Source organism: Leopardus geoffroyi, chromosome B3 (assembly GCF_018350155.1).
Source record: "Leopardus geoffroyi isolate Oge1 chromosome B3, O.geoffroyi_Oge1_pat1.0, whole genome shotgun sequence".
Taxonomy (NCBI): Eukaryota; Metazoa; Chordata; class Mammalia; order Carnivora; family Felidae; genus Leopardus; species Leopardus geoffroyi.
This window is the reverse complement of record NC_059337.1, coordinates 70,759,982-70,832,070: the sequence shown is the minus strand read 5'-3', so window position 1 is coordinate 70,832,070 and position 72,089 is coordinate 70,759,982. Positions and strand designations below refer to the sequence as shown.

Sequence of the window (72,089 nt, the reverse complement as noted above, 5' to 3'; positions counted from 1 at the left end):
ATCAATGGTGAAAAACTGAGAGCCCTTCCTCTAAGATCAGGAACAAGACAAGAATGCTTGCTTTCACCACTTTTATTCAACACATTACTGAAAGTCCTGGCCACAGCAATCAGACAAGAAAAAGAAAGAAAAGGCACCCAAAGAAGCAAGGAAGAAGGTAAACTGTCACTACTTGAGATGACATGACACTATCTATAACAAACCTAAAGATTCCACCAGAATTCTACTAGAACTGATAAATGAACTCAGTAAGGTTGCAGGATACAAAACCAATATGCAGAAATCCATTGCATTTCTATACACTAATAATGAAGTAGCAGAAAGAGGTACCCTCATGTACTGTTGCTGGGAATGCAAATTGGTACAGGCACTGTAAACAATAATATGCAGGTTTCTCAAAAAATTAAAAATAGAATTACCATATGATCCAGTAATTCTACTACTGGGTATTTATCCAAAGAAAATAAAAACACTAATTCAAAAGGACATATGCACCCACACCTTTATTGCAGCATTATTTACAATAGACAAATTATAGAACCAACCCATGTGTCCATCTATCAATAAATGGATAAAGAAGATGTGGTACGTATATATACACAATGGAATATTATTCAGCTATAAAAAATGAAATCTTGTCATTTGCAGCAACACAGATGGATCTACAGTGTATATATTAAGTAAAATAAGTCAGCCAAAGAAAGACAAATAGCATATGATTTCACTCATATGTGGAATTTAGGAAACAAATGATCAAAGAAAAAAAAAGAGACAAAAAAACCCCCAGACTCTTAAATATAGAAAACGAACCAGTGATTACCAGAGGATAGGTGGGGGGAGGGGGCAGTAATTGGTGAAACAGGTGAAGAAGATTAAGAGTACACTAATCACAGAAATGTATAGAATGTTGAATCACTATATTGTAGACCTGAAACGAATATAACACTTAATTATACTGGAATTAAAAAATAATAATAAAAAAATAAGAGTTAATACCTATTCTCCTCAAACTATTCCAAAAAAAACATAAGGAGGAGAGCTTTCAATTACAACACATCCTACAAGGACAAACTAGACATAGACACCACAAAAAAACGAAAACTACAAGCCAAAACCCTCATTAATACAGATGCAAAAATCCTCAACAAAATATTAGCAAACCAAATCCAACAATACATTAAAAAAAAATAATTCACCATTATCAGGCAGGATTTATTCTGGGGATGCAAGAAGAATTTGGATTGTATTATAAATAAATGTAATACACTGTATCATAAAAGGAAGGATATGAATCATATGATCATCTCAATAGAGGCAGAAAAAACATATGACTAAGTAGAACATCCATTCATGATAAAAACACTCAATAAAGTGGATTTAGAGGGAATATACCTCAACATAAAAAAAGGCCATAATGAAAAACCCATAGCTATTATCATACTCAATACTGAACTGAGAGTTTTCCTCTAAGATCAGGAACAAGACAAGGACATTTTCTTTCACCACTTTTATTCATCATAGTACTGGAAGCCCTATTTCACAGCAAACAGACAAGAAAAAAAAAAAGAGGCAACCATATTGGTAAGAAAGCTAAACTGTCACTATCTGCAAATGAAAGGATGTTATACATAGAAAACACTAAAGACTACACCAAAAAACTATTAGAAGTATTTAATTCAATAAAGTTTCAGTCTACAAAATTATACACAAAATTGGTTGCATTTCTATACAGTAGTAACAAAGTAGCAGAAAATTAAGAAAACAATTCCATTTACAACTGCATTAAAAAGAATAAAATACCTAGAAATAAACTTAACCAAGGAAGTGAAATACCTGTACTCCAAAAACTATAAAACACTGATGAAATAAATTGAAGATGACACAAACAAATGGAAAGACATTCTATGTTCATGGATTTGGAGAATACTGTTAAAATGTCCATACTACCCAAAGCAATCTACAGATTCAATGCAATCCCTATCAGCATTTTTCATAGAAATAGAAAAATACTAAAGTTTGCATGGAACTAAAAAAGACCTTGAATAACCAAAGCAATTTCAAGAAAGAAGATAAAAGCTGGAGGTATCACAACTCCAGATTTCAAGATATACTACAAAGCTGTATTAATCAAACCAGTATGGTATTGGCACATGCACGCACTTGTGCGCACACACACATGACACATAGATCAAGGAAACAGGGCAGAGAGCTCAGAAATAAATGCATGCTTGTATAGTAAATTAATCTATGACCAAGGAGGCAAGAATATACTGGGGAGAAACAGTCTCTTCAATAAATGGTTCTGGGAAAACTGGACAGCTGCTTGCAAAAGAATGAAATTAGATGCCTTTCTTATAAACAAAAATAAACTTCAAATGGATTTAAGACCTACATATGAGACCTAAAACCATAAAAATCCTAGAAGAAAACACTGGCACTAATCTCTCTCCCATTTGCCATAGCAGTATTTTTCTAGATAGATACCCTCAGGCAAAGGAAACAAAAGAAAAAATACACCTAAATAAAAAAGCTTTTCTCAGCAAAGGAAACAATCAACAATGCAAAAATGCCACCTACTAAATGGGAGAAGACATTTGCAAATGATAGAGCTGATAAGGAGTTAATATCCAAAGTATATGAAAATTTATACAATTGACCACCCAAAAAACCCCCAAATAATCCCACTAAAAATGGAGGGCCAGAATACATATTTTTCCAAAGAATAGGTACAGATGGTCAACAGAAACATGAAAAGATCCCACATCACCAATAACCAGGGAAATGCAAATCAAAGCCACAACGAGTTATCACCTCAGATCACATTACTGCCAGAACTGCTAGAATCAGAAAGAAAATAATAATTGTTGGTGAGGTTGTAGAGAAAAAGGAACCCTTGGGCACTGCTGGTAGGGATGTACGTTGGTGTAGTCAATGTGGAAAAAGTATGGAGTATCCTCAGAAATTAACAAAATAAATACCATAGGATCATAGGATCCAGTAATTCCATTACTGGATATTCACACCCCCTTACTGCCACACCAAAAAACCCTGAAAACACTAATTGAAAAAGATACGTGCAACCCTATGTTTATTGCAGCATTATTTACAATAGCCAAGATATGGAAGCAACCTAAGTGTTCATGGATAGATGGATAAAAAAGGGTGATATACACATGTACAAACACATACATACAGTGGTAATATATATAAAACAGTATAATGGAATATTAAACAGCCATAAAAAATAATGGGATCTTACCATTTGTGGCAACTAAATGGACTAGAGGGTGTTATGCTGAATGACATAAGTTAGATGGAGAAAGTCAAGTACCTTATTGTACAGCTGAAACTAATGTAATACTGTGTACCAATTATATTTCAGGAAAAAATAAAGATTCTATGAAGTAATGTGGAATAAGAAATTAGCATAATGTCACAGCCTAAAAATGTTAGACATACCCTTTTCAGGATGCTATGTGTGCACAATCTTATTTTCCTTTGTCTTCTTTTTTCAAAAACAGTTTTATTGAGGTATGGCTGTCATACAAAAGTTGATGGGGGGAGCACCCGGGTGGCTCAGTTGGTTGAGTGTCTGACTCTTGATTATGGCTCAAGCCATGATTTGAGGGGCATGTGCTGAAGTCCTGTGTTGGACTCCATGCTGAGTGTGGGCCCTGCTTAAGATTCTCTCTCCCACTCTGCCCCTCTCCCCCGCTCACAAACTCTAAAATTAAAGAAAAAAAAAGTCTAAGTCTATGCAGTCATTATCTCTTTATCCCAAGGAATGGTGTCTGAGTGAATAGCTGCTTTAATTCCTTCTCTTCAAACAGTAATAAGCATGTGATATTCTGCAAGATGGCTACCATCAAATGCTCCTATTACAACATTTAATTATACCAATATATCACAATCTTAAAGAAGCTTTCTAATACTAATGCTAAAAAAATAAAGGATGACAAATTGTATCAAATCATTAGAACATGGTTTTCAAACAGTTATATCTGAAAGTGTGAAAATTATTCATCATATAGCAATGGAAGCAAAAAAATGAAAACTTTTAAAACATTACCAATAGTTTAAACACAAATAAGCCTTTTTAAAACCCATCTCTTATTTTCTTTATATTTAAAGAACAAAATTATTAGTATATCTCACTATAAATATTATAATAATTCTATCAATTCCATCTTTCCTATCATGCTGTATTCCACAATTGGCCTTTTTTTCCATTTCTTTTTTTCAGCAATTTATTTCTCATCCTTTACTCTTATCCTGAATCAGTGCTTCATATGTCTCTGAGAAGCATTGACAATAAATTATGAAAATAATTTAGTTCTAAAAGATATCAAGATTTTACAAACTGAAAGATATAATCAAATAGGTTTCACTTGAAAATGTGTGATATGACATTATCTATTCAAGAATACCAAGATTGCAAAACAAGGAATAAATGATTATGCAATGACTTCTATGGCCGTGTAAACTGTGAAACACACCTGAACATGCCAAGAAGTGTCTCGGGAGCTTTTACTTCAAAGTAGTTATTTAGGACTCACATGTGATTTCAGTCTTAACAATTTCCCATTAAAATGTCCAAATAAATTCAAAAGTCATAAAAATAATCTGCATTGAAAAATAATACTATAAATATCCAGAGGAGTAATTTTTGTGACCATAGATTAGACAAAGGTTTCTTATGTTTGATACCAAAAGCACAAGTGACAGATGAAAAAAGTAGATAAACTGGACTTACTTAAAAGTCAAAACGTCAAAAGACACATTCAAAAAAGTAAAAAAAGACAGCCTACAGATTGGGAGAAATTAATTTTAAATTATATATCTGAATAGGGACTTATATCCAAAATATATTAATACCTTCTACAAATCAAGAATAAAAAGAAAACCCAATTTAAAAATGTTCAGAGGATTTGAATATATATTTCTCTAAAGACAAACAGATGGCCAAAATAAGCACATAAAAAATGACCAATATCATTAGGGAAAACACTAATTAAAACAAAAAGGTACATACCACTTCACACCTACCAGGATCACTAAAGTCAAAAAAGTAAAAATAACAAATACTGGTGAGAATACATAGAAAGCTAAAATCTACATTACACACATTGCTAGTGTCATATAAAACTGTTGTAGCTGTGGGAGGCCGGACCCCGGTGCCAGGCTGAGACCGGTGGAGCAACGGCTCCCTGTTGACTCAGCCAACCCGGTGGTTCCCCCTCCCATTCCCCTACTTGCAAAGGCATACGAAAGCCTTGTCAAGGCTGAGAAAGCTAATTCCTGAAGCCTGTGGTCTGTGGGTGTTGGCAGTAATGTTACCCCCCTTTTTCTACCCCGGGTCAAATAGAAACAAACATGGGAACTGTGTTTTGCTAGCCATCTATCAACAAGGTCTTGTTGTGACCCGTTTAGAAAGTTCACAAGGTACACAGAACTAAATGTTTTGGCTGGCAGCGATCAAGTGAAATCTGTTTATTCTTAGAATGACCTGATCCATAAGAGTCTTGATATAAAAGATTGTGTATAGCAACAATAAAGCCGTCACTTGGGCCATCAGCCCAGGGGACCTCCTGTTCCCAAACTGGCTTCTCTTCTTTTTTTCTTACATTTCCCTACCCTCAGGACCCTGATCTCGGCGTTTGTTGCGCCGGTTGCAACATGTAGCCTCTTTGGAAAATAGTCTGACAGTTCCTCAAAATGTTAAATTTAGAGTTAACTTATGACCCAGCAATTCAACCTATGGGGATATACCCTAGGGAAGTGAAAACAGGTTCACATAAAGATCATGACTGTTGGGGCACCTGGGTGGCTCACTCAGTTAAGCCTCTGACTTTGGCTCAGGTCATGATCTAATGGTTTGTGGGTTTGAGCCCCACGTCAACGCTCTGTGCTGACAGCTCAGAGCCTAGAGCCTGCTTCTGATTCTGTGTCTCCCTCTCTCTCTGCCCTTCCCCCACTCGCGCTCGGTCTCTCTCTCAAAAAAAGATGACTGTTACAGCAGCATTACTAACAATACCACAAACCAGAAACAATTTAAATGTCCAACTGTTGAATGGACAAAGCAAATGTTTTACATCCAAATTATGGAATGCTATTCAGCCCTAAAAAGGAATGAAGTACTGATATTCTCTATAACATAAATGAACCTTGTAAACATCATCCTAAGCGAAAGGAGCCAGACGTATTGTATGATTTTTTTAAATTAAATTAATTAATTTATATTTTGAGAGACAAAGAAAGAAGTGGGGGCTTACCTGAAGCAGGGCTCATGCTCACCCAAAGCAGGACTCATGCTCACTAGATGCAGTGCTGGAACTCACGTGATGTGGGGCTCGAGCTCACCTGATGTGGGACTTGAACTCACCAACCGTGAGATCATGACGTGAGCCAAAGTCAGATGCTTAACCCACTGAGCCACCCATTTATATGATGTCCGGAATAGGTAAATACATAGAAATGGTGTTGCCAGAACTTGAGAGAAGGAAAAGTAGGATACTGGGAGAGTTACTCAGTATAGGCTTTGTGGGATAATGAAAATTCTAGTTGAGAATATGAGATACAGTATTCTTGAGACAGTGAGTAGAGGCAAATCTAAGCACTCCAGCAACTGCATCAGTACCTGACAGTTCCTAGCCATTACACCCTAACCTAGAGAGGGCAAAAATGGCAAATAAGGAAAAGGCAAAGCATGGTTCATCCCAAATAGAGCTCTTTTCAAAAACAATTCTTAGAATATATAATGGAAAAAATTAATGGCAGCCATATGGATCTAAATATTAAGAGTATTTTCACTAAAATTTGGTGAGGAAGTAGGAGGAAATACAAATATGATAAATAATGAATCACCTTTCCTAAGAATGTATCTTGCCCTGTTTTTAATATTGACACAAGAATTAACACCTAAATGTTGTCTTCTAAACTTAGCATACATAACTTTAGACTGAGAAAATTTTAGTAATAACTGTAAACTATAGGACCGATTATGTGTATGCATGTGTATATGATATTAGCAGCAAAATTTTAACTAGTATTAAATCAAAATGTCTGAAATATTAGTGATTGTTTTTCCCTTATTTTAATTTGAATTTGAAATATTTCACTATTATTAATTTTCCCTAATGAAAATGAAGAGATGGATACAGTTAGCTTTAGAAAAATCTATTACGATGGCTGTTCCTCCTCCCCCCAAAATATTTTTCTAATTCAGTTAATACAATTGAATATCAAACTTTTAACTATTTATTTCACATACATCATTTCAATTGTGAACAAAATTCTTCAAAGATTTCTTCCACACCTCTGACTAAATCTCACAATCCTCTAATTTTCTCAGAGCTGCCTTCATCTCCTTACTTCAGAGATGATAGAGCAAGGAATTACTTCAGCTAGATTGTCTGCTGTTGGACTTACATATACAACCATGATAGAGCCATAAAACAGGGATACCACAGCCAGATGGGAGCCACACGTGGAGAAGGGACCCTGAGCCACAGTTCTACTCACCAGGACGTAGGAGCTGGCAATAAAAAGAAAGGTGGGGAAAATGAAGACTGAGTTAAAGATGGCACAGATGATCTCAGTGGCAGGAAATGGCATATGGGACAGATTTATGAGGATATCTGGGTCACACAGGAAGTGATCAATCTTACTGGAACAACAAAATGGGAGCTGAGAGATCAGGTAAATAGGCAACAGGAAATACAGGAAGCCACATACCCAGCACCCAGCTCCTGTTCTGATGCAGTGCTGAACTGACATGACAGTGGGGTAATGCAGGCGCCTGAAGATAGCAAGGTACTTGTCAAAGGCCATGGCAGACAAGAAGAAGGTCTCAGTGGTGCCCAGGGACAAGAAGAAGTAGGATTGGAGGAAGCAGCCAGAGACAGAAATGGTGTTGGCCTCAGAGAGAAAGTTGGCTAGCATATTAGGGACAGTGGAGGTGATAAACCAGATCTCCAGGAAGGAAAAATTGGCCAGCAGGATGTCCATTGGCATTTGTAGTTGATGGTCCCACATCACAGCACAGATAACAGATTTCCAGTTAGTGTCAACATATATATTCCAGAGAAGACTGAAAAGATTTTCCTCTTTCTTCTGAATTTCCCAGGTATAAGGGAAACCCAAAGGATGAATTTACTCCTAGAACTAGAGCAATTACTTATGTTGGAATATTCATTTGTCTGTAATGCTGCAAAAATAACAAATTTCCATATGAGAAATGGCCTTTTAGTATTGCACATTAAGGAAAATACCTTGATTAGGGTTACATCACTCTGCATGTCAGTAAATAAAATATCTCTCATGCAGATATATTTTCATCATTTTTAGATCTTCAGAGTCCTATTCTATATATAACAAATACAAAGTGAACAGATACTTGCCTGTCACCCTGAGGTTTACTATCAGAGTCAGTTGGTATTGACAGTAAACAATTCTATACAAAAATCTACAATGTTAGGTCAAGCAGTGAATGAAAACAGACTGAATGAATATTGCCAAGAGAAAACTCAGTGTTTTTGACATATAAAATATATTAAAGAGAATAATAGTTAATAATCTTTGCTCTATTTGTGAGAGAAATATGTCAAGCTGATTTAAAGACAATATCCAATAGTTTTAAGTACTGTATGCAAGATAATTAATTGCTATTTTATTGTTATGGGAAATACTCCTATATCTATTTTAGAATAGATTATAAGTCAATAGTAAAATGAGAAATTATTATAAGATTTCAAATTTCAACTCCTCCCTTCAGTAAAAATACACTCTTAAAAATACTACATGTAGGGGTGGCCAACTCTTGACCTCGGCTCAGGTCATTATCTCACGGTTTGTAAGTTCAAGCCCTGCATAGGGCTCTGTGCTTACAGCATGGAACCTGTTTTGGATCCTCTGTCTCACTTTCTCTGCCCCTCCTCACTCTCTCTCGGTTTCTTCCTCAAAAATAAATAAATGTTAAAAAATGCTACATGTATGTAATTTTTTAAATGTTCAGTATTTGGCATGCTGCACAGAAAGTCAGAGATCTTGATCATTGCATTTGTATCAACAAAGACAGCCCAGGAAAATGGGTATGTTTCCTATTCATAATCCTACAGGGAGGAAATTCCACTTTTAAAATTTCAGATCTAATGACAAATACTACCTTATGATAGTTTCTCTAAGTTGGTTTTCTAACACTTAGTTATCATCATCATTAATTTAAATATAAGAGAGAAAGGACAGTATTTAATGAGGCTCTTCAATACCTTAAGATTAGTATGGAGGGCGAGTCTTCAACTCCCAGGTATTTTATGTGGAAAAGGACACGGACTCAGAGGTGGTGTTCTAAAAAACAGTGGTTCTCAAAGTGTTGTTGGGGACCCCTGAAGGTCTCTGAAGATTTATCGGGCATTGAGGTCAAAATTGTTTTCATACCAATACTATTATTTGCTTTATAGACTCTAATTGTTTCTTGATTACTGAATGGAGTTTGCCAGGCTGCATGATCTCATACCAAATTGTTTGATCTCACAATAAATGTTTGGTTATCTCAAAGAACATCCTACTGACCTCTCTTAAAGTAAACACTAAAGAGATTTATTAAAAATATTAAAAACACAAATCTTCGTTAAGTTTTATTATTTTGACAAAGCAAAAAAAAGTTTTTTTTTAAATTGGCATTTATGGTATTTTGATTAGTTTATTATCTCTACTAATGAATTTATGTATAAACATTATTTTTTTTAATTTCTAAATGGTAAATACAAATAGCTATAACTCATACAAACAAAACTACTCTGGGGTCCTTGATGAGTTTTAAGATTATGAAAGGGTCCTGAAATCAACAAGTTTGAAAGCCACATGTTCTAGATAAACCTTGGCCTCTGCAGAAGAATTAAATCCTTTTCAACACTTACACATTACAGAATGATGAAGCCTTAGTTTGCAAAAATTACATCAATCTATAAATAAAATGGAGAGATTATAGTTTTGGTTTGGTTTTGGCTTGATATTGCAGAGCATAGATATTTGCATGCTAAACTGTAAATAAAATATGAGAACACAGCATATTTCAAGTATACAAATTTTTATTATTAACTATTGCCACCAAGCTGTACATTAGATCTCCAGAGTTTATTTACCTTATAACTGAAACAAAATTAAAGTATGGGAAGTTATGGATATATTAATCAGTTTGATGGTAGCCATCATTTTTCAATGTATATCAAATCATGTAATTGTATACTTAAATACGTAAAATATTTATTTGTCTATTATACTTCAATAAAGTTGGAAAAAATAAACTATAAAATAGGATGGTTTGGAAATTAAGAGCAAAAAAGAAAGAAGAAAAAGAATTCACAGCGCTAAGGTCTGAATCATGAATTCACATATATTTATACCTTTACATTAATAGAATTATATACCTTTTTTAAGGTTATTTTTAAAAATAAGCTTTGAAATTTGAAAAGTAATGGATTCATACTTAGGAAGAACTTTTCCAAGTCAGTAATTTCAATGCAATTCCAAAGTAATCACAGATAATAACCCAGACTAATGCCTTAGATTTAGTGTGTAGCAAAGTGTTACACAATTGCAGCCCACATAAGCCCTCCATAATCTCCTACTGTTTTTGCCAGTGACTTTGGGTTTTTCTTCATTTATTCCATTATTTCTATATGTGTGTGGAAATGTCTCTAAGTAGCTCTGTGTCCATATATCTCTCCCTGTTTCCTTTGGGTTCTTTCTGTTAAGAGTACATGAGTGAGAGAGAGAGAGAGAGAGTGTAAAGATTTTGTTAGATTTTGTTAATTCTTTCAATCTCTATAATTCACTCACATGTGATTAGGTCTTTTCCAGATATCATATAATACATACCTGGAGTCTAGCCTTCTATCCAATCAAGTTCATTCTTTTGCTTCCTCCCCCAACTTTATATTTACCATTTAATTTCTTACTCTGTTTCCCAACTGTAACTGAATACATATGAAAGTAAAACTCACATTTCATTACACACACACACACACACACACACAACAAATATACACATATATATGGAAAAAGAATGTGTTTTTTTAATATTTTCAATTTGAAAAACTAATGTGTGAAATACTGTCTTTCTTCAAAAGAAAGTAAATTTTAAAAAGCTACTCATAAATAATGGACCCACAGACATATGGCCAACTAATCTCTGACAAAGCAGGAAAGAGTATCCAATGGAAAAAAGACTCTTTTTAGCAAATGGTACTGGGAGAACTGGACAGCAATATGCAGAAGAATGAAACTGGACTACTTTCTTACACCATACACAAAAATAAATTCAAAATGGGTAAAATACCTAAATGTGAGACAGGAAATCATCAAAATCCCATAGGAGAAAACAGGCAGCCACCTCTTCAACCTCTGGAGGCAAGGGAAATAAAAGCACAAATGAACCACTAGGACTTAATCAATATAAAAACAAAACAAAACTTCTACACGGCAAAGGAAGCAATCAACAAAACTAAAGGCAACTGATGGAATGGTAAAAGCTATTTGTTAATGACATATCAGACAAAGGATTGGTATCCAAAATCTATAAAGAATTTACCAAACTCAACACCTAAAAAACAATCCGGTGAAGAAATGGGCAGAAGACATGATAGTCACTTTTCCAAAGAAGACATCCAGATAGCTAACAGACACATGAAAATATGCTCAATGCCACTCATCATCATGGAAATACAAATCAAAACCACAATGAGATACCACCTCATACCTGTCAAAATGGCTAAAATGAACAACTCAGGCAATAAGAGATGTTGGTGAGGATGAGGAGAAAGGGGAACCCTTTTGCAGTGTTGGTGGGAATGCAAACTGGTGCAGCCACTCTGCAAAACAGAATGGAGGTTCCTCAAAAAATTAAAAATAGAACTACCCTACCACCCAGCAATTGCACTACTAGGAATTTATCCAAAGGATACAAAAATGCTGATTTGAATGGGCACATGCACCCCAATAGTTATAGCAGTCCTAAGGACAATAGCCAAATTATGGAAAGAGTCCAAATGTCCATCAACTAATGAATGGATAAAGAAGATGTGGTATGTGTAATACTACCTGGCAATGAAAAAGAATGAAATCTTGCCATTTGCAACAATCTGGAACTAGAGTGTATTATGCTAAGTGAGATAAGTTAGTCAGAGAAACATAGATAATCATATGATTTCACTCATATGTGGAATTTGAGAAACTCAACAAATGAACATAGGGGAAGGAAAGGAAAAGTAAAAACAGAGAGGGAGGCAAGCCATAAGGGATGCTTAAATACAGAGAACAAACTGAGCGTTGCTGGAGGGGTGGTGGTGGGGGATGAGTTCAATGGGTGATGGGCATTAAGGAGGGCACTTGTCAGGATGAGCACTGAGTGTTATATGTAAGAGATGAATCACTGGGTTCTACTCCTGAAGTCAAGACTACACTATATGTTATCTAACTTGAATTTAAATTAAAATAAAAAGCTACTCATAAACAATCTTCATCTTTGACATATAAAAATATTTTCGAGAATGAATTAAAGCCTGGAATGTGAGTGCCAGTACTTAAAAATACAGAAAGAACATAGAAATGTTAAATAGAATATTGTGCTACCAATTACAAAACTTCATTAAACCAAGCTAGAAAAAACAGATCTTGAAGGGCTTAACATAATTTTAATGGTACTTTTAAAAAGTTCTGAAAAGCAAAGGATGCCATGAATAATGAAAAAAGAAATACCAAAATAATTTCAAATAAATAAATAACATCCACTATATAAAGAAATGCTACAAATCAATAAAAAAGTAGCATTTTAGAAAAGGGGGTAATGTTAATATTGTCTCTGAATACAAAAGAGTCATTGACAATGTGCCATATTTTCCCAAGAAAATTAAGGAACCAAGTTCCTTAATAATATTGCCCTTCAAATCAATCTAACATTGACCTTTATAACACACTCAGTGCTTGTGTGATATTGTTCTTCATTAAGATTACAGTTGATACCTTAACAGACATTGAAGTCAAGTATGTATCATTCATAAACACATGTCAAATGGCTGTGCTCACAAAGGCTGTTTCTCAAATTTTGCAAAGTATGAATAAAATTTCCTCATTTCCTATCCTCTAAAAATAACAGAAATTAACAGGTGATGGGCAATATATCACTTGAAGTTTCAATGAAGGAATATGTATTCACATTCACTTACTGGAATTTTCCCTGACATAGGCCCAGCTCCTACATAGAGCTATGCAAAGGGAGACTGGCAAACTACTTTACAAGTTCTAATGCATTTTTGAAGTAACATTTGTTTATAATCTCTAAAAGAATGCTTGGCTTTGATTCTGGAGAAGGACTATGTTCATAATTCATATATTAAGGGGTATAATATAAAGCTAGAGAATATTGGAGCCATAATGAGCTTTACCTTACCTGAAGACACATGATGGGTATCATAGAAACCCGTATGGATGAACATCATCTTCTATATCAGAGTGAAATCTCTAATCTCAGATCTTGGAAAAGCCAAATATAACAGTGTTCCATGCATTATTGTGGTGATTCATATGAACTGCTGACTGTTTCAGGAGCAAGAACATTATAAAATCAGTCATGGACCTCTCTGGACTTGCCCTCTTACAGTTCTCTTGGTTATTTGCATAAACTAATAAAGCAACAGGAAACCTGACAGTTGAAAAGAGAATCATAGTCTCATGATCTACACAGAACTAAATGAACATCTGAAATATTAAGCCTTTTTACTTTCTGCAAAGATCATCCATGGGGAGTGGCTCTCTAGAGAGGGAATTTATAACACAATAGTCCCATTGAACATATTTCCTATTCTCCTCCTTACTTAGCACGCTGGAATTTGTTTCAAATTCTAATACATTTCCTACTTTAATTCAAGGATTTTTACTTGGAATAACAAGAGAAATAGAAACAAAATTATTTGGGCAGGTATAAATTTGCTATTTAACTGTGATCAGAAGCAGTATTCTCTCTGACGATAAAGGAAAATTGTGACAGTAAAGGAGCCCTGGTTCCAAGCTTAGATAAAAGTCTGAGGAATATAGGCCAACACAGAGATTAGGAGCCTAGGTATTTAAACATATTAAAGAATCCATATTAAGGACTCCCTTCTTTTGTTTCAGACTCTTCATCATCTTAACTCTAACTTGTTTGCCCCAGTCCAAGCTCACCGCTACACTGAGATATGCATTCTTTAGATATGAGTAAATTTCTTTAAATAAGAAAGACATTTACAGAAATTCCTCATGCAGTTAACTACTTTGATAATATTCTTTAATGGCTCCATATGATAGCATTAACATTTTATGAATAAACAAAAATGTAAATAATGATCCCCAGGTTTTGAGACCCAGGTACAATAACCTGAGCTACAAAATTTTTATTTTGTTAATTTTTTAAAATTTTTATTTATTTTTAAGGCAGGGGGAGAGGGCAGAGAGAGAGAGAATACCAAGCAGGCTCCCACCATAAGTGCAGAGCCCAATACATGGCTTGAACCCACAAACCAGGAGACAATGACCTGAACTAAAATCAAGGGTCAGATGCTTAACCAAATGAACCACCCAGGCACCTGCAAAGATTTTTATTTATTTCCCCCCCAAAGATTTTAATCTAATATTAAGTCATATCTCAAGCAGAATATTTCTAAATTATAGAATATGATCAAGTAGGGTTTATTTCCTTAAGAGGTATCCAATACTATATCATATGTGAATACATAATTTTTTATATTCATTAATTGATAGAAAAATATAGGAATATATAACGAAATACAGAAATAATAATAGATAAAATTGAGCGCCCACACTTGATAAAATTTACAATAAGCCAGAAATAGAAGGAAATTTCTCTACTTGGCAAAGAATCTCCAGCAGAAGTAATTGGCTAAAAAATTATACAATAGTAAAATGAAAAGCACTCTAATTAAAATCAAGTACAAACAAGAATGGCCACCATGGTAAACAGAGTTACTGTTCCATGTGATTCAATGGCCTTCCTCTAAAAGATTATATATCCACGTCTTCAGATGTTACGCTAGGCAATGTGACTTGATTTGCCCAATGTAGTGTAAGGCGAATTTAAATGTGCCATTTCTAAAGAAAACCTTTAACAATAATTATGAAAATACACCAAAACTCTTTTTCCTGTGCAATGAAGAAAGTTATTTTCTTTTGTCCTAGGTCCAAGAATGAAAGTAACATATAGAACCAGTCATGGGTCAACAAGTAATATGATTAAGGAAGAAAAAGGAAGTTGTTATAAATCATTGATATTTACAGGTAATTTTTATGACAACATAATTTGGGAAAAGCAATTGATACAATAATCTTAACTTCCAATCCACAAAAATGAAATGAGACAAAAACAATTTATGGTATGAATATTACAAGAGAGAAATTTTAATTGCTGGCTGGAGAAATGATGTATACCATGAACAAGAGAATTAACTAAAATATAAGACAATTCAATAAATTGGCTAGTTATAAAATATGTAGAAAATACAGCCTATCTTTTATGGATGCAATAATTTGTAAACTAATGTGGGGAAATTATTTCATTTTCAATAGCAACACAGATTCAAAATAACCTAGAAATAAACTTTGCAAGATAACTGAGAATCACGAAAAAAATAACAAATCTTTACATTAGTATATAAAAAAAAAACCCCTGATTAATAGGAGAGACATACCATGTTCCTCAATGTACTGACTACTTAGTGCTAAGGGTAAATATTTAACTACAAGTCAATATACAAATTCAGTGCAATTTAGACAAATCCCAGTCAGACTGTGGGAGGATTGTTATAGGTGTTACAGGTGTTTGAAACTTGACAGATATTTTAAAATCTTGTTTGAAATAAATTCTCAAGATTTGACATGTATTTTGAAAAAGAATAATGAGATAAAATTTGGTGTATCATATACTAAAATTATATTTAAACTAAATTAATTAAAACTGTCATAGGAACTGCTGCAATTAATTGACCAAGTAGACAGTATATAGTACTATCTATAAATACTCAATTTCAGAGAGTTCAGATTCTGATAAAGGTTATATTCAATTAAAATGTGGAGAAAAGATAAATGATTAAATACAAAGTGTTGAAAAATTAAATTCTGACTCTGTATCTTACTATATATAGATAAAACCTAGATCAATGAATGTGATTGACTTCAAAAGTAGATCAAAACACCAGAAATCACACATACTTTTATAATTGTAGTATATAAGAAAGACATTGTATAGGGGTACCTGGGCAGCTCAGTTGGTTGGTTAAGTGTCTGACTTCAGCTCAGGGCATGATCTCAAGGTATGTGGGGTTTGAGCCCCACCTTGCGCTCTGTGCTGACAGATGGTGCTGACAGCTAGAGCTTGGAGCCTGCCTTGGATTCTGTGTCTCCCTCTCTCTCTGTTCCTCCCCTGCTTGTGAGCTCTTTCTCTCTCAAAAATAAAAAAAAAAAAAAACATTAAAAATTAAAAAAAGAAAGAGCTTTTGTATAAAAAAACTCATATTTATAATAGAACAAATTAACTTTCATTGGCTTCATAAAAGTTAAATGTTTGAATGTAAAACGGTGCCACTAAGTGTTAAGTGGCAAAGATGGAATTTTTGAGTGGTACACATGGAACAGAAACCACTATCAGATTTTCACTGCCACCGTAAATTACTATAAAATTTTAACAAGTATATACAAATTTGCTTGAGTTAGATAGTTTTCAAGGAAAGTCTATAATATTTGACAAAAGGGAAGGTTACAAGTTCCAAATTGACTCCCAGCATATTCTTTGAGGCATTTTCTTAACAAAAGTCACAGGAAAAGAAATCCATGGAAACAGTGAAGGTCTCTGAGCAAGGAGCCAGCTAGAGTTTGAAGTTGTCAAAGTAGCATATTTTGGGGAAAATGGTTCTGAAAAGAAGGAAACTGAAAAATAGAAGCTCAAAAATCTATGGAAAATTTACATCAAGTCCTTGATTGATTTACAAACCATGGATACATTGGGCAATATTCTGGAATGTCTAGTAGAAAATAAATGCTAGCAAGCTCAAGAATAGGCAGACATATCAAAGGGAGCACCATAATTCCAGCCTGAATGGAGACACACTGTCTTTCATTTCAGTGATCAGAAAGACGATTTTTAAGAATAAGGCCCGAGTGCCTAGGTGGCTTGGTCGGTTAAGCAATTGACTGGCTCAGGTAATGATCTCATGGTTTGTGAGTTTGAGCCCGGCTTCAGGCTCTGTGCTGACAGCTCACAGCCTGGAGTGTGCTTTTAGGATTCTGTTTCCATCCCTCTCTGCGCCTGCCTCTCTCTCTCTCTCTCTCTCTCTCTATGCTATAGCAACTATTCAATAGAAATAACTGAGTCCAGTAATAGATATTTAAAAAGTGAAGAAATAAAAGAAAAATTAACCAACCTAAACCTTTGTATACAATAAAAGGTCCTCATAACTGGAGGCAAAAATAAAGATTTTTCAGAAAAAAAATCTGAAAGAATTTGTTGCCATAATAATTCTCACACTACAAATAATAATAGTAGTTCTTTATGCTGAAGAAAACGATCCCAGAAGGAAACACAGGACATCAGGAAGAATTGAAGGGAACAAGAAAATACAAATGTTGGGTGAAAGTTGACTGCTCAAAATCATAAAACAATTGTATGACTTATAATAAATGTAAAAGTAAACTATTAGAAAATAAATGCGTGTGAGTAAATAAAATCAAAATGTTCTTGTTTTTTCATTGTTTAGGAAGTCTTAAGTAATATTTTAGATGAAGTATAATATATTCAATATATATATTAAGAAATCACTGCTTAACACAAAAGCAAAAAAAAAGGAATAAAGAACAGATGGAAATATAAAAATCAGCAAAATGATAAACTGAATTACATTGGTAATTACATTAAATATAAAAAGATTAAATAGTCCAATTAAAAGTAAACATTTTGAGACTCCATTTTTTTTTAATTTTTTTTTTTTAACATTTATCTATTTTTGAGACAGAGAGAGACAGAGCATGAATGGGGGAGAGTCAGAGAGAGGGAGACACAGAATCTGAAACAGGCTCCAGGCTCTGAACTGTCAGCACAGAGCCCGACGCGGGGCTCAAACTCACGGACTGCGACATCATGACCTGAGCTGAAGTGGGCCGCTTAACCGACTGAGCCACCCAGGTGCCCCGAGACTCCATTTTTTAAAAAGACAAGGCAAATGCTGTTTAAGTTACACACTTTAAACATAAGGACACATCCTTGAACACAAGAATTTCACCCTTGAAATAAGAGGATGGAAAAGAAATAAAATACAAGACTTAGCAAAAATAAATAGATATTTCTTAACGATACAAGGGTCAATTAATCAGCAAGAAATAATCCCAAATTTGTATACAGCCTATAATTTCAAAATACATAAAAGTTAGCAGGATAGACAAGTTATAATCACTTCAGATTTTAACACACAACTCTAGGTAACCAAGAAGACAGATAAAAAAATATCAGTAAGATTTTAGAGATCTTAGCATGAGTAACTAACTTTAATTGACATACGTAAAAAGTAAAATCATACTTGGGCAATAACCCCAGAATGCACATTCTTTTGCAAGGACACATAGCATATTTACCAAAATAGGCACAATTCTGGTCCAAAATACAAGTCTTAAGGATTAAAACCATAGATTGTATGTTCTTAGACCACTGTGAAAATAAGTTGGAAATCAATAACATAAAGTTAACCAGAATATATCCAAACGTTTGTAGAATATACATTTGGCACTTAAAAATCTTATAGGCTAAGGGAAAAATCCTAATAGAAGAAAATACTGTCATCTGAATGTTAATAAAAAGCATGGTATAGCAAACCTTCTGGAATGCAATTGAAGTAGTGCTTTAAGGGGAATTTTACTGTAAATTCATATAATAAAAAAAGGTTAGGTCGAAAGTCAATCATCTAAACTTTAAAGTCATAGACTATTAAATCCTAAGAAACTAAAGAATAAAAATTAGGATGAAAACACAAATACACAAATTAGCAGACAGACATGCAAAACAGTTTGGTTCTTTGGGAAAAAAAAATCAAAATGGATAAACTCTAACAGTACTAAAAAAGAAAAGGAAACCCCAGATATTAAGAATAATAGAAAAACTTAAAGTGTATAACTACAAATCCTACACACATTAAATGATTAATAAGAGAATATTATGAATCACTTGATACATTTTAACTTTCGGACAATGAATAAAAAAAAATTGAAATGCAGAGTACACCCAAACTACAACCATTAAATACAGTAAATTTTAACAATGTCAAGCATATTAATGCTGTTGAATCTTTAACTTAAAGCCATCTCTAAAAAATTCCAGGCCCAAATGGTTCCATTGATGAATACTTTCAAATATCATGGAAAATATTTACAAGATCATTCCACCCAACACTAGCAGAATACAATTCTTCTCAAGCACACACAGAACATTCTCCACAGCACGTTAAATCATAAAACAAGCCTTAAAACATGTAAGAAAATTGAAATAATAGCATCTTCTCCAACCATAATGACATGAAACTAGAAATGAATAACAGGAAGAAAACTGGAAAATTCATAAATGTCTGGAAATTAAGTAACACACTCCTGAAAAACCAATGGGTCAAAGAAAATTCATAAATGTCTGGAAATTAAATAACACACTCCTGAAAAACTAATGGGTCAAACCAAATGGGTCAAAAACCAATGGGAAATAAATATATCCTAAAACATGTGAAAAATGTGAATGCAACATATTAAAACTTATGGGAAGCAGCAAAAGCACTTCTAAGAGGTAAGTTTATAGTGATAAAGACATTCATTAAGAAGGAAGAAAGGGGCACCTGGGTGGCTTAATTAAGCATCTGGCTTAATTGGTTAAGCGTCTGACTTAAGCTCAGGTCATGATCTTGCGGTTCATGAGTTTGAGGCCTCCGTCGGGCTCTGTGCTGACAGCTCAGAGTCTGGAGCCTGCTTCAGATGCTGTGTCTCCCTCTCTCTCTGCCCCTCCCCTGCTCACACCATGTCTCTCTCTCTCTCTTTTAAAAATAAACATTAAAAAATCTTAATAAAAAAGGAAGATCTCAAACATAATTTTATACTTCAAGAAACTAGAAAAAAGAATAATCTAAGTTCAACAGAAGGAGGAAATAACAATCAAAGCAGATACAAGTGAAATAGACAAGAGAAACACAATAGAAATGATCAACAAAACTAAAAGGTGTTTTTTAAAAAGATAAAGAAAATTGATAAAACCTTAGCTAGACTAAGAAAAAGAGAGAGAAGACTCAAATAAGTAAAATCTAAAATAAAAGGGGAGCACTGGGTGTTGTATGGAAACCAATTTGACAATAAATTTCATATAATTAAAAAAAATAAAAATAAAAAAAAATAAAAAAAATAAAAGGGGAGAAATTATAAATGGTACAACAGGAATATAAAAGAATCTTAAGAGATTACTATGATTAATTATATGCCAACAAATTGGGTAACTTACAAGAAATGGATAAATTCCTGGAAAAACTACAACTTATCAACACTGAATGATGAAGAAATGGCAAACCTGAATATACCAATAACAAATGAAGAGACTACATCAGCAACCAAACAAGTTCCAACAAAGAAAAGCCCAGGACAAGATGGTTTCAGTGGTAAATACTGCCAAATATTAAAGAGGAATTGATAGACTTCTAGGGAAGATGGTGGAGTAGAAAGATATTAAGCTCACCTCATCCTATGGTTGCAACTAGATAACACTCACATCAAGGTAAAAATAACCAAGGGTAAAATGACCTGAAGACTGGCAGAATAGACTCTCCACAGCTAAATGTGAAAAAGAGGCCTCACAGAAGAGGGTAGAAAGGGCAGCGGTAAGTCTGGGCACCAAAATGACCCATTGGACTGTCTGCAGGAGGGATCATCTGGCAGGCATGGAGAGTGGGGAAAGGACCAGACTCCCACACTGGGAACCCCAGGCAAAGAGGACCCACACAGGGAAGATGAATCCCCAGAACATCTGACTTTGAAAACCAGAGAGTCCAGGTTTTCTTGGACCCTCTTGCTCTAGGACAGCCAGGAGGATGGGGTCCCATACTTAAAGAGACAGCACAACAAACAGACCCACAGAGATACCGCACAGAAGCAGTGGTTTGAAAAACACCTGGGGTATATAGAAATATTTATTTACTAATCTCAGAGCATGAATTGGAGGGGCAAGGATCTTTGCGAGACTTCAAGAACCAAAGAGTGGGCTGGCACCATTTACTTCCCCTACCCCCTAGCCTAGATACATGGACACCTGCAGGAACCAGCACAGTGCCAACACTCTCCACCTAGCTTGCTAACAGCATGCCCCTCCCTGCCCAGCTCTCTTCTGCAGATCTGCCCCCTCCAACCCTGTTGGCCTTGGTAGGAGTTTTCCCAAGCCTGCATGTCTCCTCACACAGCCAATCAGTATGGACCTTGCTGGCATCATGTGTCCCACCTCTGCATTCTCCTGTGGACCTGCCCCTTCCAACATGCATTTGGTGAGACCCCATTCAAAGCAGTGTCACAAACCCAGCAATTTGCAAGTATCCTTGACAGGCACCAGGACCACTCCAAACTGACTCCTGCCCCATGGACAGAAAGATGGGGGGAGAGGGAGGGAGGGAGGGAGGGAAAGAGAGAGAGATAACCACACACCAGTCTAACTGTGGCCCCAGCACTGGACTCAAGGCAGATATAGGGTCTGACATTAGGCCTCACGCATTAATGAAAGCTTCCTGGGGGACAACACAAGGGAAGTGCACTGCAGTTCTAAGTTACTGCATCTCTGGCAAATGCCCAGTCTGACTCAATTGAAGCCCAAGGCAGCCCACTAACAGCACAGGGACCAAACCCTGCCTACAACAGGCAAAAAGAATCACAGTAGACAATTGGACTGAAGGCAAAAGTGACACAATCACAATAGCAGGTCACATGCAACTCAGATAGGAACACTCCAGAAGCACCAGGTTCTGGTGAATAGGGGACAATGCATTGCAGGCCACAACAGGAACTCTTATTCATAAGGCCACTACTTTCAACAGCAGGAGATGAAACTGTCTTTCCTAGCATATAGAAACAGATACAGAGAGATAGACAAAATGAGGAGGCAGAGGAATATTTCCCAAATGAAAGAACAAGACAAAATCACAGAAAGAGTCCTAAGTGAAATGGATATAAGTAATATGTCTGATAACAATTTAAAGTAATGGTCATAAAGATACTCACTGAACTTAAGAAAGAGAGAAGGACCTCTGTGAGACTCTCAACAAACAGAGAGAAAACATAAAAAACAAATCAGAGATGGATAACTCAATAAATGAAATTAAAAATATACTAGGGGGAATAAGTAGTAGACTAGAAGAAGCAGAAGAATGGATCAGTTACCTGGAGGACAAGTAATGGAAAGCAATCAAGCTGAAGAGGAGAGAGAAAAAATAATAATAATAAACGAAAATAGACTAAAGGAATTCAATGACACAAGCATAATAACGTTCACATTGTAGAGATCCTAAAAAAAGAGAGAGAAAGGGGCAGAAAACTTATTTGAAGAAATAGCTGAAAAATTTCCAAATTTGGTGAAGGAAACAGACATCCAGATCCAGCAACCACAGTCCCCAACAAAATCAACCCAAGGAGGTCCATGCCAAGCCACACAGTAATTAACTGGCAAGATATGATGATAAAGAGATAATTTTAAAAGCAACAAGAGAAAACAGCTACATACAGGGAAATTCCATAAGGCTATTAGTTGATTTTGGCAGAAATTTTGCAGGTCAGAAAGGAGTCTCATGGCATTTTCAAAGTTCTGAAAGAAAAAAAAATGCAACCAAGAATATACTTTGTCCAGCGAAGCTATCATTTAGAATAGAAAGAGAAATAAAGAGTTTCCCAGACAAACAAAAATTAAAGGGAATTAATCACAACTGAACCAACCCTCCAAGAAATATCAAAGAGGACTCTTTGAGTGCAAAGACCATAAGTAAGAGTAGGAAAAGTAGAAAGTACAAAAGCAGTAAAAATAAGTGTATCTGTAAAAATAAGCCAAGGGATTCACAAAATCAAAGTATGTAAAGTACAACACCAAATATTTCAAATGTGGGAGAGAAGGAGTAAAGAAATGTACAAAGTTAAGCAATTATCAACTTAATATAGACTGCTATACTCATAAGATGTTATATATGAATCTAATGGTAACCACACATCAAAAACCAATAATAGATACGCAAAAAATAAAGAGAAAGGAATCCAAGTATATCACTAAAGAAAGCCAGTGAAGTGTAAGAGAGCAAGAGAATAAAGGCACAGAGAATAATTGCAAAAACAATCATAAAATGAGTAACAAAATAGCAATAAGTACATATCTATCAATAACCATGTTAAATGTAAATGGACTAATTGATCTAATTAAAAGACATAGGGTGGTGGAATGGATAAAAAAAACAACCCCATCTATATGCTGCCTAAGAGACTCATTTCAAACCTAAGGATACATGCAGATTGAAAGTGAAGGGATGGAAAACCATTTGTCAAACAAATGGAAGTGACTAGCTGGGATAGCAATGCTTATACCAGACAAAATAGACTTTAAAACAAAGACTGTAACAAGAGGCATAGAGGGACACTAAATAATCATAAGGGGAACAATCCAACAAGAAGATATAACAATTGTAAATATTCATGCACCCAACATGAAAGCATGCAAATACTTAAGGCTAGGAACACACATAAATGAAGTAGTGGATAGTAACACAATAATAGTAGGGGATTTTAATAGCCCACTTACATCAATGGATAAATCATCCAGGCAGAAAATCAACAAGGAAACATTAGCTTTTAATGACACATTGGACCAAATGGATCTAAGAAATGTATTCAGAGCATCCCAGCCTAAAACAGCAGAGTATATATTCTCTTCAAATGTACATGGAACATTCTCCAGAATAGAATACAAATTAGGCTACAAAACAATTCTTAAAAAATTAAAAAAGACTGAATTTACGCCATGTATCTTTTCTGAACACAACATTATGAAACTAGAAAGAAAAGATCTGGGAAGGAAAACCTATTGAATGGGAGAAGATATTTGCAAATGACATATCTGATAAAGGGTTAGTATCAAAATATATAAAGAACTCCTACTCGGTACCTAAACCCCCACAAATAGCCCAGTTAAAAAAAATGGGCACAAGATATGAAAAGACATTTCTGCAAAAAAGACATACAGATGGGCAACAGACGAATGAAAAGATGTTCAAAATCACTCATCATCAGGAAAATGCAAATCAGCATTGCAATGAGATAGCCCCTCACACTTAAGAATGGCTTAAAAAAAACAAGAACAACAAATGTGGGCAAGGATGTGGAGAAAAAACAACCATCTTGCACTACGGGTGGGAATGAAAACTGGCGAAACCACTGTGGAAAACAGTATAAAGGTTCCTCAAAAACTAAAAATAGAACTACAATGCATTTCATTAATTCCACTAATGAGTATTTACACAAAGAATACAAAAACATTAATTCAAAAAGATATATGCACCATTATGGTTATTGCAGCATTATTTATAATATCCAAGATATGGTAGTAATCTCTGTCCATAGTTAGGTGGATAAAGAAGATGTGGTATATATATTTAATGCAATATTACTCAGTCATAAAAAATAATGAAATCTTGCCATTGCAACAACATTAATGGACCTAGAGGGTATAACACTAAGTGAAAAAAGTCAGAGAAATACAAATACCATATGATTCCATTCATATGTGGAATTTAAGAAACAAAACAAATGAACAAAAAAAAAAGTGAAAAAAAAAAAAAAGAAACAGACTCTTAACTATATGGAACAAACTAATGGTTACCAGATGGGAGATGAGTGGGGGGATGGATGAAATAAATGAAGGGAATTAAGAATATACTTATCATGATGAGCACTGAGTAATCAAATGGACAGAACTGTTGAATCACTATACTGTACACCTGAAACTAATATAACTTGATATGTTAACTATACTGGAATTCAAATAGATAAAAAAGAATTGACACCAATTCTTCTCAAACTCTTCTAAAAATCTCAAGAGGAAGGTACATTCCAAATCCATTTTACAAAACCAGCATTACCCTGATATCATATAAGTACACCACAAGAACACAAAACAAAACAAAACAAAAAACTACAGGCCAATGTCTCTGATGAATATAGGTACAAATATTCTAACAAAACACTAGCCCACCAAATACAACAGTACAAAAAAGCAATTGTACACCAAGATCAAGGATTTATCACTGAGATGAAAGGGTGATTCAACATACACGTTCAATAAATATGATACACATTAATAAAATGACTGATAAGTCATATGACCATCTCAAAAACCATTTGACAAAAGACAACATCCTTTCAAGCTAAAATCTCAGCAATTTGTCTATAGAAGGAATGAATATACCACAATCTAATAAAGGTCATAAATGACAAACCCACAGCAAACATCATACTCAATGGTGAAAGATTGAAAGCTTCTCTAAGATCAAGAACAAGACAAGAGTGCCTACTATCATCACTACTGTTCAATATAGTACTGGAAATCCTATCCAGAGCAATTAGAAAGGAAAAAGAAATAAAGGCATCCAAATAGGAAAGGAACAAGTATATGTCATGTGTGTGTGTGTGTGGGTATAAAGTTTCAGGATACAAGATCAACAAACAAAACTCAGCTGTGTTTCTATACGCTAATAATGAACTCTTTGAAAGAGATAAAAGAAATCTATCCCAATTACAACAACATTGAAAAATAGAAAATAGCAATAAATTTAATAAAGGAGGTGAAAAACCTATATATTTAAAACTAAGACACTGAGTAAAAAGACTGAAGAAGACACATAAATGAAAAGATATAGTGTCATAAGACTGAAAGAATATTGTGAAATACTGTCAATTAATACTGTGAAAACAATACTGAAACTATACACATTAAATGAAATCTATACATTCAATGCAATCTGGATCAAAATTCTAACAACATTTTTCAAAAAAAACAGAAAAAAATATCCTAAAATTTGTATGGAATCACAAAAGAGTCTGAATGATCAAAGCATTCGTGAGAAAGAAACCAACATAGAGGTGTCACAGTACTTGATTTCAAGTTATGTTACAAAGCTATACTAATCAAAACAATATGGTACTAACATTAAAACAGGCACATAGATCAGTGGAATAGAATGACATGAATGAATCCAGAGGACATTATGCTAAAAAAATAAGCCATAAATGGAAGGACAGATTGTATATAGTATAATTAATACATGAAATTTTATTAAGCTAATTTTATAGAATGAGAATAGAATGTTGGTTACCAGGAGATGGTGGGGGGAGTGGATATGAGGTGATTAGATCAAAGGGAACAAATTTCCAGTTATAAGAACAGTAAGTTCTAAGGATATAATGTATAGCATGGTGACTACAGTTAATAAATATGTTGAGAGTAGGTCTTAAGCATTTTTCATACATACACAAAAATAGTTAACTTTGTTAACTATGACAAATAATGGATGTGCTAATTATCTTCATCTTGTTAGTCATTCTGCAATGTGTAAGCGCAACGAAACATTCCACATTGTACACTTCAAACACATAAGACACACACACCCAAAATTTCTTAAGTCCAAGGAATTAGGGGGAGGGGAAATATCATGTTATGTTTAAGCATTTGGTTCCAGGTTGAAATCCTTGCATGTCATCTCTATTCAGCCAGATAGTATCTGTATTGCCTTGAGGTTACTGGGTATCTCTAACCCCACTAAAACCACAAAGGGGTGTAAAGATTCAAAGAAGTAATGTGAAACAAGCAATTGCATATTGCTTGCTCAGAGTCACAACCTAAAACATTGGACATACTCTTTTCAATATGCTATGTACACCCAATCCCTTTTTCTTTTTCCTTTAAACAAAACACAATTTATTGAGGTATGACTGGCAAACAAAAGCTGTGCATGTTTAATGTATACAACTTGATGTTTGGAGATAAGTCTACATCCACGAAATCATCACCACAGTCTATTGCCTAATCATATTCATTACTTTTCAAAATTTCCTCCCACTCTATTATTTTTTTTTTTTTTTGGTGTGGTGTGTGTGTGATAAGTTAACATGAGATCCACTCTTAGCAATTTTTAAGTATTCACAGTACTATTAAGTACAGACACCATGATGTACAGTAGTTCTCTAGGAAATATTCACCTTATATAACTGAAACTTTGTGCCCATTAATACCTGTTTCCCCCTTGCTCTAATCCCTGGAAACAGCTGTTATACTGTCTGTTTCTATGAGTTTGACTATTTTTAAATTCCTCACCTAAGTGGTATCACATAGCATTAGTCCTTCTGTATCTGGATTATTTCATTTAGCATTATTTCTTCCACATACCACACACACATACCATATTTTATATATCCATTCATCCATTGATGGAGATTTAGCTTGTTTCCATGTCTTGGCTTTTACAACTAATGCTGCAATAAACAATGATGTTCAGATAGCTTTTTGAGATCTCTTTGGTATCCTGATTTCAACTCTTGGATACATACCCAGAAGCTGGATTGTTGGATTATATGGTAGTTCTCATTTAAATTTTTTGAAGACCCTCAGTACTGTTTTCCATAGTGGCTATACCAATTTACATTCCAATCAGTGGTGTACAAGGGATGACTTTTCCTCACCAATACTTGTTATCTTTTGGTTTTTTGGATAGTAGCCATCCGAGCAGGTATGCAGTGATATCTCACTGTGGCTATGATGGTCATTTCCCAGATGATTAGTGATGTTGAGCATCTCATCACATACTGACTCACCACTTGTATAACTTTTGGGGGAAATGTCTATTCAATCCCTTGCTCTTTTAAAAAAAATGTTTGCTTATTTATTTATTTATTTGAGAGAGAGAGAGAGAGAGAGCGCAAGCATAAGCAGTGTATGGGTAGAAACAGAGGGACAGAGAGAATCCCAATCAGGTTCCACACACCCTGGGAGCTCAAACTCATCAACCATGAGATCATGACCTAGGCTGAAATGAAGAGTTGAACACTTAACCAACTGAGACACCCAGGTGCCCCTAATCCTTTGCTCATTTCTTAAAAATGTTTATTTTTTTTGAGAGAGAGAGAGAGAGTGAATGCAAGCATAAGCAGTGTATGGGTAGAAACAGAGGGACAGAGAGAATCCCAATCAGGTTCCACACACCCTGGGAGCTCAAACTCATCAACCATGAGATCATGACCTAGGCTGAAATGAAGAGTTGAACACTTAACCAACTGAGACACCCAGGTGCCCCTAATCCTTTGCTCATTTCTTAAAAATGTTTATTTTTTTGAGAGAGAGAGAAAGAGACAGAGAGAGAGCAGGGAAGGGGCAGAGAGATGGGGAGACACAGAATCCAAAACAGGCTCCAGGCTCTGAGCTGTCAGCACAGAGCCTGACAGAGGGCTTGAACCCATGAACCATGAGATCATGACCTGAGCTGAAGTTGGAGGCTTAACTGACTGAGCCACTCAGGCGCCGTTCCTTTGCTCATTTTTTAATGGATTGTTTCATGTTACTGAGTTATAAGAGTTACTTGTATATTTCAGACATTAACCCTTATCACATACGTGGTTTGTAAATCTTTTCTTCCATTCTGCAGGTTGATTTTTCATGTTGTTGATTGTTTCCTTTGCTATGTAGAAGCTTTTTAGTTTGATGTAGTCCTTTTCTATTTTTTTCTTTTGTTGCCTGTGCTTTTGGTGTCATATCCAAGACATTACTGCCAAGAACAACCTAAAGAAGATTTACTCCAATGTTTTCTTCCAGGAGTCCTACAGTTTCGGTTTCAGGTATTATATCCAATTCATTAATCCATTTTGAGTTGATTTTTCTGTGTGATGTTAGATAAGGGTCCCGTTCCATTCTTTTGCATGTGGATATCCAAATTGCCAACACCATTGTTGGAGATACAATATTTTCCCATTGTGTACTCTTGGACCCTTGTCAAAGGTTAGTTGACTATAGCATGTATTTATTTCTATGCTCTCTATTCTGTTCCATTGGTGTTCGTCTGTCTTTATTTCAAGAAAAATAGAGGGGTATTGAAATATGATTAAAAATGAGTGTTGGCGTATTTCTCCTTATACTTCCCCAAACTTTGTTTTATGAATTTGAAACTGTACTTTTCAGGATAGGAATGTTTAAGGTTTTTAATCTTCCCTGATTGAATTTATATTTTACTCTAAATGTTAGTATATTGATAATTTTTTAAGACTATGTATTCCATCTCATAATCTGTATCACATCTATCTTGTTGACCAAGTTTTCTCTTATTTATGAGTCTTATTTTCCTGCCTATACACATATATAGTAATTTGTATTGGATGCTTCACATTATTATACATAGATTATTAATATTTTGTTGTCTCTCTCTGAGTAGTGTTTAAGATGTTTTTCAAAGTTTTTAAGATATTTTAAGTTTTCTTATTCAAATAGCTAAAGTGCAATGAAATTATTTCATGAAAGTCTGCACAGTATTTGGATACTTTCTTAAATGTATCACAGTATTTCCTATTTTACCTCTACTCTTTTTTTTCTAAATTGTTTTTAACATTTATTTATTTTTTGAGATACAGAGTATGAGTGGTAGAGGGGCAGACAGAGAGGGAGTCACAGATTTGGAAGCAAGCTCGAGGCTCTGAGCTGTCAGCACACAGCCTGAAGCGGGTCTCAAACTCACAAATGTGAAATCATGACCTGAGCCGAAGTCGGATGCTTAACCAACTGAGCCACCCAGGAGCCCCAATTTCATCTCTACTCTTAATGTCATTCATTCTTTGTCTTTCATAGTGAGCTAAAATTCAGGATTGTATTGTCAAATCATACTTACATGAATCAGTCATCTTACCCATTATAAATTTTTTTATTAAGTAATTATAGGTTATAGATGATTAAGGGGTTCACAAAAAAAACAGTTAAGTTTCTGGTATATTGTGGCCAGTTCCCCAGGTCCTTCATTAGTGGAAAACTAATTCCTCTGGCCCAAACTCAGACAACCTCATCCAGATTGGTACAGATTATATTTCTAAGTGAATTTCACAGAGGTCTTCATACAACTAGAAGCATTTCCATTCTGTTACCATTCTACATTATGCAACTTACATGACATTTCCTAGAGAGCCATGCCTCATAAATTCTGGATTCTATTTATAATGGGCAATCCTTTATCAGCAACATTCTGATAAAGGAATTTAAGAAATAAAGGCTCTTTCTTTTAGTAAATAGCTTTGGCTGATTTTCCTGGAGTCCAGTCAACAAGCAATTCAGTGTGGTTCCCCTGTCTTCTTTCCTTTACCCCAAGGGATTTCTTCATCATGAAGAGAATGAATGGATAGCACATAAGCTGCTTTAATTCCATTCTCTCACACACTAAGTACATTACTTGCATCAATGTGCCCATCATCTAAGTTACCTCTATTGTAACATTTTAATTGTACCATTATATCACAAATTTTGATGTGAAAAAATAAAAACAATGGCCAATTAAATCAATTCACTAAAATGGTGTTCACACAGTTATACCTGACAATATAAAAATTTTCCGTTATGTAGAAACAGAAGCAAAGAAAAACTTTGAACATTTTTTTAAGTTTATTTGCTATTTTCAAAGAGAGAGAGAGAATGGGGGAGGAGCAGAGAGAGAGGGAGAGAGAATCCCAAGCAGGCACCCCTGAACATAATTTTTGAAGATACCAATAGCTTAAGCGTACTCAGTCTTTTTCTATAGACCTCTTGTTTTCCTTATAATGTATTTAAAGAAAAATAACTTCATTATGTATTGTTATAATAATTTCATTAATTCCATCCTTGCTTTTACTTCATCTATTTACCTATTTCTTGTTTCCTGTAATCAACAATTTATTTCTCATTCTTTACTCCTACCCTGTATCAATGCTTTATTAAAATGACTCTAAGAGATATCATTTGGTCATAAATTATGTCGATAATTTATTTTAAAAAGATTAGATCAAGATTTGACAGTCAAGGACATAAACACATTTCCTCTTAAAAAAATGTGTGATAAGTTGGGTCACCGTAGTGGCTCAGTCGGCTAAGGTCTGACTTTGGCTCAGGTCATGATCTCACGGTTTGTGCGTTCAAGCCCTGCGTCGGGCTCTGTGCTGACAGCTCAGAGCCTGGAGCCGTTTCAGATTCTGTGTCTCCCTCTCTCTCTGCCCCTCCCCCGCTCACAGCGTGTCTCTGTCTCTCAAAAGTGAATAAACGTTAAAAAAATTTTTTTAAATGTGTTATATGAGATAATATATTCAGGGATATCAAACTATTCAATAAAAAAAAAAGATTATGCTTTGACTCATATGACCCTATAAGTTTGTGACACATCTGACTATGCCATCAAATGCTTGAAGAGCTTTTATTTGAAAGCAGTCATTTGGAGCTTGCACTTGATTCCTCTCTTAATGAATTCCTATAAAATAACCAAGTGAATACAAAAGTTGGAAAAATCATTTACAAGAAAACATTAAAATATAAATAAATAGAGCAGTAATTTTTGTGACCATGGATTATGCAACAACATAGCATCATATGTATGTAACATCAATATCACAAGTAACAAAACCAAAGGGGATAAACTGGACTACATCAAGTGGAAATTCAAAAGGAGACAATTAATAAAGTAAAAAGACAGCTCATAGATTGAAAGAAATATTTGCAAATTATACATCTGATAAGGGACCTGTATCCAAAATATATAAAGATCTTCTAAAACTGTAAAAACAGAGCCATGCCTCATAGCAACTAAAAAATGATCAAGGATCAGAATACACATATTTTTTAAGACATACAAATGGCCAATAAGTACATGGAAACATACTCATATCATTAGAAAAATGCAAATGAAAACCACAATAAGATACAACTTCATACCTAAAAGGATGGCTAGAAAAAAAGAAAGAAAGAAAAGAAAAGGAAAGAAAAGAAAAGAAAAGAAAAGAAAAGAAAAGAAAAGAAAAGAAAAGAAAAGAAAAGAAAAGAAAAGAAACAAGAGAAAGAAAAGAAAAGAAAAAGAAGAAAAAAAAGAAAAGTGTTGTTGAGGATACAGAGAAATTGAAATCACCATACATTTCATCCTGGGCTCATATGATAGTAAGATGGTGCAACCACTTTGGGAAATAGTCAGCAGTTCCTCAAAATATTAAATACAGAGTCTACATAAGAACCAGAAATTTGACTTCCAGGGATGTACCCTAGGAAAGTGAAAACATATGTTCACACAAAAACTTGTTAATTAATAACTCAAAATAAGCAAAAAATGGAAACAACTCATGTATTCAACAACTACTGAATGGATAAATATAAGATGGTATATCCATAAAAGGAATGTTATTCAGCCATAAAAATAAATGAAATACTCATACATATTACAACATAAATGACCCTTGTACATATTATGCTAAGTGAAAGAAGCCAGTCATAAAAGGCTACATATCCTGTGATTCCATTTATATGAAATGTCCAGAATAGGTCAGTCTGCAGAAACAAAAAGTAGATTAATAGTTTCCAGGGTCTAGAAACTGAGAGGTGACACTGGAGAGTGATGGGTCCAGCATCTCTTTGTGGGATAAAGAGAATTCTGTTTGAAAGTATGAGATACTAGTGTCCTTGAGATAACTGGAAGAAGAAAATCTAACAATTTCTTTAATTGTAACAGTACTGGGGAGTCACTGGTGATTGTCTCCTAAACTGGGTAAGGCACAAGTGGTGTATAAGAAAACACAATGCATGGTTCATTCAAAATAGAGCTATTAAAAATAATTCTTGAAAGTGTATATATAATGGAAAAATTGGCAGCCATCTGGATCTACATATTAGGAGAATTTTAACTGGATCTTGGTGAGAAAGTGGGAAGAAATATATTTATGATAAGTCAACATTCAACAGTCAGTGCATCTTATGTTTTTTTAATATTGACACAAGAATTAAACAATGTTTTGTAAATGTAGCATGTTACTTCGACTTATAAATGTAAAATATAATACAGATTGATATTTATGTATATGACTATAATATGGACAGAAAAATTTTAACTAGTGTTAAGTCTAAATGTCAAAAAGATGCATGACAGTTTTTTCTCTGCTTTGAAACATTTTAAGTTCAATGTACATTTTTCTCTAATAATAACAAAATGGATAGATGGCCAATTAACTTAGTAACATTTAATTATACTTGAATATGTTCTTCTCTCCCCCAAAAACATACATTCCTAATTTAGTTAATACAACTGAATGCCAATTTTTAATTACTTATTTCTCATACATTATTTCAGTTGTAAACAAAAGTCCTTCAAAGATTTCTTCCATGCCTATGACTAAAACTCACCACTCTAAATAACTTTCTCAGAGCCACCTTCATCTCTTTATTTCGAAGACTATAGATCAAGGGGTTGAAGAGTGGAGTTAACACAGAATAGGACAAAGTCACATATTTCTGAATCCCTGCTGGATTGCCTCGTGTTGGACTCACATATACAACCATGATAGAGCCATAGAACAGGGACACCACAGCCAAATGGGAGCCACATGTGGAGAAAGCCTTATGCCGACCTTCTGCTGAGGGGACCTTCAGCACAGCTCTGATCACCAAGGTATAGGAGCTGATAATGAAGACTAAGGTGGTGAAAATGAGGACTGAGTTATAGATAGCACAGGTGATCTCAGTGGCAGGAGCTGGCACACAGGACAGCTTTATAAGAGGTCCTGGGTCGCACAGGAAATGATCAATTGTATTGGGACAACAAAATGGGAGCTGAGAGATGAGGTAAATAGGCAAGAGGAAGTACAGGAAGCCACACACCCAACACCCAGCTCCTGTTCTGATGCAGCGTTGAACTGTCATGACAGCGGGGTAATGCAGGGGCCTGCAGATAGCAAGGTACCTGTCAAAGGCCATGGCAGACAAGAAGAAGGTCTCAGTGGTGCCCAGGGAGAAGAAGAAGTAGAACTGGAGGAAGCATCCAGAGACAGAAATGGTGTTGGTCTCAGAGAGAAAGTTGGCTAGCATATTAGGGACAGTGGAGGTGATAAACCAGATCTCCAGGAAGGAAAAATTGGCCAGCAGGATGTACATTGGAGTTTGTAGTTGATGGTCCCACATCACAGCACAGATAATACAAAGATTTCCAGTTAGTGTCAGAATATATGTCCCAAAGAAGACTGAAAAGAGGAAAATCTGAATTTCCCAGGTATAAGAAAAGCCTAAAAGGATGAATTTACTCACAGAGCTAGAGCAATTATTTATGTTGGAATATTCATTTGTTTGTAATGCTGCAAAAATAACAGATTTCCAAATTACAAGTATAGAAATTAGGGCAGATCCCTTGCTTAGGGTAAAATCATTCTGTGTGTCAATAAATAACAAAATGCTATAATCCATGCAGTGATAGTTCCATGATTTTCATATATTCATGACTCTATTCTGTATACAGTAAATAAAAGTGAAAACTCTTCTGTCATCCTAAGGTTTACCATCAAAGTTACTTGGTATTATCAAGAGTCAAGTGTGCCCAAGGATCTACAATTTTAGAATAAGCAGTGAATGAGAGGAATGAATAAACACAGCTAAATAATTAAGTGGTTGTAACCTACAAAGATATCAATGACACTGATATTTAATATTCTTTGATCTATTTGGGAGAGAAATAGGTCAAGCTGATGAGGACAATATAAATAGATTTAAACAACATTTGAAACTTAACTGATTTTAGTTTTACTGTGTTAGGTTATGTGAAATATTCCTATGTTAATTTTAGAATATATCATAAACTAATGTTAAAATAAAAATCTATCAGAAGTTTTCACATTTCAATTCCTCTCTTTACTAAAATTACACTCAAAAAGAGTTACTGGCAATCTTCCTTATTTCACAAAGAAACTTAAGGAACAAAGCTCTGTAATATAGTCCTACATTGCCCTATACATCACAATCAATACTTGATATATATGATGTTTTTCATTAATATTACAGTTGATATCAGATACTTTAGTAGATATTAAAGTCAAATATGTATCATTTATAAAGATATGCCAAAGTTGGCTGTGCCCACAAAAGCTGTTGCTCAAAGTTTGCAATCTCAAACAGGAATAAAATTTTGTCTTCTATGCTGTAAATGTAACAGAAAGTAACATAGAAGGTAGTCACTTGAAACTTCCTTGAAGGAAGGTCTATTCCCATTCACTTCCTGGAATTCTCCCTGACCTAGGGCCCTAACTCCCACAGAGAGAGATATAAGTGGGAAACTGGCAAACCACTATAAGAGTTCTAGTAAGTTTTGAAGTAACATTTTTTTTATAAGCTCTTAGAAAAAAATTTAGCTTTGATTCTGGAGAAGGAATACTTTCATAATTCACATATTAAGTGGTATTTAATACAAAACTAGAGAGGCGTGGAAGGAGAAAATAGAGAAGCTTTGAGTCCTGTGAGCTTTACCTTACCTGAAGATACAAGATGGGTATCATAGAAATCTGTATGGCTTAACACCATCTTCTATATCAGAGTGAAAACTCTAATCTCAGATCTCAGAGAAGCCAAATATAATAGTTCCACGCATTACTGTGGGGATTATATGAAGTGCTGACCCTTTTAAGAGCAAGAACATTATGAAATCTGTCATGGACCTCTTTAGGCTTGCCCTCTTACAGTTCTCTTGTTTATATAAACTGACAAAGCAACAGGAAACCTGACAGTTGAAAAGAGAATCATAGTCTCATGATCTACACAGAACCAAATGAACAACTGAATATTAAGCCCTTTTACTTTCTGCAAAGATCATCTTTGGGGAGTGGCTCCCTAGAGAGGGAATTTATAACACACTAGTCACAATGAACCTGATTTCCTATTCTGTTCCTTACTCAGCATACTGGAATTTGTTTCAAATTCTAACACATTTCCCAATTTAGTTCAAGGAGTTTTATTTGCAATAACAAGAGAAATAGAAACACAAAATGATTTGGGCAGGTATAAGTTTGCTACTTAACTGTAATAAGAAGTAATTTTCTCTCTGATGATAAAGGAAAAATTGTGACTCTGGCCATTTGCCTTGGCTCTAAGCTTACAGAAAAGTCTAAGGAATATAGGTTAACACAAAGATTAGGAGCCTGTGCATTTAAACATATTAAATATTCCCTCCTTTTGTTTCAGACTATTCATCATCTTAACTCCAACTTGTTTGCCCCAGCCCAAGCTCACCACCACACTGACATATGCATTCTTTAGCTATGAGTAAAATTTTTAAAATAAGAAAGACATGAAAATATCCTATTCAGTTAATTAACACTTTGGTAATATCTTTTAACTGTTCCATACTACAACATTAGCACTAAGTGGATATACAATATTTTACATAATTAGTCCCTAATTGTTGAACCTTTAGGTATGATAAACAGAGTTACAAAGATTCTTAATACAAATTAAACCATACCCTATAATAAAAAATTCCAAATAATAGAATATGATCAAGTAAAAGTTATTTAAGAGTGGTCCAACATTATGTGTATGTGAAAGCATATATTAAAAGAAATATTCACTAATTAATAGAGAAAAATATAGGAACATGTTATAAGTCCAGTGATGGCAATAGACAAAACTGAACTTCATTCTTGACAAAATTAACCAGAAATAAAAGGAATTCCTTAACTTGGTGAAGAATCTCTTTACCAGAAATGATTGGTGAAATCATTGTCTAACACTAAAAGACAAAAAGCATTATAATTAATCAAAGACAAAAAGGAAATGAAAGTCTCTGAGCAAGGAGACACCTAAGAGTTTGATGCTAAGTGGAAGCTATTTGAGGAGAATGGTACTAAATGAGAGGAAACTGAAAAGAAAAAGCCCAAAATCTATGTAAAAGTTTAAAAAAAAAACAGGAAACAAAAATAATGGATAAAAAATTTTCAAAAGCAAAATAAATCATAGGACTTATAATACCAAATATTAAAATATTTGATAAAGTTAGTGCAAGCTGGAAATAGAATCAAAAGATCTTTTTTTTCAATTGTTTAGGAAGATTTAAAAAATTTTTAAGTAATCTGAATAAATTAAATATGTGGAATGCATTAAAATAAAATTCAGAAAAACCAAATATAGGGAAAATTACATTTAAACTGATAAAGGAGCCCCAATGAGAAAAATGCCAGTTTTGAAATAATCAAAACCAGAGACAAGTGGCACAGTAAAGGTGCAGTTCCACATACCAATACCAGGGGATGGAAGATAACAGAAAAGGTTTGAGAAGACCTAGAACCCCTCGTCATGTTGATTGGTGGAGATCTCCTTTTGAAAAAAGAATCAACCTCAAAACTTAGAACACTAAAAAAAGGCATATTTATGAACTGCCTGACAGAGAATTTTTAAATAACTGTTATAAAGATGCCCAATGAACTAAAAGACAGATACACAATTAAATAAAATCAGGAAAATGATGAACAAAATGAGAATATCAACAAAGAGAAAGAATTTTTAAAAAACAAACAAAAATTCCGGAGTTGAAAACTGTAAAAACTAAAGTGAAAAATTTCATTAGAGGGGTTGAACATCAGATTTGACAGGTAAGAGAAAGAGTCTGGAACTGGAAGATGGGTCATCTGAAATCATGGAACCAAAGGTACAAAAGGCCTTATAAAACACCAGCAAGAGGATGAATATATGTCTATGGGGTCATGGAAGAAGAAGAGAGAGACAAAGGGGCTTAGCTTATTTGATGAAATAATGGCCAAAATTTTCCAAAACTCTGAGGAGAGTGATGGACATACAGAAGTTTAAATAACTTGAACTGAAGTAAATCTGAACAGAACCACATTGAGACACATTATAACCAAACTGTCTAAAGTCAAAAATAAAGAAAGAAATCTTCAAAGAAGAAAGAGAAAAGCAATTCATCACATACATGGGAGCTTCCATAAGAATATCAGCAGACTTCTCATCATTTACTTTTCAGAACCCAGGAAAGTGATGGGATATATTCAAAGTGCTTAAAAAAAAGAAGCAATAAAACCCCCACTATCAAATTATCAACCACGAATACTGTATCAGTCAAAACTGTCATTCAAAACTGAAGGAGAGAGAGAGAAAGGTATTAAAAATGGTGGAATAGGAAGATCCTTTATACACCTCATCCCACAGGCACAACAAATTTACAACTACACGTAGAAAATAATTTTCCTTTGAAAAAGGCCTGAGAATTAGATGAATAGTGCCTTCACAACAAAAGACAAAAGAGAGGCATCCAGAAGAGTAGGAGAGGAGAGTCACAGCCTTCCCAGGACTACACCCCAGATACAGTAATCCCACAATTAAGAAAAATAAAAAAATTAGGAAACTCTCCCTCATGGAGTAAAGGGATTGTGCCCCATATCAGGCATTCCAGTGGATGGGTCCAACAGTGGAAATTTAAGATGACTAAATGTCCAGTTTTGGAAATCTATGGTGATGAAAACCAGGAGAATTATAGAACCATAAAGAATGGATACCCAATATTAAAGAGCTTGCATGCAAACCCATCCACTCTCCAATCCAGTTCAAAAGCACCAAAGTGAAAAGCACCTAGTCCATAAGCAAGGGAGACCCACTTTCTAACTTTAAACAGCTACTGGAGAGGCAAGAACCTGAAGGGATTTATCCAGGACGCAAGCCCTGGTTGACACCATTTTTGCAACCTCATTGTAACTTACAGGTGGCAGTTTTGGTGCCTTCTCTCTAGCCTACTAGTTAGCAATGGATATCCTTTGTCCACCCTACACAGAGAGATAGCTGTAACCAGTATAGGTAAGCATTTGGTATGTTCAATCCTTGTTCAGCATTTGATATGATATGTAAAGCAAGGCAGGGAGAGTGCCCTGAGCCCTGCCCATTATATTCAGCAGCCAGGCTGCAATTGGGAAAAGCAAATGACATAAATTCTACTTCCCATCTGCAGTGGCACATCTGAAAATTGCCAGGTGGGTGCCCCAAGCCCTGACTTCCCTGTGCAGTATTGTGTCTCAATGTGGTCCTATCATAGCTGGCAGGAACACATAGCCCACACAGAGTACCTGGTTCTGGTGATCAAGGGAGACTGCACTTCTGGCACATGTGGCTCATGCATAAGTTAAGTCCCTAAAGGGGTTCTTGGGTGGTTCAGTCAGTTAAGCATCTGACTCGGTTTCAGCTCAGGTCATGATCTCATGGTTTTGTGGGTTTGAGCCATGCATCAGATTCTGTGCTGGTAGCACAAAGCCTAGTTGGGATTCTTTCCCTCTCCCTCTGTCACTCTGTCCCTCCCCCATTTGCGCTGCCTCTGTCTCTCTCAAAACAAATAAATAAACTTTAAAAAGATAATTCTTTCAAGACTAAGAGAGGCAGCCACTTCACCTAATACATATAGACCAGCAGAGTGACAAGCAAAATGAGGAGACAGAGGAATATGTTCCAAAATAAAAAATAAGGCAAATCCCAGAAAAATACCTTAAGAAAACAGAGTTAACCTACTTGATAATGAGTTCAAAGTAATGGCTATAAAGATGTTCACCAATCTCAGAAGAATTAAAGAACACAGGGATAACTTCAATAAGATAGAAGATACAATAAAGTACCAAATGGAAGTTATAACTGAACTGAAAATTACACTAGAAGGTTTCAACAGCAGAATGGATGAAAGAGAAGCAAAAATCAGTGAGCTGGAAGACAAAGCAATGGAAAACACCTAGACAGCATCCAAAAAAAAAAAAAGAATCCAAAGAAATGAGAATAACTTAATGGACCTCTGGAATAACATCAAGCAGAATAACATTAACGTCGTTGTAGTCCCAGTGGGAGAAGGGAAATAATGGATTAAAATTTCCCTAATCTGAAGAAAACAGACATCCAACTCCAGGAAGCCCAGAGAGTTCAACACAAGATGAACCCAAAGAGAAAAACACTGAGCCACATTATAATTAAAATGATAAAAGTTAAGGGTAAAGAAAGAATTTTGAAAGCACCAAGACAAAAGCAACATACTACATACATAGGAAAACTACATGAGGCCATGAGCAGATTTTTCAGCAGAAGCTTTACATGCCCAAGGGGAAACCCATGACACATTCAAAGTGCTGAAAGGAAAAAATTGCTGACCAAGAATTCTCTAACCATCAAGATTATCATTTAGAATTAAAAGAGAGATTAACAGTTTTCCAGATATCCAAAAGCTAAAGGAGTCCATTACCAATAAACCAGCCTCTCAAGAAATGTTAAAGAGACTTCTCTAAGTTAAAAATACAAAACACTAATTAATAATGAGAAAACATGAAAGTAAAAATCTGACTGGAAAAGGTAAATAACAAATGTGTGGATCAACTACTTACAAAGCTAGTATGAAGGGTAAAAAACAGAAGTAGGAGAACTTATTAAAAACACAATTAGTTAAAATACATATAAAACAAAGTGATAAATGCATCATCAACAAAATAAAATGTGCGAGGGGGGGTAAAATATAAACCTTTGAGATATGTTCAAAATTAATTTACAAGAGACTTATATACATAGATATCATATATGAACCTTACAGCAACTACAAAGAAAAACATATAGTTAATACAGAAAATAAAAAGGATTAAATACTAAAAGCAATAATCAAAATACAAGGGAAGAGAGAAAGAGAAGAAAAAAGGACCAGAGAAGAACTACAAAAACAGCCAGAACACAATTAACAAAATGGCAATAAATAGATACCTATCAATAATTACATGGAAATGTACTAAATTCTCCAATCAAAAGACATGGATGACTAAACGGATACAAAAACAAGACCCCTGTATGTCCTGCCTACAAGAGTCTCACTTTAAGCCTTAAGGTCATTCATAGATGGAAAGTGAAGAGATAGAAAAAGATTACCATGCAAATGGGAATAAGAAGAAAGTAGGATAGCAAAATTATATCAGATAAACCAGACTTTAAAACAAAGAGTATAAAAAGAGACAAAGAAAGACATTGCATGATGACAAAAGAATCTATCTAACAGGAGGATGTAACAGCTAGCTGTAAACCAACACAGTAGGACCTAAATATATAAAGCAAATATCAACAGCCATAACAGAGAAATAGATAGCAAACAACTATAGAGGGCTTTACTCTACTCATGTGAGTGGATAGATTATCCAGACGTAATATCAATAAGAAGCAATGGCCTTAAAGGACACATTAGGCTAGATGGACTTAATAGATACATATACAGATCATTCCACCCCAAAACAGAAGAATGCAGATTCTTTTCAAATGCACATGAGACATTCTAAAGAACTGATCATACATTAGACCACAAAACAAGTCTCAATTTAAGAAAACTGAAATTCTATCAAGCCTCTTTTCTGACCACAAAAGTATGCAAATAAAAATTAATTACAAGAAAACTGGAAAACAAAACGAAATAAAACATGGAGATTGAACATGTTACATAACAACCAATAGAACAATGAAAAATCAAAAAGGAAATTAAATAAAAATGGAAATACAACAAACAATCCAAAATGTCTGGGACACAGCAAAAGCTGTTTTAAGAGGGAAGTTCATAGTGATAAAGAACTACTTCAAGAAATAAGAGGGGACAAACAGGAAGATGGCGGTGTAGGAGGACGCTGGGCTCACCACGCGTCCTGCTGATCACTTAGATTCCACCTACACCTGCCTAACTAACCCAGAAAACCACCAGAAGACTAGCAGAACGGAGTCTCTGGAGCCAAGCACAGAGGAGAGGCCCACGGAAGAGGGTAGGAAGGGCAGAGAGGCAGTGCATGCTCCACGGACTGGAGGGAGGGAGCCTGGGCGGCGGGGCAGCCCGCCGGCCAAGCAGAGCCCCAAGTCTGGCTTCCAAAAGCGGAGGGGCCGGGCGGAGTGTATTCTGACAGCAAGCACGACTTAGCATCTGGGAGGTCATAAGTTAAAAGCTCTGCTCGGAAAGCGGGAAGGCTGGAGGACAACGGGAGGGAGAGTTGCTGAGCCCCGGGACGACAGAGCTCAGTTTGGCAGGGAACAAAGGCACTCACCAGGGCCATCTCCCTTGCCCATCCCCCAGCCAAAATCCCAAAGGGAACCAGTTCCTGCCAGGAAACTTGCTTGCTCCGTGCAAACACCCGACACTGAGCTTCTGTGGAGCCACCCCTCCGGCAGCGGGTCTGACTCCCTTCCGCTGCCACAGGGCCCCTCCTGAAGTGGATCACCTAAGGAGAAGCCAGCTAAGACTGCCCCTCCTGCCCCCGTGCACCTTGCCTACCCACCCCAGCTAATAGGCCAGATCCCCAGCACCACAAGCCTGGCAGCGTGCAAGTAGCCCAGACGGGTCACGCCACCCCACAGTGAATCCCTTCCCTAGGAGAGGGGAAGAGAAGGCACACACCAGTCTGACTGTGGCCCCAGCAGTGGGCTGGGGGCAGACATCAGGTCTGACTGTGGCTCAGCCCACCAGCTCCAGTTATACACCACAGCACAGGGGAAGTGCCCTGCAGATCCGCACCACTCCAGGGACTATCCAAAATGACCAAACGGAAGAATTCCCCTCAGAAGAATCTCCAGGAAATAACAACAGCTAATGAACTGATCAAAAAGGATTTAAATAATATAACAGAAAGTGAATTTAGAATAATAGTCATAAAATTAATCGCTGGGCTTGAAAACAGTATACAGGACAGCAGAGAATCTCTTGCTACAGAGATCAAGGGACTAAGGAACAGTCAGGAGGAGCTGAAAAACGCTTTAAACGAAATGCAAAACAAAATGGAAATGACGACGGCTCAGATTGAAGAGGCAGAGGAGAGAATAGGTGAACTAGAAGATAAAGTTATGGAAAAAGAGGAAGCTGAGAAAAAGAGAGATAAAAAAATCCAGGAGTATGAGGGGAAAATTAGAGAACTAAGTGATACACTAAAAAGAAATAATATACACATAATTGGTATCCCAGAGGAGAAAGAGAGAGGGAAAGGTGCTGAAGGGGTATTGAAGAAATAATAGCTGAAAACTTCCCTTAACTGGGGAAGGAAAAAGGCATTGAAATCCAAGAGGCACAGAGAACTCCCTCCAGACGTAACTTGAATCGATCTTCTGCACAACATATCATAGTGAAACTGGCAAAATACAAGGATAAAGAGAAAATTCTAAAGCAGCAAGGGGTAAACGTGCCCTAACATATAAAGGGAGACCTATAAGACTCGTGACTGATCTCTCTTTTGAAACTTGGCAGGCCAGAAAGGATTGGCACGAGATCTTTAATGTGCTGAACAGAAAAAATATGCAGCCGAGAATCCTTTATCCAGCAAGTCTGTCATTTAGAACAGAAGGAGAGATAAAGGTCTTCCCAAAAAAAAACTGAAGGAATTTGTCACCACTAAACCAGCTCTACAAGAGATCCTAAAGGGGATCCTGTGAGACAAAGTACCAGAGACATCACTACAAGCATAAATCATACAGACATCACAATGACTCTAAACCCGTATCTTTCTATAATAACACTGAATGTAAATGGATTAAATGCGCCAACCATAGGGTATCAGAATGGATAAAAAAAACAAGACCCATCTATTTGCTGTCTACAAGAGACTCATTTTAGATCTGAGGACACCTTTAGATTAGGAGTGAGGGGATGGAGAACTATTTATCATGCTACTGGAAGCCAAAAGAAAGCTGGAGTAGCCATACTTATATCAGACAAACTAGACTTTAAATTAAAGGTTGTAACAAGAGATGAAGAAAGGCATTATATAATAATTACAGGGTCTATCCATCAGGAAGAGCTAACAGTTATAAATGTCTATGCGCCGAACACCGGAGCCCCCTAATATATAAATCAATTACTCATAAACATAAGCAACCTTATTGATAAGAATGTGATAATTGCAGGGGACTTTACACTCCACTTACAGAAATGGATAGATCATCTAGACACAGGATCAAAAAAGAAACAAGGGCCCTGAATGAGACATTGGATCAGATGTACTTGACAGATATATTTAGAACTCTGCATCCCAAAGCAACAGAATATACTTTCTTCTCGAGTGCACATGGAACATTCTCCAAGATAGATCATATACTGGGTCACAAAACAGCCTTTCATAAGTATACAAGAATTGAGATCATACCATGCATACTTTGAGACCACAATGCTATGAAGCTTGAAATCAACCACAGGAAAAAGTCTGGAAAACCTCCAAAAGCATGGAGGTTAAAGAACACCCTACTAACGAATGAGTGGGTCAACCAGGCAATTAGAGAAGAAATTTAAAAATATATGGAAAAAAACGACACTGAAAATACAACAATCCAAACGCTTTGGGATGTAGCGAAGGCAGTCCTGAGAGGAAAATACATCGCAATCCAGGCCTATCTCAAGACACAAGAATATTCGCAAATACAAAATCTAACAGCACACCTAAAGGAAATAGAAGCAGAACAGCAAAGACACCCCAAAGCCAGCAGAAGAAGAGAAATAATAAAGATCAGAGCAGAAATAAACAATATAGAATATAAAAAAACTGTAGAGCAGATCAACAAAACCAAGAGTTGGTTTTTTGAAAAAATTAACAAAATTGACAAACCTCTAGCCAGGCTTCTCAAAAAGAAAAGGGAGATGACCCAAATAGATAAAATCATAATGAAAATGTAATTCTTACAACCAATCCCTTAGAGATACAAGCAATTATCAGGGAATACTATGAAAAATTATATGCCATGAAATTGGACAACCTGGAAGAAATGGACAAATTCCTAAATACCCACACTCTTCCAAAACTCAATCAGGAGGAAATACAAAGCTTCAACAGACCCATAACCAGAGAAGAAATTGAATCAGTTATCAAAAATCTCCCAACAAATAAGAGTCCAGGACCAGATGGCTTCCCAGGGGAGTTCTACCGGACGTTTAAAGAAGAGATAATACCTATCCTTCTCAAGCTATTCCAAGAAATAGAAAGGGAAGGAAAACTTCCAGACTCATTCTATGAAGCCAGTATTACTTTGATTCCTAAACCAGACAGAGACCAGTAAAAACAGAGAACTACAGGCCAATATCCTGATGAATATGGATGCAAAAATTCTCAATAAGATACTAGCAAATCAAATTCAACGGCATATAAAAATAATTATTCACCATGATCAAGTGGGATTCATTCCTGGGATGCAGGGCTGGTTCAACATTCGCAAATCAATCAACGTGATTCATCACATTAATAAAAGAAAAGATAAGAACCATATGATCCTGTCAATCGATGCAGAAGAGGCCTTTGACAAAATTCAGCAACTTTCTTAACAAAAACCCTTGAGAAAGTCGGGATAGAAGGAACATACTTAAACATCATAAAAGCCATTTATGAAAAGCCCACAGCTAACATCATCCTCAATGGGGAAAAACTGAGAGGTTTTCCCTGAGATCAGGAACACGACAGGGATGCCCACTCTAACTGCTGTTGTTTAACATAGTGTTGGAAGTGCCAGCATCAGCAATCAGACAACAAAAGGAAATCAAAGGTATCAAAATTGGCAAAGATGAAGTCAAGCTTTCGCTTTTTGCAGATGACATGATATTATACATGGACAATCCGATACTCCACCAAAAGTCTGCTAGAACTGATACATGAATTCAGCAAAGTTGCAGGATACAAAATCAATGTACAGAAATCAGTTGCATTCTTATATACTAATAATGAAGCAACAGAAAGACAAATAAAGAAACTGATCCCATTCACAATTGCACCAAGAAGCATAAAATACCTAGGAATAAATCTAACCAAAGATGTAAAAGATCTGTATGCCGAAAACTATAGAAAGCTTATGAAGGTAATTGAAGAAGATATAAAGAAATGGAAAGACATTCCCTGCTCATGGATTGGAAGAATAAATATTGTCAAAATGTCCATACTACCCAAAGCTATCTACACATTCAATGCAATCCCAATCAAATTGCACCAGCATTCTTCTCGAAACTAGAACAAGCAATCCTACAATTCTTATGGAACCACAAAAGGCCCTGAATAGCCAAAGTAATTTTGAAGAAGAAGACCAAAGCAGGAGGCATCACAATCCCAGACTTTTGCCTCTACTACAAAGCTGTCATCATCAAGACAGCATGGTATTGGCACAAAAACAGACACATAGACCAATGGAATAGAATAGAAACCCCAGAACTAGACCCACAAACCTATGGCCAACTAATCTTTGACAAAGCAGGAAAGAATATCCAATGGAAAAAAGACAGTCTCTTTAACAAATGGTGCTGGGAGAACTGGACAGCAACATGCAGAAGGTTGAAACTAGACCACTTTCTCACACCATTCACAAAAATAAACTCAAAATGGATAAAAGACCTGAATGTGAGACAGGAAACCATCAAAACCCTAGAGGAGAAAGCAGGAAAAGCCCTCTCTGACCTCAGCCGTAGCAATCTCTTACTCGACACATCCCCAAAGGCAAGGGTATTAAAAGCAAAAATGAACTACTGGGATCTCATCAAGATAAAAAGCTTCTGCACAGCAAAGGAAACAACCAACAAAACTAAAAGGCAATCAACGGAATGGGAAAAGATATTTGCAAATGACATATCGTACAAAGGGCTAGTATCCAAAATCTATAAAGAGCTCACCAAACTCCACACCTGAAAAACAAATAACCCAGTGAAGAAATGGGCAGAAAACATGAATAGACACTTCTCTAAAGAAGACATCTGGATGGCCAACAGGCACATGAAAAGTTGCTCAACGTCGCTCCTCATCAGGGAAATACAAATCAAAACCACACTCGGATATCACCTCATGCCAGTCAGAGTGGCCAAAATGAACAAATCAGGAGACTATAGATGCTGGCAAGGATGTGGAGAAATGGGAACCCTCTTGCACTGTTGGTGGGAATGTAAACTGGTGCAGCCGCTCTGGAAAGCAGTGTGGAGGTTCCTCAGAAAATTAAAAATAGACCTACTCTATGACCCAGCAACCGCACTGCTAGGAATTTACCCAAGGGATACAGGAGTACTGATGCATAGGGCCACTTGTACCCCAATGTTCACAGCAGCACTCTCAACAATAGCCAAATTATGGAAAGAGCCTAAATGTCCATCAACTGATGAATGGATAAAGAAATTGTGGCTTATATACACAATGGAGTACTACATGGCAATGAGAAAGAACAAAATATGGCCCTTTATATCAACGTGGATGGAACTGGAGAGTGTGATGCTAAGTGAAATAAGCCATACAGAGAAAGACAGATACCATATGGTTTCACTCTTATGTGGATCCTGAGAAACGTAACAGGAACCCATGGAGGAGGGGAATGAAAAAAAAAAAAGAGGTTAGAGTGGGAGAGAGCCAAAGCATAAGAGACTCTTAAAAACTGAGAACAAACTGAGGGTTGGTGGGGGGTGGGAGGGAGGGAAGGGTGGATGATGGGTATTGAGGAGGGCACCTTTTGGGATGAGCAGTGGGTGTTGTATGGAAACCAATTTGACAATAAATTTCATATATTGAAAAAAAAAAAGAAATAAGAAAAATCTGGGGCGCCCGGGTGGCTCAGTCTGTTAAGTGTCTGACTTCAGCTCAGGTCATGATCTCGCAGTCTGTGGGTTCAGGCCTCACGTTGGGCTCTGTGCTGACAGCTCAGAGCTTGGAGCCTGCTTCAGATTCTGTATCTCCCTCTCTCTTTCTGCTCTTACCCTGCTCATGTTCTCTCTCTCTCTCTCTCAAAAATAAATAATAAAACATTTTTTAAAAAAAGAAATAAGAAAAATCTCAGATAAACAATATAACTGGTTTTTTTTTGAGAGAGAGAGAGAGAGATAGAGCACGAGGAGGAGAGGGACAGAGATAGAGGGAAACACAGAATATGAAGCAGGCTCCAGGCTCTGAGCTATCAGCACAGTGCCCAATGCAGGGGTCAAACTCACAACCCATGAGATCATGACCCAAGCCAAAGACAGTTGCTTAACCAACCAAGCCCCCCAGGCACCCAACAATCTAGCTCTAAAATTAAAAAAAAAAACTAGGAAGAGAACAGACAATGCCCCAAATCAATAAAAGGAAGAAAATAATAAATATCAGAGCAGAAATAAATGGAGATTTAAAAACAATAAAAAGATCAGTGAAACTGTAAGCTGGATTTTTGAAAAAAAAAAAAACAAAAAACAAATCAATAAAATTTTAGCCAGGCTCATCAAGAAAAAACAATAAGAAATGAAAGATAAAAAGTTATAAATGATTCCACAAAAATATATTCCACAAATATAAATTGTATTTCTTAATCATCAGAGAATATTGTAAACAACTATACACCAACAAACTAGAGAATCTGTAAGTGAATACATTCTTAGAAACACATAATCTTTCAAGAGTTAATTATGAAGAAATAGAAAATCTTGATAGTCTAATTACTAGTAATGAAATTGAATCAATAATCAAAAAACTCCCAACAGACAAAAGTTCAGGTTGATATGGCTTCACAAGTGAATTCTACCAAACATTTAAAGAAGAGTTACTATTTATCCTCCTCACATTATTCCTAAAAAGCAAAGAGGAATGAACAGTTCCAAACCCATTTTACAAAGCCAACAGTTACAAGTGATCATTTACAGCCTATACCAAAAATAAACAAACACACTTCAAAAAAGAAAATAAAAATACAGGCCATTATCACTGATGAACATAGATGCAAAAATTCTCAACTAAATGTCAGCAAATCACATTCAACAATACATTAAAAGAATCATATACCAGGACAAACCATCCTTCATTCCAAGGATACAAAGATGGCTTAATATCGGCAAATTAGTCACTGTGATACATTACATTAACAAAATGAAGGATAAAAATCATATGATCATCTCAATGGATGCAGAAAAGCACCTGACAAAATTGGATATCCATTTATGATAAAACTCACAACAAGTGGGTACAGTGGGAGCATACCTTAACATATAAAGGCAACATATGACAAACCTAGAGCTAACATCATACACGATAGTTCAGCTTTTCCTATAAGATCAGGAATAAGATAAGGAGAGCCACTCTCGCCACTCCATTCAACAGAGTACTGAAAATCCTAGACACAGAAATTAGACAAGAAGAAGAAATAAAGGACATCCAAATTGGAAAGGAAGTAAAACTGTCACTGTTTGTAATTGGCATAATACTATATAGAGAGAATCCTAACGACTGCACCAAACATTTATCACAATAAATGAATGCAGTAGGGCTGCAGGATACAAGATTAATATACAGAAGTCTGTTGTGTTTATGTAGACTAATAATAACCTATCAGAAAAAAAGAAAAATACTACTGCATTTACTACTTCATCAATAATAATAAAATATTTAGGAATAATTTTATTCAAGGAGGTTAAAGACCTGTATTCTGCAAACTGTAAGACACTGATGAAATAATGAAGATGACACAAATAAATGGAAAGCTATGTTGTGCTAACAATAAGAATAATACTGTTAAAATGTCCATACTTTCCAATGCAGACTACACATTTAAAGCAATCCCTGTCAAAATACCAGTGGAATTTTTCATAGAACTAGAACAAACAATAATAAAATTTGTAAGGAGTCAAGAAAGACTCTGAAAAGTCAATCTTGATAAAGAACAAAGCTAGAGGTATCAGAATCCCAAATTTCAAGATATACTCCCAAAGATGCCATAATTAAACACTATGGCACTGACACAAAAATAGATACATAGATCAAGGGAACAGAATAGAGAGCCCCAAAATAAACCCATGCTTATCTAGTCAATCTATGACAAAGGAGGCAAGAACATACAATAAGGAAAAGATAGTCTTCAATAAATCATGTTAAGAAAATTAGATGGAATGAAATTGAACCACTTATAGCATATACACAAATAAATTCAAATACATTAAAGATTTAAATCTTTAAAACCATAAAACTGAATAAAACAGGCAGTAAGCTCTTTGACATCAGTCTTAGCAAAATTTGTTTAGATCTGTCTCTTCAAGCAAGAGCAACAAAAGCAAAAACAAATGAGACTACATCAAATTAAAAAGATTTTGTACAGTGAAGGAAACCACCAAGAAAATGACCACGCAACCTCCAGAATAGAAGAAGAGATTTATAACAATATATCTAATAATGGGTTGATATCAAAAATTTATAAAGAACACATAACACTCCACAGCAAACAACAACAACAAAATAATACAGGAGAAGATTTGAAAAAACAGGTCTCCAGAAAAGACATACAGATGGCCAAAAGACACAGGAAGAGATGCTCAACATCACTAATCATCAGGGAAATGCAAATCAAAACCACAATGAGATACCACTACATACTCGCTGGAATGGCTAGTATCAAAAAGACAAGAATAATAAGTGTTGGAGAGGATATGGAGAAAAGGGAATCCTCATGCACTGTTGCTGGGAATGTAAATTGGTGCAGCCACTATGGAAAACAGCATGGCGTTTCCTCACAAAATTAAAAATAGAACTACGACAAGATCCAGTAATTTCACTTCTGGGTATTTATCCAAAGAAAACAAAAACACTAACTTGAAAAGATACAGGTATTCCTATATTCACTTCAGTATTCTTTACAATGGCCAAGACATGGAAGCAACCCAAGTGTCTATCAATAGATGAACGTGTGTGTGTGTGTGTGTGTGTGTGTGTGTGTGTGTGTTTGTATTGGCCATAAAAATTAAATGATTCATAAAAATGAAAGATTGCCATTTGTGACAACATGGATGGACCGAGGGGGTACCGTGCTAAGTAAAATAAGTTAGACAAGGACAAATACCATATGATTCCACTTATATGTGAAAACTTAAAAACCACAGAAATAGACAAAAAAACAGACTCTTAAATACTCAGAACTAGTGGCTGCCAGGAGAGAAGTGGGTGGTGGATAGGTAAAACAGATGAAGGAGATTAAGTAGAAACTTCCAGTTATAAAATAATTGTGATGCGAATGAAAGGTATAGCTTAAGGAATATAATCAATAATATTATCATAATTGTGATAGATGGTGACTACACTTATTCTGGTAAACAGTGAGTAACGTACAGAATTGTTGAATCAAGATGTTGAAATCTCGCAGTAACACAATAGTGTATGTCAATTATACACCAATAATAAAAATACATAAAAATTAAAAACAAATACAAGGAATAGGAATAGAAGAAGTACCTCAATACAACATTTATGAAAAGCCACAGCTAAAATTACAATAGTGAAACACTAAAAGCTTTTTCTCTAGATCAGAAATAAGCAAGAATGCCCATTCCCACCACTTCTATTCAACATAATGTTGGAAGTACTACCCAGAGCAATTATGCAAGAAGGAGAGATAAAAGGTATCCATACATAAAGGAAGAAATAAAATTATCTGCTTGTAAACTACATGATCTTATATGCAGAAAATCATAAACATTTCATCAAAACAAATGTTAGAACTAACAAATTCAGCACAGTTGCATGACACAAAATCAACACAAAAAAATCTGTTGCACTTGTGGTGAGCACAGAATGGTGTGAGTGTTGAATCACTAAATTGTAGACCTGAAACCAATATTATACTGTATAGCTAACTGAAATTTAAATAAAAACTAAGACATCAGTTGCATTTCTATATACTAACAATAAAGAGTCCAAAAAGGAAATTTTAAAATTAATTTCATTTACAACAGCATCAAAAAATACTTTGGAATAAATATAACCAAGGAGATAAATGACTTGTACACTGAAAAATACAAAAATTGATTAAAGAAATTATAGGCACAAATAAATGTAAATATATCCTACATTAATGGATTGGAAGACAATATTGTTAAGATGTCCACACTACTCACAGTGATCTACAGATTTAATGTAATATCTATGCTATGTGAATTTAGTGAAGTTGCTACAACCAATCTATAAAAGAAAAAATTGACAGTAGTTCAAAAATGTCATAAAGATGAAAAAAATCTAACAAAAAATGATACAAGACCTTTACGCTGAATACTGAAACACTCGACTGAGAGAAATTAAATGAAGAGATTTATCATGTTCATGTATCACAACACTCAATGCTGTTATATGGCAATTGTTATAAAACTGGTATATGGATATATTAAAACCCAATCAATATCCTTATCAGTATGTTTTAAAATATTGAGATGTTGATTCTCAAATGTAGGTGAAAATGCATAGGACCTAGAATACACTAAGACACATTATAGAAGAAAGGGGTATGATTTATACTATCAGTTATCAAGATTTAATATAAACCCTAGCATGATTAGGACAGTACTCTATTACCAAAGAGCAGAAATATAATGCAGCAGATTAAAATGGAGGCCCATACATACATAGTCATGTTATTTATCACATAGCCTCCATTGCAATCCAATGGGATATTAATGGTCTTTTTAATAAATGTTTTAGGTCAACTGAACAACTACATGGAAGAAAAGAAAACTTGATGCCCTACCTCATACCACCCACAAAAAACAAATTTAAAATAGATCATATTCCTAAATGTGAAAGCTAAAATATTTAAGCATCTAGTTTATAAAAAAGAGAATATTTTTATGACTTTAAGAGAGACAATTTCTTAAAACAGAAATGTCTTTAACCATATATAAAAAAAACTTAAAATCATTAAAGAACTTTTGCTTACTAAAATACACCAAGAAATGATTATGTCACTGAAAAACATATATCCAACAAAGGATTTGATTATACATTATACAAAAAATTTGTGTAAGCCAATAAAATAATGCACATGATCCATTAACAACTGAGCAAAAAAACTTTAATGGAGACTTCATGAAAAAGATTTCCAAACAAAAGGCAGAAACAGACTCCTAAATACAGACAGCAAACTGTTGTCAGAGGGTAGAAGGATGGGATGATAGGAAAAATGGGTGAATGAAGAATGGGAGGCACACACTTCCAGTTACGGAATGAACAAGTCATGAGGATGGAAGGTACAGCACAGGGAATATAGTCAATGGTATTGTAATAGCCTTGTATGGTGATAGCAGCTACACTTGTGAGCATAGCATACCATACTGATTAGCTGAATCACTATGCTATACACCTGAAACTAATGTAACATTGTATGTAAATTATACTCAAAATAATTTTATTTTTAAAAATTTTTAAACGTTTATTTATTTTGAGAGACAGAGCATAAGTGGGGAAGAGCAGAGAGAAGGAGACACAGAATCGGAGGCAGGATCCAGGCTCTGAGCTGTCAGCATAGAGCCTGACGCAGGGCTTAAACTCACAAACTGCGAGATCATGAACTGAGAAGTCGGACACCCAACTGACTGAGCTACCCAGGTGCCCTCAAAACAATTTTAAATAAAAATTTTGAGCAAAAAATTTTTCCACATGAAAAATGTGTTCACTATCATTACTTATCGAGAATGTGCAAGTTAAGCTACAATTAGATACCACCCCACACCCAGCAGAATGGCTACAATATATATTTTTTAAAGATGGATAATAACAAGTGTTGAAGAGGCTGTAGAGCTACAGAAACTCACTTACAATGCTGGTGAGATTATACATCAGAACAATCACATATGAAGAATGTTTCAGTTTCTTATATTAAACCAGTATCTACTCTAAGATTAAAAAGTTCTACTTAATATAACATCCAACAGAAATGAGTGTTATGTCCTTTAAAAAACATGTACAGGGGCGCCTGGGTGGCGCAGTCGGTTAAGCGTCCGACTTCAGCCAGGTCACGATCTCGCGGTCCGTGAGTTCGAGCCCCGCGTCGGGCTCTGGGCTGATGGCTCAGAGCCTGGAGCCTGTTTCCGATTCTGTGTCTCCCTCTCTCTCTGCCCCTCCCCCGTTCATACTCTGTCTCTCTCTGTCCCAAAAATAAATAAACGTTGAAAAAAAAAATTTAAAAAACATGTACAGGAATGGTCATAACAATTGTATTTTTATCTTACAAAAATGAGAAACTATCCAAATGTCCAACAACAGAGTCATGTGTAAATAAATTACGGGTATGTTCATGCAATGGAAGCAATAATGCAACTCATTGACAACAAAAATGTACAAATACTGATAAACGTAATAGTTTGGATAAATTTCACATAGTATAAGTAATCAAATACACAGAGATCATGTATCATATAATCCCATTTAGGTGAAGTGCAAAATTTAAGGTGATAGAAGTTAAAACAAAAAAAAAGCTAACTGCAGGGGTTACCGCCTGAGAAGGTAGAATGAGGATGTATATTTGAAGAACTGTTAAAATTCTATTTTTCCATTTGGTTGTAAGTTTACCTAAGTATAAATTTGATTAATTGTAAATTTATACAAAAAGTAAATATTTCAAGCATTTGCATCATGTAATATCTTTGAAATCTAGAGAACCTCTGTATATTAGTAACGAAAACATAATAAACAGTAAGCAAAGTGACAACATGAACATGGAATCTTAAGAAAAATATGTAACTGAAAAAATCCTTAAAAAATGATCATTCACACTGCTGATAAGGCAAATACAAATTAAGATAACAAGGTATCATTTTTACCCATCACATTTGCAAAATTAAAGTTAAATAACAGTAATGGCTGATATTACCCAGGGTTGAGTAGTGTGAAATTAACACCATGTATGTTCTTCAGGGGATTATATAGTAGTGCAGAAATGTGGGGAGAAAAAAAATTCTGTCAATAACTGTCTCAGAAATTTCACTTTCAGGCCTCTGTCCCTTACAAATAATAAATGTCTATGGATCAACATTGTTTATTGCAGCATTATTTGTAATAGTAATAAAATAATTCATGATCTACATGCTATCAAGAGTATTTTATCATTGCATACACTTTTAAAAAATATCACGTATCAGTTAAAAAAGGAGTTAGAGCTACATATATTACATGTAAGCATATCCAAGAATTTCTTCTCTCTTCTGTCTCTTGCTCTCTCTCTTTCCCACCCCACACAGTGGTAGAGAAGTGGAAGTGAAAGAAAGGGGGATGTTTATTACTTGACATAGTTCTGTAATTTATAAAAATAAGATAAAATCTAAAGTCAAAAATTCTGATTAGAGAATATTCTCTAATTTCTCTGATTTCTCCATATGGAGGAAGTCATGAAAGCAAAGGTATACTGTTTTTGGCAAGGCACCTGCAGCCGAACTTGCTTAATGTTCCATTATCCTTCCCATCAACTGGAATATTCAGGGCTGGGAACACTTACTTCCCAACATAACCCAGCTGACAGTATTCCAACTATCATATCTTTGTTTTAAATTCTCTTTCCTATCCATTGGCTTTTCCCTTCACACCCTATTATCACCCCCCAACAACATATTTCTGAGTTACATAATTTCTGGCAGAAGGTTGTGATTCAAATTTTTTAATGATTCCCTTTGTGCTTTGACTGCAAGTATCCGAATCCCTAAATCCCTAAACATCAAAATTTCCTAACGATGGTCCGTGAAACCAGGGAGTTCCATCTAATTTATTTATCATCTTGGTTCTATCATGTCTAGGATGGCTCTGTAGTGTTAGCATGCCAGATGTGTGCGACTGCAGGACCTAAGAATCTACACGTTACAGACAGAGGTGTGTAACACTAAAGTCCATTATACTGAAAGCTTTTTTCATGCTCCTGTCATCTGTAGCACTTGCAAAACCAGTATTTAATAATAATTATGTTATTTTAAAGTAACACATCACATTGAATATATAGTAATACATCAATTATATAAATTAAGTAATGCATTTAAAAAAGGTTTTAAGAATATATGACTAAAGATAATACTGTTTCCCTTTTGGTGTTGAATGATTGTTTTCTTCATGTTTTTCATGTTTCTAAATTTCAGCAATAAGCATTATTTTTGTAATCAGAAAAAATTTTTAAACATGAAAAATTAAATAGTAAAACACTTCTTGCAAACCAACTCCATTATTGAAAACCTGTTTTTCATAAATTTGAGGTTGTACATGTAAGCAACAACTATTACTCTCAAAAAAAAGTTACATGAATTATAATCAAGAGGAATTTTTATCTGAAATTTATTAATTATAGATTAATAATAACTAAGTTATAGAAAAAGAATAAACTCCAAACATCAAAGTTTTCATATAAAAATAAAATAGTAAGTCATAAGACCTGTGGATATGCACAACCACACAAATTCACAGAAAGTTTATGTATTTATCATAATACATAATAAACTAGTATTTATACATAAATATTATAGCAAATTTGAAACTATTAATAAGTAAAAAGAAAAGCCCAGCTCTAAAAGTCAACATTTATGAAGATTTTGTTGCCTTTACCTTTAATCTAGTTGCTTATAGCTTTACTTTTCTGTATATACAGATTTTGTCATATTTTGAATGTACTTTGGTGTCTTTTTCCCTTTTTAATGTAATCATTTTCTCAGGTTAATGTATCTTTTTGCAAACATCATTTTAACAATATTTACATTTCTGGATTTTTCTTCATATTATTTTTTGATATTTATAATTGTTAGAGAGTACATTTCTACTGACATATGTAAATTTTGTTTAAACTAAACTTTATATAGTTTGAAATTAATTTTTCAAAACTTTATTCTTATTGAATTGCCTATATATATTTAGTTTATAGAGGAGACATAAACTATGATGAGATAAAGAAAATTCACCAATATCCAAACTTTAAATTATTATGTCCCTTATTTGATAAAAATAGTTCTCTGTGTTGTAGAACTGTAGAATTTGAGTCAACAGCAGCTATCATGAGCCCCCACATTCCTCATAGGACTATCACCTATTTCATCTCATGCGGTAGCACCTTACAGCCATTGCTCACATAAGTGCATAAAAAACACAAACACATATATACTCCCTGAAATGCTAATTCTTTTATTGCAGGGAAGTAATTTCCTTGTACTCAATTTGATAGGACAAAAGAGGGAGTCACCTGAATGTATAAATTACCCTTTTATCATTCTATTTATATAATGAAGGGCATAACTTGTGCCCACAGCTATGACTTAATATGAGAAATGAATTATACACAATAATAAGCTGAACAGAAATGTATTACATACAGGCAGATATCCAGGAAACTTAGGCAATGGTCAATGAACTAGCAATAAGCCCAAACTGGAACCTGATCCTTCCTACACTCGTTTGCACAGGGTAGAGCCCCATAAGAGTTATGCTGACAGAAAAGGGTACAGGGTTATTATAGTAGCCTAACTATCTACATAGTCAACTTCCCATCCTAAATTAAAACCTCTACAAATCCTAATGCCTGTTCACCAGAATCTTAAATTCTACCTTCAAGGTTTTTTCCTGAAGATTTTTATTAAAAATTAATATTTCAGGGAAATGTTAACTTACATCTTGGGACTGAATGTAAAAATGAAAAGAGAAGGAAAATACTGATTAATGGGAGACAGAGATGCATCAAGTTAAAGTTAAAGGCTGTAGACCTTCATGCTCCAAGATATCTTGGACACTTCATCATTGTCTTAGAGTTGGAACTATTCGAGAATATACATTCAATATCATCTCAGGAGAAACAAATTTCTTCTAATCAACCAGGATATATCTTAGAGAAAAATATCTCCTTTGAAATGAGAAGATTCTTGTATTTTGTGTGAAATATCTCACCCACTTTCAATGTTACTAATGCCTCTTGTTTAATTTATTTGATCAGGGAGCCAGGTCAAATGGATGAAAATCAAACAGAGGTGGTGACAGACTTTGTCCTGGCAGGCTTCTCGCAGACACCATCTACTGAGGCAGGACTATTTGTACTATTTCTTTTCTTCTATGTGTCCACTTGGGTAGGCAATGTCCTCATCATGGTCACAGTGGCCTCTGATAACTATTTGAATTCATCACCTATGTATTTCCTTCTTGGCAACCTCTCTTTCCTGGACTTATGTTATTCAACAGTAACTACTCCAAAGCTTCTGGCTGACTTTCTTGATAATGACAAGCTCATTCACTATGACCAATGCATTGCACAGCTCTTCTTTCTGCATTTTGTAGGGGCAGCTGAGATGTTCCTGCTCACAGTGATGGCCTATGATCGCTATGTTGCAATTTGTCGCCCCCTGCATTATACCACTATCATGAGTCGAGGATTATGCTGTGTGTTGGTAGCTGCCTCCTGGATGGGAGGATTTGTGCACTCTACTGTCCAGACGATTCTCACTATCCGTCTGCCCTTTTGTGGACCAAACCATGTGGACAACTTCTTTTGTGATGTTCCCCCTGTCATCAAACTTGCCTGTACAGACACCTTTGTCATTGAATTGCTAATGGTATCTAACAGTGGGTTGATCTCTACCAGCTCCTTTGTGGTACTGGTTTCTTCCTACTCCACTATCCTGGTCAAGATTCGCTCCAAGCAGGGAAGGCGAAAGGCACTCTCCACCTGTGGCTCCCACCTCATGGTGGTAACACTCTTCTTTGGACCCTGTATTTTCATCTATGCCCGTCCCTTCTCCACTTTTTCTGTGGACAAGATGGTGTCTGTACTCTACAATGTTATTACCCCCATGATGAATCCCCTCATCTATACACTTCGGAACAAAGAGGTCAAGTCAGCCATGCAGAAACTGTGGGACAGGAGTGGACTTACTTGGAAAAAGTAGGAGACATAAGCAGTTAAAGTGAGTTTTTGAGAGAAAAAAACCTGAAATTAAAATACTTTTTCATTAAGGAATTAAGAGTAGGTAGCCTAGTTGTTTGGTTTTCTTCCATTAAACCATAATACTAGATAGGGCACTATAATTATACTCAGAAAAACTCCTTTCATGGTGAATTTTCTGTCTTCTGCTTCCTTTTTCTTCCCTGAAGCATCCATTTTGTTTTTCTGTCAACTGTGTTCTTCTATTCTATCCATTCATCTGATCAAACCTTATTCCATTCATTCTTTCCATTTAGTTTGCTGCCACACACTGGTACAAACTACCCTTTCCAAACTCTCACCACTTTCTTCACCTTGTCTTTGATTTTCTTCTCAATTTTCACATTCTAGCCAGATGTCTGAACTGGATAAGGAATATATATGTGGTTCTCACTCTCACAAAATATTTATATGGTTATCAGTTAGATGAAGTAGAGTAAATCTGATTTATACGACTGTATAACAACACACTAATGGGATATATCAGTTGGTTTCATCACATTACCATACCACTAACTACCACCTCATAGTGCAATTAAGAAAGCAATCGCCTAGGGGCTCCTGGGTGGCTCAGTCAGTTAAGCATCCAACTTCAGCTCAGATCATGATCTCAAGGTTCTTGAGCCCCAGGTCATGATCTTATTGTCCTTGAGTTCAAGCCCTGTGTCAGGATCTGTGCTGACAGTTCAGAGCCTGGAGTCTGCTTTGGATTCTGTCTCCCTCTCTCTCTGCCCTTCCCCTGCCCATACTCTTTCTTTCAAAAATAAATAAACATAAAAAAAGCAATCGTCTAATAGTGTGGGTGCAACTAAATTTCTTTGAATTACAAGCCAAGTGAATCTAGACAAGTCATTTAATTAACTGAAACTAATTTCCTCAACTGTAACATGCACAGAATGATGCCTACTTCTCATTGTCCTTGTGAGGGCTAAAAATGTCAATAGATGTGAATGTATCTAGTTTGGTGCTTGGTTCATAACAGGAGTTCACCATTATTTATTCATTAAATTTGATTTTTCAATGACAGCAAAATACAGATGGTAAAAATTTAAACTGGCTGATATGCCTTATGGAAACAATATTATCTACTGTAACTGATTTAGGGAGGATGCTAGAAAGTATACAGAAATGAGCCACGACATTTTCATTATTAATGTAAGGCACAATTTATATTACTAACACCATTATCATAAAAAAACCCTTATTGGTATTGGTTATCCTCAGAATTATATTCAGACTAATTCATAGGCTTATGTACTCCTTACTAAAATTTTATAATCAAAGATGGGAAAATTGATTGACATTCAAGTTAAAAACAAACTAGACACAAAATACAAATCTAAAATACAAATGGACTATAAAGCAGTTTTTATTTCTACAGCCTTTTAAAGCAAGAAAATTATAGAAGCATTTTCAGCAACTTATTTGTGCAACAGAGACAGAAGCCAGGAATGTTAGGTAAATAAATTCATTGGGGACTGAAGTTTTGTCTTTATTATCTTTATATCCCTGAAGCTTACTTTCTAAAATATCTAAAATAAAAGATATTCAATAAAAACATGTTCAATAAATGAAGGAGGTTTTTTTATGCTCTCTGATCAATGTGGTAAGGATTAAGGAAGAGATATTTCAGAGTTGTTTTCTTTTCCTGTACTTGGAAAGATAATTTGTAAATTTTCATTGAGAAGTAGGAAACACTGAGAGATATTACAGAAGGAGGACTTAATGAAAAAAAATTATAACATTATTATTGTTAGATAAGTCAGATATCTAAATATTAATTAATTAATCAAATTCACAATACAAACAACTTTAAATCATGTGATTTTCATCTATGAAATCAGAGAAGTGTATTTGAATTCTTAGTACTTTAATAACAGTATTACAAAAGGAGGAGATATTTGAGGGTCAAAATTCAGCAAAATTGAGGCAATCATGATACAATCCAGTTTAGTTTTCACTACAATTTAATACAGCACTCTAGTGCTGTAGGATTTTCCCACTAATCAATGATATATGGAAAAAAGTGAAATGGGAATTTAAAAAACTGTTCAATATTTTGGAGAAGGAAAAGATAAAAAATGAGGTAAAATCAATGTTCTGAGGAAATATAAAGAAACATATAATGGAAAATCCTATAGGATAAATGTATCTAAATATAAATATAGGACACCTGGGTGGCTTAGTAGGCTGAGCATCCTACTTCAGCTCAGGGCATGATCTCGTGGGTTGTGAGTTCTAGCACCACATCGGATTCTCTGCGATCAGCACAGAGCCCACTTTGGATCCTCTGTCCCCCTCTCTCTCTGCCCCCCCCCACTCATGTTCTCTCTCTCTCTCTCTGAAAATGAATAAATATTAAAACAATAATAATAAATAAATATAAATAAAGATCTCTAGAAATGCTCAAAAAAAAGACAAAAAAAGGGATTGCTTCTTTATATTTAAATACTCAGAAATTGTTCACCATATAATTAATTTTAAAATTGCTTTTTTTCTTATCCTTTTCAAAGGTTGCTTTCATTTCAACATAAAATTCTATAAGAAAGGTTTATTATAATAAGATACTAAGACACAAAGTTAAAGTTGATTGGTGCATTTAAATCTCAACTTCAATATGTAATGCTTTTATTCAAATAATATGAAACCTCAGATTCTAAACAAAAATTCTTACCTAGTAGTGGAAATGCTGGATAATATGGTATTTTTATTTATTTATTTATTTTTTTTAGGAACCTCCATACTGTTTTCCACAGTGTATGCACCAATTTGCATTCACATCAACAATGCATCCTTATCAATACTTGTTATTTCTTATCTCTTGATTTTAGCCATTCTGACAGGTGTGAAGTGACATTTCATTGTGGTTTTGATTTTCATTTCCCTAATTATGAGTGATGTTGAGCATCTTTTCATGTATCTCCTGGCTATCTGTATATATTCTTTGGAAAAATGGTCCTTTGCCCATTTTAATTGGATTATTTGGGGAATTTTTGGTGTTGGATTGTGTAAGTTCTTTATATATTTTGGATGTTAATCCCTTATCAGATATATCATTCACAAATATCTTCTCCAATTGAGTAGGTTGCCTTTTTGTTTTGTTGACGGTCTCCTTCATGGTACAAAAACTTTATTTTGGTAAAGTCCCAATAGGTTAATTTTGCTTTTGTTTTCCTTGTGTTTGGAGACATACACAGAAAAATGTTGCTATAGACAATGTCAAAGAAATTACTGCCTGTGCTCTCTTCTGGGAATTTTATGGTTTCATGTCTCACGTTTATGTCTTTAATCCATTCTGAGGTGTTTTGTGTGTGTGTGTGTGTATAGTGTGAGAAAGTGGTCCAGTTTCATTCTTTGGCATGTAGCTGTTCAGTTTTCTCAGTACCATTTGTTGAAAGAGACTGTCTTTTTCCCATTGTATATTCTTGTTTCCTGTCATAGATTAATTGACCATAAATGTTTAGGTTTATTTCTCGATTCTTTATTCTGTTGCATTGATGCATGTGTCTATTTTTGTGCCACTACCATACTGTTCTGATTACTACAGCTTTGTAGTATTTCTTGAAATCTGGGATTATAATACCTCCAGCTTTGCTCTTCTCTTTCAAAATTGCTTTGTCTAAAGCAGGAAAGAATATCCAATGGAAAAAAGACAGTCTCTTTAACAAATGGTGCTGGGAGAACTGGACAGCAACATGCAGAAGCTTGAAACTAGATCACTTTCTCACACCATTCACAACAATAAACTCAAAATGGATAAAGGACCTGAATGTGAGACAGGAAACCATCAAAACCCTAGAGGAGAAAGCAGGAAAACACCTCTCTGACTTCAGCCGCAGCAATTTCTTACTTGACACATCCCAAAGGCAAGGGAATTAAAAGCAAAAATGAACTACTGGGACCTCATGGAGATAAAAAGCTTCTGCACTGCAAAGGAAACATAAAGAGCTCACCAAACTCCACACCCGAAAAACAAATAACCCAGTGAAGAAATGGGCAGAAAACATGAATAGACACTTCTCTAAAGAAGACATCCGGATGGCCAACAGGCACATGAAAAGATGCTGAACGTCGCTACTTATCAGGGAAATACAAATCAAAAACACACTCAGATATCACCTCACGCCAGTCAGAGTGGCCAAAATGAACAAATCAGGAGACTATAGATGCTGGAGAGGATGTGGAGAAACAGGAACCTTCTTGCACTGTTGGTGGGAATGCAAACTGGTGCAGCCGCTCTGGAAAACAGTGTGGAGGTTCCTCAAAAAGTTAAAAATAGACCTACCCTATGACCCAGCAATTGCACTGCTAGGAATTTACCCAAGGGATACAGGAGTACTGATGCATAGGGCCACTTGTACCCCAATGTTTATAGCAGCACTCTCAACAATAGCCAAATTGTGGAAAGAGCCTAAATGTCCATCAACTGATGAATGGATAAAGAAATTGTGGTTTATAGACACAATGGAATACTACGTGGCAATGAGAAAGAATGAAATATGGCCCTTTGTAGCAACGTGGATGGAACTGGAGAGTGTGATGCTAAGTGAAATAAGCCATACAGAGAAAGACAGATACCATATGTTTTCACTCTTATGTGGATCCTGAGACACTTAACAGAAACCCATGGGGGAGGGGAAGGAAAAAAAAAAAAAGAGGTTAGAGTGAGAAAGTGCCAAAGCATAAGAGACTCTTAAAAACTGAGAACTGAGGGTTGATGGGGGGTGGGAGGGAGGGGAGGGTAGGTGATGGGCATTGAAGAGGGCATCTTTTGGGATGAGCACTGGGTGTTGTATGGAAACTAATTTGACAATAAATTTCATATAATAAAAAACAAAAAAAACAAAAAAAACAAAAATTGCTTTGTCTAGTCAGGGTCTTTTCAGGTTACTCAAAGAAAACAAAAACACAAATCTGAAAAGATACATGCACCCCTATGTTTATTGCAGCATTATTTACAACAGCGAAGATACTGAAGCAACCTAAATATGTCCATCCACAAATGAATGGATAAAGATGTGGAGTGTGTGTGTGTATGTGCCCACGTGTGTGTGTGTATATACACGAAATGGAATATTACTCAGCCATAAAAAAGAATGAGATTTTGCCATTTACAACAACATGGGTAGACCTAGAGGGTGTAATGCTAAGTGAAATAAGTCAGTCACAGAAAGACAAATACAACACTTCACTCATATGTGGAATTTAAAAAATAGATCATAGAAAAACATAGACAAAAAACCAGACTCTTAAACACAGAGAATAAACAGGTGGTTGCCAGAGGAGAGATGGGTGGGGGTGGGGGAGGGGGGGTGGATGAAATAGATGAAGTGGATTAAGGGTATATTTACTGTGATGAGCACTGAGTAATGCATAGAATTGTTGAATTATTATATTTAAAACTGAAACCAACATATAACACTGTATGTTAATTATACGTCAATAAAAATAATTCTAACCAATGCTGCCAGTATGGTTCAGTTTATGATTAAATCACAAATGATCCCTAAAATTTCATTCTCTTAATACAACTAGTATTTATTCTTCATTCCTACCACATTACTAACATAGGGTGCATAACAACAGTTGGTCTCTGCTCCACCTCTACTTGGGATTCTATTATCATTAAAGCAGGGGAAAAGGCATGTGGTGAATCTCACACTACCTCTTGAATATTCTCCACCCATTGCAATGGCCAAGTGAATTATACCAAGAAGTTCAATAATTTGAATAAAATTTCCTGAACACTACAACTATTCGAGGCAGTAAGCTGAGATATATTAAAATATTAAATCTATTCTTAAAATCATTCCCACAAAGAAAATCCACTAGTGAATTCTTCAAACATATAAGGAGGTAACTCTTCCTGTGAAAAATGGAAAACAAATTTTAAATTTTTTATGCTACCAGCTTATCTTTAATTCTAAAATATGACTTGAGGTTTAAAAGAAAATTTAATTTCACCTTTGAACATGAATGTAATAATCCTTAGTAAAATGTTAGCAAAATGAATCTGATATAAAAAGATAATATAACTTGTATTATTTCAGGTATGTAAGGCTGATTTAACATTCAAAAATTAATTTATGTAATTAACCATGTTTACATACTGATAGATGTAGTAAAACATTTGATAAAGTTCACACCAATTCATTAAAAAACTTGTAAACTACCAAAAACATAGAATCTTATACCAGAAAACATTTAATCTGATAAAGAGTATTTATACAAATACCTAAAATAAATATTGTGTTCACTATTGAACATTAAATACTTTCACCTTGACAATGGAAAACAGGTAAGAACACAGGGAATTACAACTTTAATTCAGCACTGTTTTCAAGGGTCTAACGGTGTAATGAGGCAGGAAAAAGAAAATGGAAAAAGAATTGGAAAAGAAAAAAAACTACTCACTATTCACAAATGACACAATATATGTATATGGGAAATTGAAAGGAAACTACAAAAAGTCAAATCAATAAATGAGTTTAGCACAATCACTGGAAACAGAGTCAGTATTTTATTTTAATCAATTGTGGACTCCTAGATCTGAGACAAGATGGAATAAATGTGCTTTTCTGTGTTCCTTCTACTAAGATATGGTTTTTTTTTAAACATAACAAAACTGATAACCTTTCAGCTAGACTAAGAAAGATTCAAAATAAGAAATGAAAGCACAGACATTACAACAGATGGCACAAAAATACAAAGAATCATGAAAGATTATTAACAATTATATACCAACAAACTGGATAACTGAGAAGAAATGGATAAATTCCTAGGAACATACAGCCTACCAAGATTGAGTCATGAAGTCTGGCACTAGGTGGTGTTACTGGCAAATTTTACCAAACACTAAAAAATAAGTGACATCAATTCTTAAAATTGTCAAAAGGATAAAAAATGCACATGAAGGAAAAATTCCACCTTACTTTACAATGCCAGAATTACCTTGGTACCATAGCTAAATAAGTACACTATAATATGAATATAGCCAAATATCCCTGAGAAACATATATGCAAAAATTATCAGCAAAATATTAACAAACCCAATTCAATTCCACATTAAAAGTATCATATACCGTGGACAAGCAGGATTTATCCCCAGGATGGAATGTTTCAACATATGCAAATCAACAAATATTATACACCATTTATACAAAATGATAGATAAAAATCATATGATCATCTCCATAGATGCAGAAAAAGCATTTGACAAAATACCTTACCATGATTAAAAAAAAAACAAACTCAAGTTGGTATAGAAGGAACAAATCTCAACATAATAAAGGCTATATATGACAAGCCCACAATTAACATCACACTAAAAAAATGAAAGGTTGAAAGCTTATTATCTAAGATCAGGAACAAGTCAAGAGTGTCCTATCTCACCACTCCTACTCAACATAGTACTGGAAGACCTAGCCAGAGCAACCAGCAAGAACAAGAAATAAAAGTCATCTAAATCAGAAAAGAAAAAGTAAGGGGCGCCTGGGTGGTGCAGTCGGTTAAGCGTCCGACTTCAGCCAGGTCATGATCTCGCGGTCCGTGAGTTCGAGCCCCGCGTCAGGCTCTGGGCTGTGGCTCAGAGCCTGGAGCCTGTTTCCGATTCTGTGTCTCTCTCTCTCTCTCTCTGCCCCTCCCCCGTTCATGCTCTGTCTCTCTCTGTCCCAAAAATAAATAAATGTTGAAAAAAAAAATTAAAAAAAAAAAAAAGAAAAGAAAAAGTAAAATTGTTTTTGTTTGCACGTGATATCATCCTAGATACAAATCAACAAATTCAGAAATGTTTCAGGGTACAAAATCAACACAGATACATCAGTTACATTTCTATACACTAACAACCAAACATCTAAAAAAGAAATAAAACAATCCCATTCACAATAGCATAAAAAGCAATACATTACTTAAGAATAAATTTGATCAAGGAGGTGAAAGATCTGTACACTGAAAACTACAAGACTTTGATGAAAGAAATTGAAAAAAGACATAAATAGGAAGACATCTTGTGTTCATAGAATGGAAAAATTAATATTGTTAAAATGTCTGTACTATCCAAAGATTTCTATATATTTAATGTAATTCCTATCAATATTACAATAGTAATTTTTCAAAGAATTAAAAAAACAATCATGAAATTTGTATGAAACTACAGAAGACTCTGAATACACACAAAAAATCCTGAGAAAGGAAACCAAAACTGGAGTAATTATACTTCTTGACTACAAAGCTATAATATATTCAAAACGGAATGGTCATTGGCATAAAAACAGACATACAGACCACTGGAATAGAGTTGAGAGGCAAGTCACATACAGTTAACTAGTATTTGACAAGGGAGTAAAGAATAGTCAATTAGGAAAGGGTAGTCCCTTCAATAAATAGTGCTGGAAAACTGGATAACCCAGACAGAAAAATGACATTAAACCCCTGTCTTACAAAACTCACAAAAAATTAACTTGAAATGGATTAAAGACAAAAATAATACCTGAATCCATAAAACTCCTAGAAGAATACATAGGGAAAATCCCTTGACATTAGTCTTAGCAATGAGTTTTTGGATCTGATACCAAAAGCAATAAGCAACAAAAGCAAAAATCAAAATGTGGGACATCAAAAAGCTTTTTCATAACAAAAGAAACAACAAAATGAAAAGGCATTCTACAGGATAGGACAAAATACTTGCAAATCATATATATGTTAAGAAGTTGATATCCAAAATACATAAAGAAAAATTACAACTGAATAGCAACCAATCAATTAATCAATAAACAATCTGACTTAAAAATAGGCAAAGAGAGAGGCACGTGGGTGGCTCAGTTGGTTAAGTATCTGACTTAATTTTGGTTCAGGTCATGATCCCACAGTTGTGAGATAGAGCCCCATGTTGGACTCTGCACTGCTTAAGATTCTCCTTCTCTGCCTCTCCCCCAGTTCACGCTCTTGTTCTCTCTCAAAACAAACAAACAAGCAAACAAAAAATAGGGAGAGAAACTGAATAGAATTTTTCCAAAGATGACATTCAACTAGCCAACAGGTACATGAAAAGGTACCCTAGGTCACTAATCATCAGGGAAATGTAAATTAAAATCACAATGAGATATCACCTCATACATGTTAGAATGACTGTCACCAAAAAAGACCAAAGGTAAGTATTGGTGAGGATGTGGACAAAAGGAATCTGTGCACTGTTGGTGTGAATATGAACTTGTGCAGCCACTACAGAAAATAATTTAAATATTAAAAATGGAACTACCATATGATTCAGCAATCCCACTTCTTGGTATATATCTAAAGAAAATGAAAAAAGGATCTCAAAAGCACTCCCATGTTCATTGCAGCATTGTCCACAATTGCCAAAATATGGAAACAACCTACATATCTGTCAACAGGTAAGTCAGTAAAGAAAATTTGAGATATAGACACACACACACACACACACACACACACACATGAATATTATTCAGCCTTGAGAATAAATGAAATCTTGCTATTTGTGACAATATGGATGGACCCTGAAGGCACTATGCTAAGTAAAATAAGTCAGAGAAAGACAAATACTGTATGATATCACTTAGACATGGAATCTAAAAACATAAGCTTAAAGCAGGTGAAAATATAATGTTATTTACCAGAGGCATGGGTTTGAGAGAACTCAGAAAAGTTAGCAAAGTGTACAACTTGCAGTTATAAGACAAGTTTCGGGGACCTAATGTACAGCGTGAGATTATACTGAATAATAATGTATTATATATTTTAAGATTGCTGAGAATGTATATATTAAATTTCTAACCACAAAAAGAAAGGTAATTGGAAATTCTGGGAAGATGGCGGCGTAGGAGGACGCTGGGCTCACAGCGCATCCTGCTGATCACTTAGATTCCACCTACACCTGCCTAAATAACCCAGAAAACCACCAGAAGACTAGCAGAATGGGGTCTCCAGAGCCAAGTGCAGACGAGAGGCCCACGGAAGAGGGTAGGAAGGGCAGCGAGGCTGTGCGCACTCCACGGACTGGCAGGAGGGAGCCGGGGTGGAGGGGCAGCCTGCCAAGCAGAGCCCGGAGTCTGCCTTGCAAAAGCGGAGGGGCCGGAAGGAGTGTGTTCTGAACAGCAAGCGGGACTTGACACCTGGAAGGTTATAAGCTAACAGCTCTGCTCAGGGAACGGGAGGGCTGGAGGACAACGGGAGGGAGAGTTGTTGAGCCCCGGATGGACAACAGAGCACAGCTTGGAGGAGAATAAAGGTGCTCGCAAGCGCCATCTCCCTCGCCCATCCCCCAGCCAAAATCCCAAAGGGAACCGGTTCCTGCCAGGGAACTTGCTTGCACCACGCAAACACCCAATGCTGTGCTTCTGCGGATCCAACCCTCCAGCGGGTCTGACTCCCTCCCAGTGACGCAGGGCCCCTCCTGAAGCAGATCTGCGAAGGAAAAGTGAGCTGAGCCTGCCCCTCCCACCCCCGTGCACCTTGCGGAACTACCCCAGCTAATATGCCAGATCCCCAGCACCACAAGCCTGGCAGTGTGCAAGTAGCCCAGATGGCCACGCCACCCCACAGTGAATCCCACCCCTAGGAGAGGGGAAGAGAAGGCACACACCAGTCTGACTGTGGCCCCAGAGGTGGGCTGCGGGGCAGACATCAGGTCTGACTGTGGCCCTGTACACCAACGCAAGTTATTCAAGACAGCACAGGGGAAGTGCCCTGCAGTCCCGCACCACTCCAGGGACTATCCAAAATGACGAAACGGAAGAATTCCCCTCAGAAAAACGTCCAGGAAATAACAACAGCTAATGAACTGATCAAAAAGGATTTAAACAATATAACAGAAAGTGAGTTTAGAATAATAGTCACAAAATTAATCGCTGGGCTTGAAACAGTATAAAAGACAGCAGAGAATCTCTTGCTACAGATATCAAGGGACTAAGGAACAGCCAGGAGGAGCTAAAAAATGCTATCAATGAACTGCAAAATAAAATGGAGACAACTACGGCTCGGATTGAAGAGGCAGAGGAGAGAATAGGTGAACTAGAAGATAAAATTATGGAAAAAGAAGGAGCTGAGAAAAAGAGAGATAAAAAAATCCAGGAATATGAGAGGAAAATGAGAGAACTAGGTGATGCACTAAAGAGATATAATATACGCATAATTGGTATTCCAGAGGAGGGAAAGAGAGGGAAAGGTGCTGAAGGTGTACTTCAAGAAATAATAGCTGAGAACTTCCTGGATCTGGGGAAGGAAAAAGGTATTGAAATCCAAGAGGCACAGAGAACTCCTGTCAGACGTAACTTGAATCTATCTTCTGCACCACATATCGTATTGAAACTGGCAAAATACAAGGATAAAGAGAAAATTCTGAAAGCAGCTAGGGATAAACGTGCTCTAACATATAAAGGGAGAACTATAAGACTCGTGACTGATCTCTCTACTGAAACTTGGCAGGCAGAAAGGAATGGCAGGAGATCTTCAATGTGATGAACAGAAAAAAATATGCAGCCGAGAATCCTTTATCTAGCAAGTCTGTCATTTAAAATAGGAGATAAAGGTCTTCCCAAACAAACAAAAACTGAAGGAATTCGTCACCACTAAACCAGCCCTACAAGAGACCCTAAGGGGGATCCTGTGAGACAAAGTACCAGAGACATCGCTACAAGCATAAAACCTACAGACATCACAATGACTCTAAACCCATATCTTTCTATAATAACACTGAATGTAAATGGACTAAATGTGCCAACCAAAAGACATAGGGTATCAAAATGGATAAAAACCAAGACCCATGTATTTGCCGTCTACAAGAGACTCATTTTAGACCTGAGGACACCTTCAGATTGAGAGTGAGGGGATGGAGAAGTATTTATCATGCTACTGGAGGTCAAAAGAACACTGGAGTAGCCATACTTATATCAGACAAATTAGACTTTAAACTAAAGGTTGTAACAAGAGATGAAGAAGGGCATTATATAATAATCACAAGGTCTATCCATCAGAAGAGCTAACAATTATAAATGTCTATGAGCCGAATACAGGAGCCCCCCAATATATAAAACAATTACTCACAAACATAAGCAACCTTATTGGTAAGAATGCGGTAATTGCAGGGAACTTTAACACTCCACTTACAGAAATGGATAGATCATCTAGACACACGGTCAATAAAGAAACAAGGGCCCTGAATGATACATTGGATCAGATGGACTTGACAGATATATTTAGAACTCTGCATCCCAAAGCAACAGAATATACTTTCTTCTCGAGTGAACATGGAACATTCTCCAAGATATATCACATACTGGGTCAAAAAACAGCCTTTCATAAGTATACAAGAATTGAGATCATACCATGCATACTTTGAGACCACAATGCTATGAAGCTTGAAATCAACCACAGGAAAAAGTCTGGAAAACCTCCAAAAGCATGGAGGTTAAAGAACACCCTCCTAAAGAATGAATACGTCAACCAGACAATTAGAGAAGAAATTTAAAAATATATGGAAGCAAATGAAAATACAGTAATCCAAACGCTTTGGGATGCAGCGAAGGCAGTCCTGAGAGGAAAATACATTGCAATCCAGGTCTATCTCAAGAAACAAGAAAAATCCCAAATACAAAATCTAACAGCACACCTAAAGGAAATAGAAGTACAACTGCAAAGGCAGCCTAAACCCAGCAGAAGAAGAGAAATAATAAAGATCAGAGCAGAAATAAACAATATGGAATCTAAAAAAACTGTAGAGCAGATCAACGAAACCAAGAGTTGGTTTTTTTGAAAAAATAAACAAAATTGACAAACCTCTAGCCAGGCTTCTCAAAAAGAAAATGGAGATGACCCAAACAGATAAAATCATGAATGGAAATGGAATTATTACAACCAATCCCTCAGAGATACAAGCAATTATCGGGGAATACTATGAAAAATTATATGCCAAAAAACTGGACAACCTGGAAGAAATGGAAAAATTCCTGAACACCCACACTCTTCCAAAACTCAATCAGAAGGCAATAGAAAGCTTGAACAGACCCATAACCAGAGAAGAAATTGAATCAGTTATCAAAAATCTCCCAACAAATAAGAGTCCAGGACCAGATGGCTTCCCAGGGGAGTTCTACCAGACGTTTAAAGAAGAGATAATACCTATCCTTCTCAAGCTGTTCCAAAAAATAGAAAGGGAAGGAAAACTTCCAGACTCATTCTATGAAGCCAGTATTACTTTGATTCCTAAACCAGAGACCCCGTAAAAAAAGAGAAATACAGGCCAATATCCCTGATGAATATAGATGCAAAAATTCTCAATAAGATACTAGCAAAT

General features: G+C 35.4%; 3 protein-coding genes across 3 annotated transcripts; 1 reads left to right on the top strand and 2 right to left on the bottom strand.

The window, feature by feature from the left end:
* Positions 1-7,359: 7,359 nt before the first annotated feature.
* Positions 7,360-8,297, bottom strand: LOC123583673 (olfactory receptor 11G2-like). Its single transcript, XM_045450818.1, is given in 2 exon segments — positions 7,360-8,051; positions 8,054-8,297. Coding segments are annotated over 2 exon segments (936 nt in total).
* A 25,175-nt stretch (positions 8,298-33,472) lies between these two features.
* Positions 33,473-35,668, bottom strand: LOC123583672 (olfactory receptor 11H6-like). Its single transcript, XM_045450817.1, has 2 exons — positions 35,620-35,668; positions 33,473-34,452 (listed from the first exon to the last, which is right to left on the bottom strand). Exons 1-2 carry the CDS (start codon positions 35,666-35,668, stop codon positions 33,473-33,475), a joined length of 1,029 nt encoding a protein of 342 aa, XP_045306773.1.
* A 22,144-nt stretch (positions 35,669-57,812) lies between these two features.
* On the top strand, positions 57,813-58,745 carry LOC123582213 (olfactory receptor 4Q2). The gene has a single exon (XM_045448466.1). It carries the CDS (start codon positions 57,813-57,815, stop codon positions 58,743-58,745), a length of 933 nt encoding a protein of 310 aa, XP_045304422.1.
* The last annotated feature ends 13,344 nt before the right edge of the window (positions 58,746-72,089 follow it).

Bases quoted from the DNA above. Each gene is read 5' to 3' on its own strand.
- LOC123583672 (XM_045450817.1), bottom strand. From the start codon at position 35,668: ATGGTGTTAAGCCATACAGATTTCTATGATACCCATCTTGTATCTTCA. The intron at 34,453-35,619 runs GTAAGGTAAAGC...TTATTTTTGCAG, and splicing joins TACCCATCTTGTATCTTCAG to CATTACAAACAAATGAATAT.
- LOC123582213 (XM_045448466.1), top strand. From the start codon at position 57,813: ATGGATGAAAATCAAACAGAGGTGGTGACAGACTTTGTCCTGGCAGGC.